Source organism: Bufo bufo, chromosome 8 (assembly GCF_905171765.1).
Source record: "Bufo bufo chromosome 8, aBufBuf1.1, whole genome shotgun sequence".
NCBI lineage: Eukaryota > Metazoa > Chordata > Amphibia > Anura > Bufonidae > Bufo > Bufo bufo.
Window position 1 is genome coordinate 24750521 of NC_053396.1, and position 72089 is coordinate 24822609.

A 72089-nucleotide genomic window follows, 5' to 3' on the forward strand; every position below is an offset into this window, starting at 1 on the left:
GTAAAAAGACGGTATACATTTTACTATTCTTAAAGTGGTGTGTGGTCTCTCTTTATAGAGTATCTGAACCTGAAAATGTGTATAACTAGCAATGTGAAATTTCGGTGATGATTTGTGTGTTTGAGAATCACACTTCGTTGTCCAGCAGTGATGTCTTTGGCAGAAATTCACTCTCTCAATCCAAAATTATAACCAAATAAGGAATTGATCAGATTCTTATTTGATATCTAAATAATTATAAGGTTAAAAATGCTCAGCATCTGTACAATATCACACAGTGTGGATAGCAATGGTTTCATTATAGAAAATCTTTATATTAATAATGTATACTATATACGCTACAAATGTACTTTGAAACATCTACAGCACACAGGGTGTAGACGAAGAAAGGAAAAACAGCAAATATACTCAAAGTAAACATGAATAATTTAAAATCATTTGCTAACGTAATGCAAAACAAAACGAGCTCAGAACAGGCACTTCAAGTTTGTGAAAATTTAATTCTAACATTCTTCATAATCAGTGGCTCAAAACTATTCCCTAGCACTACTGCTTAGCAGAAAAATAATTTTAGTATCTTTACAAACAGAAAGAGCTACAGTTTATAAACTCCTTTAGCAGCAGGTTTATGCATTTGCTATAAACATCACGATTTATGTACATTTTCTCTTCTAAAAGTGAGGTACAGTAACTGTCCAAGAAAATAAAAAACCTTACAGTTCTCCATATACACAGTCATGGCCGAAAGTGTTGGCACCCCTGAAATTTTTCCAGAAAATTAAGTATTTCTCCCACAAAATTTAGAAGTTTATTTCCTTTGTATGTATTGAAACACAAAAAAAAAAAGATATAATTTCACGAAAAACTTGAAAAATAGGCCGGACAAATTTTTGGGCACCCTCAATTTAATATTTGGTTGCACACCCTTTGGAAGAAATAACTGAAATCAATTGCTTCCTATAACCATCGCCAAGCTTCTTACACCTCTCAACTAGAATTTTGACCACTCTTCTTTTGCAAATTGCTCCAGGTCTATTATACATGAAGGGCGCCTTCTCCCAACAGCAATTTTAAGATTTCTCCACATGTGTTCAATGGGATTTAGATCTGGACTCATTGCTGGCCACTTCAGAATTCTCCAGCGCTTTGTTTCCATCTATTTCTGGGTGCTTCTTGAAGTATGTTTGAGGTCATTGTCCTGCTGGAAGACCCATGACCTATGACGCAAACCCAGCTTTCCGACACTGCACCCTACATTTTGACCCCAAATCCTTTGGTAATCTTCAGATTTCATGATACCTTGCACACATTCAAGGCACCCAGTGCCAGAGGCAGAAAAACAACCCCAAAAACATCTTTGAACCTCCACCATACTTAACTGTAGGTACTGTGTTCTTTTCTTTGTAGGCCTCATTCTGTTTTTTGTAAACAGCAGAATGATGTGCTTTAGCAAAAAGCTCTATCTTGGTCTCATCTGTCCACAAGATGTTTTCTCTGAAGGATTTTGGCTTACGCATATTTTGGCAAACTGCAGTCTAGCTTTTTATGTCTTGGTGTCAGCAGTGGGGTCCTCCTGGGTCTCCTGCCATAGCTTTCAATTTAGTTCAAATGCTGACGGAGAGTTTGCGCCGACACTGATGCACCCGGAGCCTGCAGGACAGCTTGAATTTCTTTAGAACTTGATTGGGGCTGCTTATCCACCATCCGGACTATCCTGCGTTGGAACCTTTCATAAATTTTTCTATTCCGTCCACGTCCAGGGAGATTAGCTACAGTGCCATGGGTTGTAAACTTCTTGATTATGTTGCGCACAGTGGACAAAGGAACATGAAGATCTCTGGAGATGGACTTGTAACCTTGAGATTGTTGATATTTTTCCACAATTTTGGTTTTCAAGTTCTCAGACAGTTCTCTTCTCTTTCTGTTCTCCATGCTTAGTGTGGCACACATGCAAAGATTGAGTCAACTTCTTCCCTTTTTATCTGGTTTCAGGTGTCATTTTTATATTGTATAAAAATTATGTCCAATTTGCCTTTTTCCTCTTTTTTTTTTGTGTTGTTCCAATACACACAAAGGAAATAAACATGTGTAAAACAAAACATGTGCAACTGCAATAATTTTCTGGGAGAAATATTTCCTTTTCTGAAAACATTTCAGGGCTGCCAACACTTTTGAACATGACTATGTATATATAGCGATCTGAAATCATTTGAGGTCTAAGTTAGCCCATGCGTATTCGGTAAATATTTACAGCATTTGCCCTGTAGTTAAGGGTCTCTCCACCCGATCTGACATTTGCCGTGATGAGACACAACTGTACGATGGCCTTAACGTGTCGTGCATGGGTCCTATACTAATTAACAGGATCCGCGCACAACACTTGACGAGTGCTGTATGGCTGCCTCAGCAAACGTATCAACCAGTGTGCAGTTGCGTCTCTCCATGACTGATGCCAGATTGGCAGGAGAGTAACATGGATCGGACAATACAAAATTTAGGGGGGCATTTATTAAGACACTGCTGGAGGAGGCGCAGACCTCTACATAACTTTGGCTTCGTCCAGCAGGCCGTGCGACATATTAAAATGTACGCCAGCTTCCTTGCTGGCGTAGATTTAAGTCATTTATCACACCAAAAACTGGCGTGGAAAATGATCAATGAGACGGACCGCCCCAATCATGCCCCCTTTTCTCAGCACTCAGGAAAAGTGGCGTGAGCGTCAAAAAGTCTATGACATTAATACACCAATACCCCCCTTAGTCTATAAAACAGTTTTGTTTTACCGGGTCTCTGTTTTGGTAAAATGTCAAAACATCAAAAGTTTTGATCAGTGGTATGAGCGCTGAGACCCCCCAATGATGACTAGAACGAGGAGAGAGAGAAGCGCTCACATATCCCTCTCTCTCCTCACTGCAGAGGACTGACTCGAGAAGAGCCATACATCTTCTATAGACTACTTCTGCAGCAAGGAGGGAGCACAATTACAAGTGCTTCTCTCTCCTTGTTCTCGCCATCAGTGGGGGTATCATTGCTCAGACCCCCACTGCTCAAAATGTTTGATATGTATGACATATCAAAAATTTTACCAAAACTTTTCAATAAATTACACATATTCTCTGGAAAATATTTCATTTAAAGGGTAAATTCTCCACCCGTTCTTTCATATTCAAGTGTGAAGAAAAGTCATTGCACAGTGATCATTTCTAATAGGTTTAAAGAACAAATTCATGATTGCAAATTAGTAAAAACAAAATATAGAATTTAATACAAGAATACAGAGTTATGAACGTGTAGTTTATGTATAGTTGGCAATACTGGCGCAGACCAGTAGTTACTTTAAGTTTATTGGTGCATCATATATAGTCGTCATACACAAGCTTTACCATTACGTACATCCACAACATAATGCGGCGAGAGATCCCGCTGCATATGAGGCAACTCAGACAATACATTGTTTTCGTGTCACTTTGTATATCCTGTATACATAAAGCGACCAAAAGTGCTGCAGGTTCATTGTTTTCAAAATACTTCTTTCATGACCCCTTGCGATGATTTGTTCAGATCAATCCTCACCGATTTTTCACCTAAAACGAGAAATGAATCAAACTAAATAAACAACAAGAAGGAATTAAAAGATGACAATGAATAAAACCATAATGTAGTTTGTAAGGCTAAAAAAACAAAAAAAAACAAAATAAAACATCTCTCTATCCAGTTCAGCCTGTTATCCTGCAATGTTTTCCCTAGGATCCATCTTAAGATAATTATTTTCCAGGTCCAGAAAGCTACCGTTTCATTGCTCTTTCAGTTATGAAAAACATTTGGAAGGATATAGAGCAACTTGGGCCCCCCTCCCTCAGTGCTTTGTGGCCAGGGGCAGGGAAGCACATAGTCTTATGTGGCACAAGAGTCTTTTGGCCCCCTGAGGCTACCTCTGCACCCCCTATAGCTACACCCTTGGCAACTTATAAAGATATGTATTCAAACACTTGACAGAATATACATATGCAGAAAAGATGAATTAGTTATTTATGTGCACACCACCAGTAACAGCCACCTAATATACAGTATAATATCAGATTTCTCATCTACATAGTGATTCTCGTCCACATAGTGATTTCAATTTATAACCAACACCACAATACAGTGCAGGATTTATCTTACGGATTAAAATGAAGTCTTGTCAGGTTCTGCTGAGGTGCTCATGACAAATGTGAACATAGTCTCACACATCAAAAGCTGTGATACAAAAAAATAAAAATAATTGGGTATTATATAATGTAATACATTTCTCTCCTGAGACTAGAGCTTTAAAGGGAACCTGTCACCGGGATTTTGGGTATAGAGCTGAGGATATGGGTTGCTAGATGGCCACTAGCACATCCGCAATACCCAGTCCCCATAGCTCTGTGTGCTTTTATTGTGTAAAAAAAACGATTTGATACATATGCAAATTAACATAAAAGAGTCATATCTTACTTGTGTGACCAGAGAAGAGTCATATTTTCAAGCTCTGACTCATCTCAGGTTAATTTTCGGTTTTTATACACAATAAAAGCACACAGAGCTATGGGGACTGGGTATTGCAGATGTGCTAGTGGCCATCTAGCAACCCATGTCCTCAGCTCTATACCCAAAATCCCGGTGACAGGTTCCCTTTAAAAAGGTAATCCCATAATTATTGTAAAAAATGAAAATCAGACATCATATAGTACATGACAATCTCTTTCTAACAAAGCTAGAACCAGCCCTGTACCTCACATGGATCCAGAGATCTCCACATTCATTTATCTGCTAGATTTATATCAAGGGGAGTGTATTTTCTGCTGCAGCTCAGGGGGCGTGTCCATGCTCTCCCTATCACAGCTCAGGGGGCGTGTCCATGATCTCCCTATCACAGCTCAGGGGGTGTGTCCATGCTATCCCTATCACAGCTCAGGGGACGTGTCCATGCTCTCCCTATCACAGCTCATGGGGCGTGTCCATGCTGTCCCTATCACAGCTCAGGGGGCGTGTCCATGCTCTCCCTATCACAGCTCAGGGGGTGTGTCCATGCTCTCCCTATCACAGCTCAGGGGGTGTGTCCATGCTATCCCTATCACAGCTCAGGGGGTGTGTCCATGCTATCCCTATCACAGCTCAGGGGGCGTGTCCATGCTATCCCTATCACAGCTCAGGGGGCGTGTCCATGCTCTCCCTATCACAGCTCAGGGGACGTGTCCATGCTCTCCCTATCACAGCTCATGGGGCGTGTCCATGCTCTTCCCATCACAGATCAGGAGGCAGTTGAAGGATGAAACAGAGAATGTGGAGACTAGAGATGAGAAAATGTCATATTTTGAAATTCGTTCACACTTCGTTTGGTGGTAAAAGATGAATTGCGTTATAGATTCTGTTACCACGGACCATAACGCAAAACTATGACGGAATGCCTTTAGAGGCATTCCGTCATAATAGAAGTCTATGGGCTGCATAATGGATCCGTCCCGTTTCTGTTATGCAGGAGAGGACTCACCTGCATAACGGAAATTGGACGGATCCGTTTTGCAGCCCATCGACTTCTATTATAACGGAATGCCTCTAAAGGCATTCCGTTATAGAATTGCGTTATGGTCCGTGGTAACGGAATCCATAACGCAATTCACCTTTTACCACCAAACAAAGTATGAACGAATTTCATAAGCGGAAACTCGCTCATCTCTAGTGGAGACGTCAAGGAGAGCACTATGCATCAGCCACTGTTGTCACCAGACGAGCCTTTGGTGGTGGTGGTGGTGGTGTTACAGTGTGGGCAGGTGTGTCTAGTGAATACAGAACTGCCCTACACTTTGTGAATGGTACAGTGACAAGCCCATACTACTAGAATAACATCATTAATCCAGTCATTGTGCCTCTGCATGATCAACACAGGCCTAATTTCATCTTCATGGAGGACAATGCACCAGCTCATCGAGGTGGCATCATTAGGGAACGGATGCTGGAGACGGGAGAACCTCAAATGGAGAGGCCTGCACTTTCTCCAGACCTGAATCCCATTGAAAACCTAAGGAATCAGCTGAGTCGCCATGCAGAGGCTCGTAACTCTGTACCCTAAAACCTCAACGACCTGAGGAGAAGAGTAGGATGCCATGCCTCAGCAGACAGTAAGTCGATCTGTGAACAGCATGAGACAGTTTTGTCAAGCGGTAATTGATGCTCAAGGCCAAAGGACAAGTTATTGAGACATTTTTGTGGGGGTATACCCACCACTGGTGTGGGCTTTTGTTTCAATAAATTGTTTGAGATGAGGAAATCACCATTGCTGCTTCTACTTAAATGCCAGACTTTCATGATACAATATCACTGGAGCATGAACTTTTTTTTATGTTTTCCCCGAAATTACTTATTCAAGCGATTCTGAGTTTTTCGTGAAACATTGTACTTCATGATAGTGAGCAAAAATATAAACGCAACACTTTCGGTTTTGCTCCCATTTGGCATGAGCTGAACTCAAAGATCTGAAACATTTTGTTTGTGGTTACATGTGGTCTGCGGTTGTGAGGCCGGATGGATGTACTGCCAAATTCTCTGAAACGCCTTTGGAGACGGCTTATGGTAGAGAAATGAACATTCATTGCACGGGCAACAGCTCTGGTAGACATTCCTGCAGGCAGCATGCCAATTGCACGCTCCCTCAAACGTTGCGACATCTGTGGCATTGTGCTGTGTGATCAAACTGCACATTTCAGAGTGGTCTTTTATTGTGGGCAGTCTAAGGCACTCCTGATCAATATTCATGCTGTCTAATCAGCACCTTGATATGCCACACCTGTGAGGTGGGATGGATTATCTCGGCAAAGGAGAAGTGCTCACTAACACAGATTTAGACAGATTTGTGAACAATATTTGAGAGTAATGGGTCTTTTGTGTATGTAGAGAATGTTTCAGATCTTTGAGTTCAGCTCATGCAAAATCGGAGAAAAACCGAAAGTGTTGCGTTTATATTTTTGCTCAGTGTATATACAGTAGATATAAATAGTCTACACACCCCTGTTAAAATGTCAGGTTTCTGTGATGTAAAAAAATGAGACAAAGATAAATAATTTCAGAACTTTTTCCACCTTTAATGTGACCTATAAACTGTACAACTCAATTGAAAAACAAACTGAAATCTTTTAGGTGGAGGGAACAAAAAAAACTAAAATAATGTGGTTGCATAAGTGTGCACACCCTCTTATTACTGGGGATGTAGCTGTGTTCAGAATGAAGCAATCAAATTCAAAATCATGTTAAATAGGAGTCAGCATACACCGGCCATCATGTAAAGTGCCTCTGATTAACCCCAAATAAAGTTCAGCTGCTCTAGTTGGTCTTTCCTGAAATTTTCTTAGTCGCATCCCACAGCAAAAGCCATGGTCCACAGAGAGCTTCCAAAGCATCAGAGGGATCTCATTGTTAGAAGGTATCAGTCAGGAGAAGGGTACAAAAGAATTTCCAAGGCATTAGATATACCATGGAACACAGTGAAGACAGTCATCATCAAGTGGAGAAAATATGGCACAACAGTAACATTACCAAGAACTGGACATCCCTCCAACTTTGATGAAAAGACGAGAAGAAAACTGGTCTGGGAGGCGACCAAGAGGCCTACAGCAACATTAAAGGAGCTGCAGGAATATCTGGCAAGTACTGACTGTGTGGTACATGTGACAACAATCTCCCGTATTCTTCATATGTCTGGGCTATGGGGTAGAGTGGCAAGACGAAAGCCTTTTCTTATGAAGAAAAACATTCAAGCCAGGCAAAATTTTTCAAAAACACATCTGAAGTCTCCCAAAAGCATGTGGGAAAAGGTGTTCTGGTCTGATGAAACCAAGGTTGAACTTTTTGCCCATAATTCCAAAAGATATGTTTGGCGCAAAAACCACACTGCCCCTCACCAAAAGAACACCCTCCCCACAGTGAAGCATGGTGGTGGCAGCATCATGCCAAGGGGCTGTTTTTATTCAGCTGGAACTAGGGCCTTAGTTAAGCTAGAGAGAATTATGAGCAGTTCCAAATACCAGTCAATATTGGCCCAAAACCTTCAGGCTTCTGCTAGAAATCTGAACATGAAGAGGAACTTCATCTTTCAGCATGACAACGACCCAAAGCATACATCCAAATCAACAGAGGAATGGCTTCACCAGAAGAAGACTAAAGTTTTGGAATGGCCCAGCCAGAGCCCAGACCTGAATCCGATTGAAAATCTGTGGGGTGATCTGAAGAGGGCTGTGCCCAGGAGATGCCCTCGCAATCTGACAGATTTGGAGTGTTTTTGCAAAGAAGAGTGGGCAAATCTTGCCAAGTCAAAATGTGCCATGCTGATAGACTCATACCCAAAAAGACTGAGTGCTGTATTAAAATCAAAAGGTGCTTCAACAAAGTATTAGTTTAAGGGTGTGCACACTTATGCAACCATATTATTTTATTTTTATATTTCTTCTTCCCTCTACCTAAAAGATTTCAGTTTGTTTTTCAATTGAGTTGTACAGTTTATAGGTCACATCAAAGGTGTGAAATGATTTATCTTTGTCTCGTTTTTTTACATCACAGAAACCTGACATTTTAACAGGGGTGTGTAGACTTATATATATATATATATATATATGAAAAACAAAAATACAAAACACGATCATGATACCTTACAAAACATTTAACATTTCCCATATGTCTACTTTATGTTGGCATCATTTTTTAAATGTCATTTTATTTTTTAGGACATTAGAAGACTTTGAATTTAAAAAGCAATTTTTAAAATTTTCAAGAAAATGTCCAAAACCAACCAAGCCAGTTTTCACCATAAGGACCAAGCCACATTTTACAAATCTGACATGTTTCATTTTATGTGGTAATAACTCACTCTTTTTTATTTTATTTGAATGTCTCTGCTTTTAAAGCAGATTGTGATACCTCATAAAACAGTGGTTACTGTACATTTCCCAGATGTCTACTTCATGTTGGCATCATTTTATAAACGTCATTTTAATTTTTCAGGATGTTTTAAGAACATTTCCAAAACCCACTTTAAGGACCAGTTCAGTTATGAAGTGACTTTGTGGAGCTTACATAGTAGAAACCACCCATAAATGGTCCCATTTTAGAAACTACACCATTCAAGTTATTCGAAACTGATTTTCCAAACTTTGTTAACCCTTTAGGTGTTCCACAAGAATGAAAGGAAAATGGAGGTGAAATTTAAAAATTTCTCTTTTTTGCAGATTTTCCATTTTAATCTATAAACACAGCAAGGTTTAACAGCCAAAGAAAACTCAATATTTATTACCCTGATTCTGCAGCTTACAGAAACACCCCATATGTGGTCATAAACTGCTGTATCGGTACACGGCAGGGCGCAGAAGGAAAGGAGCGCCATATGGGTTTTGGAGGGAAGACTTCACTGGGATAATTTTAAGTTGCCATGTCACATTTGAAGACCCCCTTATGCACCCCTAAAATAGAAACTCCCAAAAAGTCACCCCATTTTGTAAACTACAGGATGAGGTGACAGTTTTATTGGTACTATTTTGGGGTACATATGATTTTGATTGCTCGATATTACGCTTTTGTGAGGCAAGGTAAACATAAAATGGCTGTTGCGGCACAGTTTTTATTTTTTTGTTTTTTTACAGAGTTCTCCTGACAGGATAGATCATGTGTTGCTTTTATAGAGCAGGTTGATACGGACACGTCAATACCAAATATGTGTATTTTTTGTTGTTGTTGTTTCAGTTTTACATAATAAAGCATTTTTGAAAACAAAAATAATGTTTTTGTGTCTTCATTTTCTGAAAGCTACATTTCTTTTATTTTTCTGCCGATCGTCTTGTGCAAGGGCTCTTTTTTTGCAGGAAGAGATGGCGGTTTGATTGGTACTATTTTGGGTTGCATATGAATTTTTGATCGCTTGGTATTACACTTTTTGTGATGAAAAATAAAAAAAAAAGGCATTTTTTGCACAGTTTTTATTTTTTTATGGTGTCCACCTTAGGGGGTAAGTCATATAATATTTTTATAGAGCAAATCATTACGGAAGTGGAGACTAATATGTCTAATATTTCAGTTTAACACTATAAAAGCATTTTTGAAGAAATAAAATCATGTTTTAGTGTCTCCATTTTCTGAAAGCCATATTTCTTTTATCGTTTGGGCAATTGTCCTATGTAGGGGCTCATTTTTTGCAGGAAGACATGGCGGTTTGATTGGTACTATATTGGGGTACATATATTTTTTTGATTGCTTGGAATTAAACTTTTTGTGATGTATGGTGACAAAAAAAATTGCATTTTTGGTACAGTTTTTATTTTTTTATGGTGTTCATCTGAGGGGTTAGGCCATGTGATATTTTTATAGAGCTGGTTGTTATGGACATGGCAATACCTAATATGTATACTTTTTAAAAACATTTATTTCAGTTTTACACTATAAAAGCATTTTTGAAGAGAAAAAAAAATCATGTGTTAGTGTCTCCATTTTCTAGGTAGAGTCTCATTTTTTGCGGGAAGAGATGACGGTTTGATTGGTACCATTTTGGGGTGTGTATGACTTTTTGATCGCTTGGTATTACACTTTTTGTGTTGAAGGTGACAAAAAAATAGCATTTTTGGCACAGTTTTTACTGCGTTTACCTGAGGGTATAGAGCAGATGATTACGGACGCGGTGATACCTAATATGTCTACTTTTTTTACGTTTATTTCAGATTTACACAAAAAAAACATTTTTGAAGAAAAATAAATCATGTTTTAGGGCTCTTTCACACCTGCGTTCTTTTCTTCCGGCAAAGAGTTCCGTCGTCGGGGCTCTATGCCGGAAGAATCCTGATCAGGATTATCCCAATGCATTCTGAATGGAGTGAAATCCGTTCAGGATGCATCAGGATGTCTTCAGTTCCGGAACGGAACGTTTTTTGGCCGGAGAAAATACCGCAGCATGCTGCGCTTTTTGCTCCGGCCAAAAATCCTGAAGACTTGCCGCAAGGCCGGATCCGGAATTAATGCCCATTGAAAGGCATTGATCCGGCCTTAAGCTAAACGTTGTTTCGGCGCATTGCCGCATCCGACGTTTAGCTTTTTCTGAATGGTTACCATGGCTGCCGGGACGCTAAAGTCCTGGCAGCCATGGTAAAGTGTAGCGGGGAGGCAGTATACTTACCGTCCGTGCGGCTCCCGGGGCGCTCCAGAGTGACGTCAGGGCGCCCCAAGCGCATGGATCACGTGATCGCATGGACACGTCATCCATGTGCATGGGGCGCTCTGACGTCATTCTGGAGCGCCCCGGGAGCCGCACGGACTGTAAGTATACCGCTCCCCCGCTCCTACTATGGCAACCAGGACTTTAATAGCGTCCTGGGTGCCATAGTAACACTGAACGCATTTTGAAGACGGATCCGTCTTCAAATGCTTTCAGTACACTTGCGTTTTTCCGGATCCGGCGTGTAATTCCGTCAAGTGGAGTACACGCCGGATCCGTACAACGCAAGTGTGAAAGAGGCCTTAGTGTCTCAATTTTCTGAAAGCCATATTTTTTTAATCTTTTGGGCGATTGTCTCAGGTAGGGTCTCATTTTTTGCGGGTAGAGATAACGGTTTGATTGGTACTATTCTGGGGTACATATGTCTTTTTGATCGATTGGAATGACACTTTTTGTGGTGTAAGGTGACAAACAAAAATGTCATTTTTTGCTCAGTTTTTCATTTTTTTTTCTTTACAGCGTTCACCTGAGGTGGTAGATTATGTGACATTTTTATAGAGCACGGCGTTACAGACGTGGTGATACCTAATATGTTTGTTTTTTATTTATTTATTTTTAAACACTTATCGTGAGGGTGCTTTTTTTTTTTACTTGAAACTTTAATTATTTTTTTTATAAAAAAAAAAAACTTTTTTCATTTTTATATTTATCCCACTGTGGGGCTTCACCTTTTCAGGGTTTTATCCCTGTTTCAATTCAGTACAATAAATTCTGTATTGTACTGAATTGAAGTGTCAGCATCTTACACAGCCCCCTCCCTCTGTAAACCCCGCACGTGCCATGGTTAGCCCTGACCGCTGCATCTGAAAGGGTTGATCCGCCGGCATCACCGCATACAGCAATGCTGGCAGATGCAGCAGGAGTCCGGCTATCAGTAACAGCCGGGCCCGTGCTGCAGATCGGGCGGGTGACAGTTTGATGTCACTATGATTCTGTGGAAGTAAGGTCAAGCAGAGGCACACAGCATTATAAATCATGATCACACACGGAGCACGATTCCCGCAATGGATTCACTCGTGTAAAATGGCCCTTCAGGTGTTCCACAAGAATTAACGGAAATGGAGGTAAATCTTAACTTTTTTGCAAATTTTCCATTTAATTTTTTTTTTCCTGTAACACAACAAGGGTTAACAGCAAAACAAACTTCAATATGTATTACCCTGATTCTGCAGTTTAGAGAAACAACTGATATGTACAGTAGTTGTTAACTCCTGTATAAGGGCTCAGAAAGGAAGGAGCGCCATATAGTTTTTGGAGGGCAGATTTTGCTGGAATGGTTTTGGGGGCCATGTCTTATTTGAAGAGACCCTGAGATACCCCTACATTGAAACCCCCCCCAAAAAGTGACCCCTTTTAGCAAACTACACCCACAAGGGGTATGCTAAGTGCATCGCCCCCACAGGCAGAGGGTTCATAGACCTTAGAAATACTTGACTACCTATTAGAAAAATGTGTATACCCCTGTTGCATAATAATCAACCATCAAATAGTAAAATATAAAATCTTTATTAGTATCGCATAATTTTTTTTTTGTTACATTTCATAATAGTATTAAAAAGACATATAGAAGTCCACACTGTACAAAAAGGAGGGACAACTGGAAGGAATTGGCCGAATACAAATGGCGCAAAATACATGGGGGGTAAGTATAATACATATTAAGTGCAAGTGCAATATATAATCCTATACAAACATAAAAATATATAAAATGAATCAATAGGCCACCAAAGACTCCAATGAAAAATGGTATTACTTACCGGTAATTAGATTTTACAGAGCCCATGACAGCACCACCGGAGAGAGGAGGATCCGCCCCACAAAGACAGGAAACCTACAGAATAAAACGGGCGGGCATACTCCTCCTCTTCAGTGAGTTTTCCAAGTATCGGAGGAAGGCCGCCACATGAATTAGACATGCAATTTGTATACAAGGAATATATCTTATTATTATTTTTTTATATATATATATATATATATATATATATAATTTTTATTTTATTTTATTTTTTTGCAACACCAGTGCAGTATAGAAGAACCACCAGGGAGGGAAAACCCAGGGTGCTGTCATGGGCTCTGTAAAATCTAATTACCGGTAAGTAATACAATTTTTTCCTATCGCCCATGACAGCACCACCGGAGATTTACTAGAGTAATCCTTAAGGGTGGGAAGTAGAGAGAAGAACCCCTTTACCAAAGGAAGGATCACCAGAAGAGTTCAAGTCCAACCTATAGTGCCTAAAAAAGGTTAAAGGGGAAGACCAGGTTGCTGCCTCACAAATTTTCTCAATTGGAACAGAAGACCTCTCAGCCCAGGAAGCAGTCACCGCCATGGTCGAGTGGGCCCTCAGACCCCCCGGGGGAGATAACCCCGAGGAAAGGTAGGATAAGGAGATGGCCGACACGACCCACCGAGATATAGAACTCTTTGAGGCAGCAGAACCTTTGTTCCTCCCTTGAAACTGTAGGAAGAGTGAGGAAGATTTCCGCCAGGAAGAAGTAGAGGACAGATAGGCCAAAAGGGCTCTCTTGACATCTAGACAGTGGAGAGATTCTTCTTCCTCAGAGGAAGGATTTTGACAGAGAGTAGGAAGAACAATCTCCTGAGAGTGGTGGAATTTGGTGGCGACTTTTGGAAGAAAAGCCGGGTCAGGACGCATGATAACTTTGTCCTCTAAAATTAAGGTATACGGAGGGTTGATGGAGATGGCTTGGATCTCACCAATCCTCCGAGCAGAAGTCAAAGCTATCAGAACGGATAGCTTTAGGGTAAGGTGCTTAATTGAAATAGAATCAATGGGCTCAAAGGGGGGCCCAGTTAAAGCCTTTAATACCACCTCTAGACTCCAGGGGGGCTTTTGGAGCTACCACTAAGGAAGACCTCTCCACAGCTCTAAAAAACCTGGAAACCCAAGGGCTACTAGCTATGTTCTGATTAAAAAGAACAGACAGGGCAGAGACCTGAACTTTCAGGGTACTGACTGATAGACCCATTTCTACACCTTTCTGGAGAAACTCAAGGATAGAATGCAAAGGAGCAACCATAGGCAGGTTCCTTAACTGGATCTGGGCAAAATTTAAGAACTTGTGCCAAACTCTGCTATAAATCCTTACTGTCACCTCTTTCTTGCTTTTTAGCAGGGTAGAAACCAAGGCATTTGAGAACCCTTCCTTTTCTAATAACCACCTCTCAAAATCCAGGCCGTTAAGTGTAGGCTGTCTACAGCTGGATGCCTCACTGGTCCCTGGCTCAGAAGGCCCCGGACCGTCGGAAGCACCCAGGGATCGGCAATCGAAATGGTCCGGAGTCCCGTGAACCAGGACCTCCTGGGCCAGAAGGGAGCAATCAGGATTACTGTGGCCCGCTCTACCCTGATTTTCCGTAAAACTCGGGGAATCAGGGGAAGAGGGGGAAAGGCATAAGCCAGGCGGAAATTCCACTCCTGTGTCAGGGCGTCTATCCCATAGGGGGATCCCGCTCTGCTTAGGGAATAGAAATTTGTCACCTTCTTGTTTGAATAGGTAGCAAATAAGTCGATTTCGGGGGAACCCCAAAGATCTACTATCCTCTGAAAAACAATGGAGTCTAGGGACCATTCCCCCTGGGACAGGGTATGGCGGCTCAGGAAATCCGCCTGTCTGTTTTCTACCCCTCTGATGTGGACTGCCGATATCGAGGTGCATATCCTTTCTGCCAGACTCAGAGTGACATAAGCTTCCTCCATAAGAGCCCTGCATCTTGTCCCTCCCTGCCTGTTCAAATAGGAGACTACAGTCCTGTTGTCTGAAAGGATCCTTAGGTCCTTTCCTTCTATCTTTGGAAGGGAGGCCCTCATCGCAAGGCCGACTGCCATCAACTCTTTCAGGTTGGAGGACTCTGCTTTTTGTAGGGGGTCCCACCGACCCTGGAAGGAAGTTCCCTGAATGTGGGCACCCCACCCCCAAGGGCTTGCATCCGTAGTCAGGCACACTAATCTGCCCGTTTTCCACGGGGTCCCCTGGATGAGATTTTCCGTATCCAGCCACCATGATAGCCTCTGTAAGGTTTGGACTGAGACCGTTTTCTTTCCAAGCAGACAGGATCTCCCACTGTAAAGCTCTGGAGTGCAGCTGAGCCCACCTTACTCCCGGAATACAGGATGTGAGGGAGCCGAGGACCGACATTGCTATCCTTATTGAAGTAACCGGTCTCCGGGTTAGATTTCGGATCTTGCTCTGGACAACATTTACCTTGTTTGCAGGTAAAAAGGTTTTCTGGAGAGAAGAGTCCAGTATTAGGCCTAAGAAGGTCTGCCTTCTCGATGGACGGGGTCTTGACTTCTCCTCGTTTATTATCCACCCTAACCTGTTCAGGATAGCCCGGATTTCTGATACCGCTGAGATGCACGCTTCTTCTGTCTGACCTACTATTAAGAAGTCGTCCAGGTAAGGGACGAAGAGAATGTCTTTTTCCCTTATGTGGGCTGCTATTTCCACCACCAATTTTGTAAACACCCTTGGGGCCATGGAAAGGCCAAAGGGTAGAGCCTGGAACTGGAAATGTTCCAGTTGACCCTTCAATTGGATGGCCCCCCTAGAAACTTCTGGTGCTCTATTGCAATGGGGACGTGGTAGTATGCGTCCTTTAAGTCGAGAACGGCCATGAAGCATAAAGGATAAAGAAGATTGATCGTTGAACGTATAGTTTCCATCTTGAATCTCTTGGGCTGAAGGAACTGATTAAATTTTTTTAGATTTATGATGGTTCTGAAAGAACGTCTGTTTTTTTGACCAAAAAAAGTGGAGAGTAGAATCCTCTGCCTACTTCTTCCTTTAATACTGGGATTAAGACAGATTTTTCTATTAATTTCAACACCTCTGCCTGTATCACTGACTTCCCTAAGGCCGAAGGAGGAACTACGGTTGGAAGGAATCGGGCAGGAGGGGACTGAAGGAATTCCAACCTTAACCCCTTGCCGACGGTATCTAAAACCCACGGACTTAGGTCAATTTTCTTCCACTCTGTTAAGAAGTCCTTCAGTCTGCCCCCAACCGGAATCCTGGCGTCATTGTTGTTCTGGCTTTCTTTTATCTGCGGAGGACTGGTTAAAGAAAAAATTTCTATTTTTCCTCTGACCTCTGAATCGGTACTCCCTGGTTCTCCTATCCTGTTCCTGGCTACCCCTAAAGGGACGAAAGGACCGACTAAACTTATTTCTGTAAGAAAACGATCCCTGAAACCCAGGAAACCTTTTCTTCCTGTCTGCCGCTTTATCCAGCAGGTCGTCCAGACTTGGACCGAAGAGGTATTCCCCTTCACATGGAACACCACAGAGCTTAGACTTAGAAGCAATGTCCCAAGACCAGCCCTTTAGCCAAAGAGTTCTCCGTGCAGAGTTGGACAAAGCCGCTGATCTGGCTGCCAACCTAACAGAGTCAGCCGAGGCATCCGCCAGAAAGTCCGCTGCCTTCCTAATCGTAGGGAGGGAGGCTAATATCTCTTCACGGGGGCACCTATTTTTTAATTGGGACTCAAGCTCTTCCAACCATATAATAAGAGACCGGGCCGTGCAAGTGGAGGCTATACTAGGCCTAAAAGAGGAAGTTGACGCCTCCCAGGCCCCTTTCAGAAAGGCATCCGCCTTTTTATCCAGCGGGTCTTTCAAGATTCCCCTGTCATCAAATGGTAGGGCCGTTTTCCTGGAGACTTTGGATATGACCACATCTATCCTAGGTGCCTTATCCCAGGACGCAGAATCTTCCTCCTTAAAAGGATATTTACGCTTAAGACTTTTGGAAATAAATACCCTCCTATTGGGTTTTTTCCACTCTCCCTTTATCAATGCTGATACGTTCTTATGTATTGGAAAGGTACCATGCTGCCTGGACTCCAACCCCCCAAACATAATATCCTGAATTGAGCGGGGTTCCCGAGTTTCCTCTATGCCCATAGTCGAGCGGATAGCTTTAAGGAGTTTCTCGGTGTCTTCTACCGGAAAACAGGGTCTCCCCCCTATTTCTTCTTCCCCAGAGGAGGCCTGCGATGAGATATCAGAGGGACCAAACACTGAAGAAGGGATCTCACCCTCGTCTGACAAAGGGGGTTCTCTGGAATACGCTCTCTGTTTAGGTTTTTGCTGTTTCTGGGTTGCCTGGGATGCATTAATCTCAGAGCGTACCAATGTTTACAGACATTTGTAAAATGAGGGAGACTCTTCAGCCACCGTCCTATCTATACAGGGCTGGCACATCTTCTTATCCCTGAGAAATATGAATTACACAGGTTGCAGGTCATAATGTAACCACCTAAAGCGACACTCCGTCTAAGCTATAACTAACAGTTATGTTAGACATTTCCATCTTACCACTCAGATGGTAACCCCATACTGCATAACGCACACTCCTTATTTTTCTTCTTTGCCCCCACTTTCTTGGCCTTAGCTGGGGCAGGAAGAACCGTGGGATCCTCCATTGCCAGATCAGAAGAGACGCCGGCCAACAATCTCGCGCTCCTCTCATAGGCGCTTGTAGATGACGTCACTGCCGGCGTCAGAGGCCGGTCATGTGACTTTAGGAGCACTCCACGGCCTGCTCACAGCCGGAGCTGCTCCTCTTCCTCCCCCTGGTGGTCAGCGTCCTCTTCCGGCATAACACATGCCGCCATCTCCCCGCACACTGACCGCCCCCTCCGGAGCTCAGTTGTGCCTCCGCCTGCCAGCGCCCGCCGTTACTTACCAGGGATAAAAAGTAAAAAAAAAAAAAAAAAGTTTAACACCCCCCCCCCCCCCCCCAATATAGAAAACAATATATCGCAATATATATTGCATATCGCACATGCTTATAATTATATCGCAATATAGATTTTAGGCCATATCGCCCACCCCTATTCTCAAGTAGATTTGATTTGACTCTTTTCAAGGCCCGGGCTGCAATGATTATGAAGCTGATTCTCGGCAACCACTTACCTTTAGCTCATGAGTGACACATCTCTGACATCAGCATTTCTGTCACTACTTTATGCTGTCCTCAGTGAGATCAGCATAAAGTTGATGACAGGTTCCCTTTAAGAGCATATAGCATTAAATGTAATGTATGATAATACATATGGTCAGAGAGGTATGTGGCATCCAATCCCCTATGAAACCAGCAATTCATAAGCCAGAGAATACATCTGTATAAAGTGCAAATGCATAAAGAAGCACCCAACGATGTCAGAGCATCCACCTATGTCATAAAGGTCCGTGCACAATATCCATCCCAGTGTCCCTCACTTACCCTCATCCAACGCGTTTCGCCGATTGCCAAAATACCGTAAAAGTGACTGAACTGAAGACATCCTGATGCATGCTGAACGGATTACTCTCCATTCAGAATGCATTAGGACAAAACTGAAACGTTTTTTTCCCGGTATTGAGCCCCTAGGACGGAACTCAATACCGGAAAACTTTAACGCTAGTGTGAAAGTACCCTTAGCTACTGGCACAGAGTCCTATCCCATACCTCTGATACAGATTCCTTTTGACCCCCCCGTTTTTTAAAGAAATTATAAAAAAAAAAAAAAAAAAAAAAAAAAAGGAATGCTATTCAGGTGATTTTTTTTCTCCAATTTTTACACGGGGAATTTTAAATGACAGGGGATTTTTTGTACATGAAAATGAAGGTGTACGCCCCAATATGTATCAAAAACTCTAGATAAATACCTTAAGGGGTCTAGTTTTTTTAATTGTTTTGGCAGCTCAACGCCATTACAAGTGGGCAATGGAGCCAGAAAATTTTTCAATTTGTGTTCTGAAAGCCACTGGGTGCTCGTTAAGACATAAGATTAAGGCCACAATGGGGTGATACTTTGGGGGTGTACTCCTTCATTTTCATTTGCTCTGTACCAAAAAAGTCACTTTTTGTGTATATATATATAAAAAAAAAAATATATATATATATTTTTTTTTTTCACCTGCTTAGCAATTTTTTAAAATATCTGGGGGAGGGGTTACTTCTGGGGGTCTTCTATTATTCTGGCATAAGCCTCTGCAAACTTGGCTTGATGCATAAAAAAAAATATGTACTTCAAAAGTCTCTGTAAAAAAAACATTTTTAAGTAAAAATTTTTTTTCAAATGCAACTAAAATAAATGAAAGGTGTAAATATATATCTGATACAAACATTGAACAGTATTTCTGTATATATGCAAAATATTGCAGTTGAAAATAGGAAAAATATGACCATTTTTACAAATATTCATTGATTTTTGCAATTTTTAATAAACATACACAAATCATATAGGTTACATTTCACCATCTAAATAAAGTACAATATGTGACAAAAAAACAATGTCAGAATTACTTAAATGTGCAAAACCTGCATAGAGTTAAGCCTCATTCACACGTCCATGCTTAAATCCGTGAAAAGGCGGTCAGTGATGTCTCCTTGAAGATGTCCGCGATGGATCAGTGTTGGGTCAGTGGGTCCGTTTTTTTGCTGTCCGTGTGTCATCCGTGTTTCACTGACACTGAACAGCTGAAAAATTATTTTCAAAGCAACTCTTCCTACTGATCCGTGAAACACGGATGGCATCTATGGTTTTAACTGACCAATAGACTATAATGGGCGTGATGGATCCGTGAACACGGACAAAATAGAGCGTGCATCTGTGCTAAAAAACACAGACCGCGATAAAACACTGATGTGTGAATACACACATTAAAATGAAAGGGGACGTGTGCTGTCCGTGGAGAACACATACAGCACACGTCCGTAGAACACTGACTGAATGAGGCTTTATTCTCTGCTAAAGTGACACATGCCAGATTTCCAAAATCTCGGTCCTTAACCCCTTGGATACTGAAGGTTTTTTCGTTTTCATTTTTCTTTCCCATCTTCCTTGAGCCATAACTTTTTTTATTATTCCGTTCACATAGCCGTATAAGAGCTTATTTTTTGCGGGACAAGTTGTAATTTCTAATGCCACCATTTAATATGGCATACAATGTAGGGGGAAGCGGGAAAAAATTCCAAAAGGGTTTTGTCCCTACAGCGGTAAAACTGACCTGTGACTTTCATTCTCTGGGTCAGTACGATTACATCGTTACCACATGTATATATATATTTTTTTTATGTCTAAATAGTGTAAAAATATTTTTTGCAGGACAATCTGTAGTTTTTATTGATACCAATTTGGAGTGTGTGTGACTTTCTGATCACATTTTATAAAAAAAATTTGGGAAAGAGAAGCGATGAAAAAACGGTGAATCGGCCATTTTGACCCTTTTTTTCCGTTACACCATTCGCCGTATTGGAAAAATATTTTTACATTTTAATAGTACGGGTGTTTTTGGACACAGTGATGCTCATAATGTTTATATTTTTTGTTATTTAAGGATTTATTTTTTTATTCTACGGAAAGGGGGGGGCGATTAAAATTTTATATTTTTGTTACTTTTTTATGGTTTTGTAGCTCATGCTTGGCTCCCTTTTTTAAATTCTGTACCATTATACTTCAAACAGATCCATATTGGTACTAGAATTGATCATTTCTTATGTTGGCCTGCTGGCCAAAATAATATTTGCAGCTCCAATACCCAGGGTCTCTTCAGAGAGACCCAGCGTATTGAAACCAATAACCGGCATCCTCATTAGCCGCAGGGGATGCCGGTAAGAAGCCCGATCACGGCATCTAAAGGCTTCAATGACCGCGATCGGCATTATTACTGGTCCTGGTTATTAGCCGCGGATCTCTCCTATTTGAAACAGCAGAGACCCGCTGGCCATCTCACTTTATCTGGTAATAATTCCGGAACACTTTTACTGTTCCAAGCGAATCTAAGATTATTTTCTCATGACACTTCATACTTCATGTTAGTGGTGAATTTGAGTTGATATGTTTTCCCTTTATGTACAAAAAAAATATCCCAAATTTACAGAAAATTTTGAAAAATAGTGATTCCTCGCACAATAGTTATTAATTAACATTCCTCATATGTCTACTTTATGTTGACATCATTTTGTAAATTTAATTTGATGAAATGCAGTACTTTTTTCCCCCATCTAAAAAAAAAAAAACGCATCTCAAACGGAAATGGCTCAAAAGGATGCCAACTGATGCAACAGGATCCTTTTTTTTTTTACAGGATCCCATTTGTTTGTTTTTTCTCTTCTTCTGACAGATCTGAAGAACGAAAAGCTAAACAGTGATGTGAACCCGACCTTATCTCTAGGACTCCGTAATTGTTAAAACGAAAGAAACAATGGGGAAAAATTCTTATTTTTAAGTGTTTATGCTACAATTGTGCCGTAAAAAAGGTACCCATTATGGTGTACGTCATGTGTACCATAATTTGCAATTTTTTAGGCCTCTCATCACTTTTCTGAAGTGGCCGAAGATTCACATCGCCCGCCAGATTTACTATAACTTGGCGGAAGTTATACCAGAAGTCTGCACCAGCCCCTAGCTGGCGTAGACTTCAATTTGTGGCACACGGCAGGGCAGAGATGCGCCTAATTTATTAAGAGGTATTTGCCTCTTAAACAGGGAGATAAAGACTGGCGTATGGGAACAGCAGTCTTGACGAATCTCCCCCAATGTTTTTGACAATTTTTGTCAAAAAGTCGCATTTACGAAAAGGAAAACCAACTTGTGACAGGTAAGTATTAAAACAGGACGTATTTATTTTTATCTAACATAAATGAGCTAAAAAATAGGGTTGTCAGTAAATTGTCATTCAACAAAAACAAAACAATAAAAAAAAAAGTCCCGAGTAGGAGACAAGTCGCAATTTACCACTTCCGGCGACTGAACTGCCTGCCGGAATCCAACAACGCAAGTGTGAAAGTACCCTAATGAAAAGCCACCTTTCTAATTTCGCTCAGAGTCTACGGAGTAACAATGCAATGAAAGTATGAAATAACTGCACTTCTTCTCTGCAGATAAAAGTAGAACAATTACCTGTTTGATACTTTTCTTTAGCTCTTGCTCTTTCATTTGCGTCAAAGTACCAGACAGTTATTGCGTACCTGCATGAAAGAAAAACAATACAGAAACTTTTTAAGAGGGTGTACTTTTCTGCATAAAGGGTCTCCCTGAGTATTTTAGTCATAACCTTTGGTGAAAATCACTGTTACGTGCAAGTTGCATGATGGCCGCCGTTTTAAGTGTAACGGTCATTCTTTTTTTTTTTGGTAAAGTATAGGGGCAGTAATATTGACCATTTTTGTAATATACTTTAATTACTGAAATTGTACCTTTCTATTAGAAAAACAGCTCTAAAGTGGCCCGTTTTGAGCCTTAGCAACGCTCCTCTGTCTTCTGTTTACATAACACAGTCAGTATTGAGCAAGTCTCCACTGTTATGTAAACAGAAGACAGAGGAGCGTTGCCAAGGCTCAAAACGGGCCAATTTAGAGCTATTTTTCTAATAGAAATGTACAATTTTAGTAATTAAAGTATATTACAAAAATGGTCAATATCACTGCCCCTATACATTAGAAAAATAAAAAACAGAATGACCGTTACACTTTAAGTGTGAATTGCAGGTTACATAATATTTTATAACCATAATCACCATGAAAAAATGATGTGCAAGGAAAGAAAACAAGTTTACATTTCTGCAGTTCAAACAACAACTGTTGAGGTAGACAATACAGTGCCATCTTAAGAGCATTATAGGCCCCCGGGCAATACAGTGCACTGGGGCCCTGTCTACACAATCACGCACTAGAATAAAAATGCAAATTATCAATAAGGCGATATTTATTGGTACTTTCAACAAAATCAGTGTTTAAACATTAAACACAACGTTTGAACAATATAACATGAGCTTGAAAAGCAAGAAATTGAAAAACAAGACATTACTGATTAAAATTGGACAGTACAAAAACACTAATCATTTATTAAATTTGCGACACTTTTTTGTACAGAATTCCTTTATATGTCACAATGTAGAGTACCCAGGCAGTACACACGCCACTCCAACATTAATACCCACCAGCACCAGCAGTACCCACACCAGCATTACCCACCAGCACCAGAGTGTGTGTACATTTATATATATATCTATATTTATTTCGTTATTTTAGTTGTATGATTAAAGTGGATGTAAACCCCCAAGTATGCAGTATAGCACCCTATAGTATACAGCACCACACAGTATGCAGTATAGCACCCTATAGTATACAGCACCACACAGTATGCAGTATAGCACCCTATAGTATACAGCACCACACAGTATGCAGTATAGCACCCTATAGTATACAGCACCACACAGTATGCAGTATAGCACCCTATAGTATACAGCACCACACAGTATGCAGTATAGCACCCTATAGTATACAGCACCACACAGTATGCAGTATAGCACCCTATAGTATACAGCACCACACAGTATGCAGTATAGCACCCTATAGTATACAGCACCACACAGTATGCAGTATAGCACCCTATAGTATACAGCACCACACAGTATGCAGTATAGCACCCTATAGTATACAGCACCACACAGTATGCAGTATAGCACCCTATAGTATACAGCACCACACAGTATGCAGTATAGCACCCTATAGTATACAGCACCACACAGTATGCAGTATAGCACCCTATAGTATACAGCACCACACAGTATGCAGTTTAGCACCCCACACTATACAGTACCCCACAGTATATAGTAGAGCAGTATAGACCCCCACACTATACAGCACCTCACTGTATACAGCACCCCAAACTATACACGATACAGCCCCCCACACTATACAGTACAGCACTCTACACTATACCGCACCCACAGTATACAGCCCCCCACACTATACAGTACAGCAGTATAGCACTCCCCCCACTATACAGCCCCCCCCCACACTATACAGGCCCCCCACACTATACAGGCCCCCCACACTATACAGCCCACCCCCCCCCCCCCACACACAGTATACAGCCCACCACACAATATACAGCCCATTACACAATATATAGCCCACCACACAATATACAGCCCACCACACAGTATACAGGCCCCCACACAGTATACAGCCCCCCACACAGTACACAGCACCCCACTATACAGTAGTTTACAGTATATTAAAATAACAACCCCATGTCACCTTTTTCTGATGTAATCTTTACACAGAAAAGCTCCACAGTTAACTTCTGCAACACTCCTGATAGGACCTGTGATGACTTCATAGCCATGTGACCAGTAATTGCTAGGTTACTGGTCACATGGTAATGATGTCATTAAGGTCCTAGATCAAAACTCATTAAGGTCCTAGAATTAAGATCATTAACACAGTACGATCATGATGCCTGTGTAGCCGACAGCCTGACACCCGGGGCAGTAGCTAGCAGGGCTCAAGAGGCAGCTGCCTTGGGCCCCCCCAGGAGCAACTGGGCCCAGGGCAGCTGCCCCTTTTGCCCCTTGGTAAAGACGGCCCTGGCGGCAACGCTGCTAAATGACGGTTGGGAAGTTGGCTGGTGGGTTCACTGGGCAGGCGGGCCCCCAGGCAAGTGGGGCCCCCGGGCAACTGCCCAGCGTGCCCATTCGAAAAGACGGCCCTGAGACAATATACTACATACTTTTGGCAAATATGCTTGTTAAGGACAGATGCTGCACGCTCGCTGCTTCACATTCCAATTAAAAATGTAAAAAGTGTTAAAGGGGTTCTGCAATTCTTGCATCAGCATCTGATCGTCGAGGTCTGACACCCGGGACCCCTGCCAATCAGCTGTTTGATAAGGCAGCGGAGCTCCAGGAGCGGCACGGCCTTCTGTCAGTTTACCGCAGGCCCAGTGACGTCACAACTAGTATGAATGGCCTGGGCGGGGCTAAGCTCTGTTCACTTGAATGGAGCTTAGCCCCGCCCAGGCCAGTGATACTAGTCGTGACGTCACTGGGCCTGCGGTAAAGACCCAGAAGGGCGCAGCGCCGCTGCCTTCTCAAACAGCTGATCGGTGGGGTTCCCTGCCAGAGGATAGATCATCAGCTTAAAAGAACTGCAGAACCCCATTAAGTTAAAAAGTTTACCTAGCCATAATACTGCCATAGCTAGAGCTGACCGAAATGGGAAATAGATGCGTGCAGCTCTCACTTCAACCTTTGGGGAGGAGTGGGACTGGTGGATATGCCATATATGTCGCTGATGAGAATACCTTTTTAAGTACTTTAGTTTCTCCTGACAAGTTTTATGCTTAAAGGGGTTGTCTGACTTCAGCAAATGACACTTATTATGTAGACATAGTTAAAGGGGTTGTCCCATGAAAAATATTCTACAGTTTTCAAACCAGCACCTGGATCTGAATACTTTAGCAATTGCCTGTAACTGAAAAGATTAAGCATAGCCACACAGTTAATCAATAAAATGTATCTGTATAGCGCCACCTGCTGTTTCTTATTTCTTTGACCTGCTCACTGAGATGGCCGCACATGCTCAGTTTCATCCTTCAACTGCCTACATATCACTGGTATATTCCAAAACAGACCTGCAAGTGGCAGCACTGCATTGGAATATACTGAATACTGTTTTCTGCAATGGATAAAATACAATACAGAATACAAATGGCAATCTTATGACTGCTTGCTATAGTCACCTAGTGTGACTTAAAAAAAAAAAAAAAAAAAGCCAAAACGTTCTTAACTCTTTGCCTCCGCAGACAGTTTTGGCCTTCATGACCAAGCCCCAATTTTCAAATCTGACATGTCACTTGGAATGCTTTTCGGATAATTTTTTCTCATAACGCATCGTACATCAAGTTAGTGGTAAATTTGGGTCGATATGTTATTTATAAAAAAAAAAAAAAATCTTCTATCTTCATTCAGCAGGACCTGCGCTGACGTCACCACACTTACCACGTGGTGAGTGCGATTACGTCAAAGGTCCTTTTGCAGGTCCTGAAAAAAGAAGACTATGCCGGCTGCGCGATCAAGTAGATAAGGTCAGTTCATTTTTTTTATGTTTTAACCCCTCAAGGCACATTTTACTAAGCATTCTGTATTAAGAATGCTATTATTTTCCCTTATAACCATGTTATAAGGGAAAATAATACAGTGAATAGACTTTAATGGGGTCCAGGGTTACTCATCCCTATCATCTCCTAGCAACCATGCGTGAAAATCGCACCGCATCCGCACTTGCTTGCAATTTTCTATGGGTCCTGCGTAGAATATAGAACATGCGTGAAAATCACCGCTCATCTGCACAGCCCCATTTAAGTGAATGGGTGCAATGCATTCGCCTCACGCATTGCACCCGCGCAGAATCCTCGCCCGTGTGAAAGGGGCCTTACAGGCGTATGAATGGACCCTTACACTGCGATGGATTGTTGTAGGACCCTGCAACAATGATACCACGCAGAGAGACTGCTTTGCCTGGTCTTAGAGGGGACCGCAGCTGTCTAACGATAGCAAGGTCACAGCGATCTGGACCTCCACGGGGCGCCAGAAGATCGCAATGTTACCCGTATAAAGTTGTTTGGCGGTAGGCAAAAGGTTTAATGGAGACAATAGAAAGTACAATTTGTCCTGAAAAAAAGCAAGCCCTCATACGTTCACGAGAAGAGAAAAAGAATAAATAAATTATGGCTTTGGGGGGGCAGAGAGTAACGAAAAAACTGGTTACAGAGAGTAACGAAAAATACAGCCATTAATTTTTTAAACAGGAAAATGACCATTACCAGATAAAACCTGTATAAAAATAAGTTACCTTGTAGCAAATGCAGGTTGAACTTCATGAGGATTGCGTCGATCTGACCAAAAAAACAGCAATCTGTCAAAATTGGGTTCAATGTCTGCAAACTGAGATTTGCCTTCAGGAAAAATTCTAAGTACACCTCCATTTGCCTGTAAAAAAATAACAATATGTCATTATAGAGATTCAATCAAGACTGTAAGCCCTGGCCGTTCTGATCTTAGGTTTTGTTCACATCTACATTGTGGCCTCTCTCGTACAACAAATAAATAGGGAAAAAAAAAATTGAGATTCGCTCCGCCTATTTAGAATAAGGCCACTTTCACACTTGCGGTAGCCTGTTCCGGCCCCATTCACTATAATAGGGGCAGGCCGGCGGTCCGACCGCAGCATAGCAAACATGCCGAGAGGCGGCCGGAATAAAACTACAGCATGAAAGTAGCCTAAGGCCTCTCTCAGACGGGCGTCTCGGATTTGCTCCGGGTGCATTGTGGGAAACCCGCACAATTTCAGTCAGTTATGACTGCGATTGCGATGTTCAGTTTTTATCATGCGGGTGCAATGCAATTTGCACGCGCGTGATAAAAAACGGAATGTGATACCCAGACCCGAACTTCTTCTCTGAAGTTCGGGTTTGGGTTCGGTGTTGTGTAGATGTTATTATTTTCCCTTATAACCATGTTATATCAAAGGTCCTTTTGCAGGTCCTCAACGAAGAAGAAAGAAGACGGTGCCGGCTGCGCGATCAAGTGGATGAGGTGAGTTAATTTTTTTTATTTTTTAACCCCTCAAGTAACATTTTAGTAAGCATTCTGTATTAAGAATGCTATTATTTTCCCTTATAACTATGTTACAAGGGAAAATAATACAGTAAATCGACTTTCATCAATTTACTAACATCATCTCCTAGCAACCATGCGTGAAAATCGCATTGCATCCGCACTTGCTTGCGATTTTCACGCAGCCCCATTCATTTCTATATGGCCTGCGTTTTGCGTGAAAAACGCAGAATATAAAACATGCTGCGATTTTCACACAACGCACAAGTGATGCACGAAAATCACCGCTCATCTGAACAGCCCCATTGAAGTGAATGGGTCCGGATTCAGCTCTACCAAAACCCTAACTTTTTTATTTTTCTGTTCAGATAGCTATATGACAGCTTGTTTTTTTGTGGGACGATGCCCTTTCTAACGGCATATTTGACAGTTACATACAATGTGGTGGGAAGTGAGGGGAAAAAATTATAAATGGGGTGAAATTTAAAAAAAAACAACACAATTCCAGAACAGTTTTTTGGGGTTTTGTTTTTACGGCGTTCCCTATATCATGAGACTGACCAGTTACTTTCATTCTCCAGGTCAGTATAAATCCGACAACAAGTGTCTCCATATTAGACCGCAGCATGCTGAGGTTTGGTCTCCGGTATGAGAACGGAATGAAACGCATTTTGGAGCGCTCCGTTCTGTTCAGTTACGTTTTGTCCCCTTTGACAATGAATAGGGACAAAAAAGAAGCGTTTTTTTTCCGGTATTGAGACCCTATGACGGATCTCAATACCGGAAACTATTAACGGTAGTGTGAAAGTAGCCTTAATTATGGGGGAAAAAAAGCTTTTTTTTTTTTACTTGAAACTTTTATTTATTTATTTTTATGCAAAACTTTATTTTAACTTTTTTTTTTCACAACTTGTGGGGGTCTGATCCCCTGTACAATGCATTACAATACATCTGTATTGTAATGCATTGGCTGTAAGTGTATTACCCCAACGTAACACTGCTATAATGATAATCAATGAGCAACTGGACACCGGAGGCTAATCTGGGGCTAGGTATCGGGAAGTCTGACCCTGTCAGATCCCTAAAAACTGGCTCAGTCCAGAGTCACACCGTAATGGTGGGTGCCCTCTGTCCTCGTACCTAGGCCTAATATGCCCCTAGAAGCCCTAACAAAATTATAAAGCAGAAAATTAGCCCTCACACAGCTCCGTGCCCATTACTATAAAGAAAAAAAAATAAGTTATGGGGGTCAGAATATGGTGATGCAAAGAAAAATCTTTTCCCCAAATTTTTTTTTTTCAGTAGTAAAAAAACAAGTATAACTACATGAATGTGGTATCATTGTAATTGTAGTGACCCATAGAAAGAAGGGCACTGGTCAGTTTTACCGCATAAGGAACAGCATGAAAACAAAACCCCCAAAACTGTGGCAGAATTACGTACTTTTCCGATTCCATCCCATTTGGAATTTTTTTTTCTGCTTCTCACTATGTTGTAAATGGCGCCATTAGAAAAGTACAACGTGTACCGCATAAAACAAGCCCTCATAAGACTATATGAACGGAAATATAAAAAAAGTTATTACTTCCTATTTTTTTTTGTATTAAGAAAACATAATTGGAAATAGCCGAAATTTTTAATTATCATGTTATTTATGATGCAAGTGAACACTATTTCCCAAAATACCAATAAAAACTATAGCTTGTCCCCCCCCCCACCGAAAAGAAAAAAAGCAAGCTCTAACACAGCTCTCTTAAAGGAAAAATGAAAACTTTCTTCTTCTTTTTTTTTTTACAAAAAGTCTTACATTTTTTAAAAGTAGTAAATCAAAAACTATATGTAAATTTGCCATCGTGATAACCCGCAGAATAAAGCCATCTTGTCATTTTTTTTTTACTGCATAGTGGACACGGTAAAACCGACACAATGGTGGAATTTATTTTTTTCATAATTGAATGGAACATTAAAAGGGGTATTCCGGTAGGTAAAAGTTCTCAGATCGGTGGGGAACGTACAGCTGGGACGCCCACCAATCATGAGAACGGGGGCCCGTTCCACCTGCAGGTCCCTTGCTACTCCGCTAAAATAACCGGAGCGTCCGGTGGCGCATGTGCATGGCTGCTGCCTTCATTTCTATGGGAGTTCCGGAGAAAGTCGAGCGCTGTACTCAGATATCTCTGGAACTCCCATAAAAATAAATGGAGCGTCCGCGCACAGCTGGCTGCTCCGGTCATTTCAGGGGAGAAGCAGGGGGCCTTCAAGGGGGTATAGGGTCCTGTTCTCATGATCGGTGGGGGTCCCAGCGGTAGGACCTCTGCTGCCCCCTGTATTTACCTACTGGAATACCCCTATAAATGCTGCTATTAAAAAGGAAATCTTGTCCTGCAAAAACAAGCCCTCATATGGCTATGCCAATGAAAAATAAAAATGTTAAGGCCCTTGGAAGATAAAGAAGAAAACATGTCATCTCCAAAAAAATTGTGTCCTGAAGGGGTTCAAATACCTTAGCATCCCAGTCCTTATTCAAATAATATATGCAAGTGACACATCTTCCATCTGCATTTGGGTTGTCAACATGTCGCACATAGCCTGTTCCTTTTCCAGGATAACAAGCGACCATTGCCTGTTTAACAAAAAAAAAAAAAAAAAGTTTTAAACTTGTTGAATATAACATAAAACAAGCATAATAAAAAAGACAATTGAACTCAAAAGTTATAAAAACACATTAATAAGAAATAACAAAAATCAATTTTTAGGTTATCTTTTTGTTATATTACCTAAGAATTATGGTCACAAATCTTAAAGGGGTTTTCCAGCTTCAATTCACATTTTAGCTGGGGCCAAGACAACACTGTACCTTAAAGGGGATGTCTCACTTCAGCAAATGGCATTTACTATGTAGAGAAAGTTAATACAAGGCACCTACTAATGTATTGAGATCGTCCATCCTGATTCCTTTGCTGGCTGGATTCATTTTTCCATCACAGTATACACTGCTCGTTTCCATGGTTACGACCACCCTAAAATCCATCAGTAGTGGCCATGCTTGTACTATACGGAAAAGCGCTGGCCTCTCTGGTGACCGGGACTGTGGGAGCGCGCAAAGGCTGGTGCTTTATCCTATAGTGTAATAGGCTCTCTGCTGCTGGCAGACAATGAGACAGTATAGGGACGAGTGATGCATTAGCGATTGCTCGTCTCTATAGCGAGCAGGCGACTGACAGGAGGGAACGCTTTACTCCCGACAATCGTCTGCTCTATCTGCCGATGTAAAAGGGCCCTTAGTCCAGCCTGTTTTCTGATCACAGCATCTCCACGGGGGTTGTGGTTGTAACCACTACATGAGCCCTTGTCTCTGAACTCCTGACAGCTCATCAAGACTCATTATAGCTAAACTCTTATCAAACTGAAAAAGCATATGGCTTTAATTAGCATTTATAAGCTTTTAGGAGTTCAGAGATGAGGGCTGCACAATGAACCAACAGCAGCTCCCTGATGGATTCAATGTAAGGTCATTTGTATGCAGAAAATCAGCATTTTGAAAATGCCCAAAAATCCTAATTTTTGTTGCGGATTTTGGTGTAAATTATCTTCATCTTGACAACCCCATTGAAGGCTACAGGGAAAGCTGTGGAATTGCACAAACAATTTACATGCTGAGGATTTTAAAATAAAATAAATAAATTTTAAAGTGTACATAAGATCTGTGAAATCTCATTCCCTTTGCTTGTACAGCTTTAGGGCTCATGCACACGTCCGTTGCTTGGCGCCATGGCCGCGTTGCGGCCCGCAAACAGTGGGTCCGCAATATACGGTGTGGTAATGTGAACAGTGCTGGAAGGTGTGTTGTCCCACTTCAGGTACCTCAGATGGATGAGACAGATAAAATCCAGAGAGCGGCAGTAGTCTCAGCAAAGCATAGTTTGCTGAGACATTTTTGTACACATTTTCTGGGCTGGATTTTACTTGGACTGGTGGCTAGGCTTGGTAGAGGGAGTTGCCAGTCCACACCCTTACAGTACGGGTTTTCCTTGCTACCTGAGGTAATCGCAGGTGAGGCCTGCTGTAATCAGGCTGGCATAAAGCGCCTCAGAGTAGGTCAGTCTGGGGAGAGATACGCTGTGAGATACAGAGACCCAGAGCAGAGGCTCTGTGTGTTGTCTCAGCTTGCCAGGCTGAGAGACCAGGGCATTGTGACAGTCCGAAGTTTGGGGAGCGCCGTGACGCCGGGATTCAAGGGTCACAAGGCCGGAGTCAGAAGGACTGTTGGGCAACACTTCCCCATACAAGTACGGCACTGATTACAGCCGGAGAGGCTGGGGAACTACGGGCTGAGAAAAAAGCTGCATATGGGTTCCGTGTGTGAACAGGGTTCTGTAGCTGAGTCAGGGCCACGTTAACAGGTGTAGTTAGAGCCCAGCCGGGCAGGTATTTGTTTTGTTTTGATGTATGGGGGAACCTCACCACCCCAGTGATTATTAACTGGACTGTTCCGTGTATGAAAAATGTCCCAATAAATGCAATGTTTGGCCCTGAAAGCTGCGGTGGACGACGATTCTTGTGAGAATGACCCCCCAAGTACAGCGATCCCTTACAACGGGCACCAGCCGTGTGCACCCCACATCACTGATGCGGACCCATTCACTTGAATGGGACAGCAATCTGGAAGGTCCGGTGCAGAACGGAGGCACAGAACCCCACGGAAGCACTACAGAATGCTTCCATGGGGTTTCTCTCCGTTCCTCCGAACTGCAAAAAAATAGAACATGTTTTATTTTTTTGCGGTGCGGACGGATCACGGACCCATTCAAGTTGAATGGGTCTGTATCCATCTGCGGAATCCCGTGCGGATAGTGCCCGTGCATTCGGGCACGCAAATTGCGTCCCCTAATGCACGGAACGGCCGAGCAACGGCCGTGTGCATGAGCCCTTATGCCGCGTTTTCCTGCACAAAAATCTGCACGTAAAAAATACGTAATCTGCAATCCCCGATATGCCCCCATTGTCTGATAGAAGCGGCTCCCAGAGGACACACAGAGAACGGAGCAGGGAAGTTGGTAGTCGGAGGACCCTGGGTTTCACCGGGTCTGGCCACCACCAAGCGCTCTCCTCACAGTACTGAATGGGATTGCACTGTGCATGCGCGGCCACCGCTCCCATTCATTTGTATGCCAGAGCCCCATAGAAATGAATGGAGGGCGGCTGCGCATGCGCATGGTAGCCTCCCCAACTTTTGGGCCTCTGTTCTCAGTGTAGGTGGGACCCGCACCTATCAGACAATGGGGGCATATCATAGTGATATGCTGCCATAAGTCCTATACCGTTTTCCCACCAACTCCTAGGACAGGGGGAGCATTCTGGGGGTTCAATCTTCTTCATAGATCCCGAACCTGTGGGTGTACCCAGAGGTACTCTCACACAGAGTGTAATTCCATACCTTACCCTCTTTCTGGGCAGGTATTAGCAGAATTTTACCCTCCCTTTAAAATTTAAGGGACTCAGCAACAATTTTTTTTTAGGGAGGTGTACCTGGTGCCAAAGTGGTCGATGATTGGCCTAATTTTAAATAGAACTTCAAATCTCGGGTTATCTTGGGGCGGGCATTGTGCATTATCATTGTGATACAAAAATCTTTGAACTGATTTGCATCAATTGCTAACCATGGCCATACTATAAATTGGAATGCAAAAATAAAGACAGATTGCGGCGCTCACCTGGCTGGTAATAGTAGAGGGAAGCACGGAAGGCGCTGGGACAACTACCAAAAATAGAGACGAGGATACAGCTTCCAAAAATCGTGACTTTATTCAAAAAGTCCATGTCTACGCGTTTCGGATCACATAGTATCGATCCTTACTTATGACAAAGAATGGACACATTAACCTGAATTTAAATAATTAAAACCTACGGTATCAGGTGGCCACAATCAACCTGAACCACACCTCCATACATGTTTTTAAGATCAGAAAGGCATTGATATAAAATAAAGCAATGACAAAAATATATCCTAAAAACAGAAAAAATAAGTAAGAATCGATAGTGTAATACGAGATCATGCTTGCGATTCAAACCCTTTGGAAAACAAGAACCCATACGAAAAATCCAAAAGGATTTCCTGTTTAGAGGTTTTCTCCTATGGTCTCCACCCCGACTGGGGGGGATTAACCCTTTCCAAACCCTGAAAACCCAAAGTGTCTCCTCCATGGACAGCCGCATAATGTAAACTCACCGCGGAAACATGCGGAATGTCAGAGAGATGTTTACGGATTCTGACCTTCAAGCTATTCGTGGTACATCCAACATACTGGAGATGACACAAGGAGCAGGTTCTACAATACACCACAAAACTGGTGTTGCGGTTGATATATTGTTTTAATTCATAAGACTGTTGGTTCGCAATAGAAAAATGCGACATCCCATCTGTAAAAACCTGCAACATGTGCAGGTCCGACGTCCACTTTTATAACTGCCGTTGTGTCCCAACCATGTGGGCTGACCACGACTACCATCCGAAAACATACTGGGACTGATTTTTTTGTGCAAGAGTAGGTGCACGGCGGGCAGTGCATCTCACCCCCGAGCGAGCAATGACCGTCCACTGCTCATCATAACTAAGAACAGACAAGTGTTTCCCTACTATTTGGCGTATGCGTGAGTATTCCAAACTGTAATTAGTAACGAAAATCGGAACTGACTCCTCTCTTCTCCCGCATATACCTTCATTTTGTAATAAATTAGTTTTAGCAAAGACCAGATCAGCCCGAGATTTCTTGAGCACACACCTCTTGGCTTGTTCTAATGACCAACGGGGATATTTTTGCAAGGAAAGTCTGCTGGCAACAACATCCATTTCCCTCAAAAAAGCATTATTATCTGAGCAATTTCCCCTGGCTCGAAGGAGCTCTCCTTTAGGTATATTGTGAACCACATGAAAGGGGTGGCATGAAGTAACCAAAAGGGTGGTGTTGCCAGCAGTTTACTTACAAAAAGTGTGGGTGACAACTGCAGATGCGCTAGTGTCACCCACAAGAGAAAGATCAAAAAATTTAATGGTGGAAGCATCACAACTAACAGAAAATTTGAGACAACGACTATTTCTATTGAGGAATTCCGCAAAGAAGGGGACGGGCGTCCGATTGCCCGACCATACAAAAAGCAGGTCGTCGATATAACGACCGTACCACACCAAACATGTTCCCCATGGATTGCTCTATGAAAATAAATGGTGATGCTCCCACCATGCCATATAGATATAAGCCATGGGGGGGGGGGGGGGGGGAGAGAAAGTCGCCCCCATGGACACCCCTGTAAGTTGCCGAAAAAAACGTTGGTTGAACATAAACACATTGTGCTTTAATAGAAACAACACTACTTGGCAAATGAAATCCTGAAAAGCAAGAGAAAAGTCTGCGCAAGTATCCAAAAACCATTTCAAAGAAACCATAGCCAAATCATGAGGAATAACCGTAGTTAGAGATGTAACATCCGCTGTGATCCAAGTGTATTCCGGCCGCCACGTTAAATCAAAAAAAGCCTCTAGTGTCTAATAGGAAGCCTGGGATGGACTGGACCAATGGCTGTAATGGACTGTCTACCCAAGCAGAGAGTCTCTCTGTAAAAGAAGCAATACCTGCCACAATTGGACGCATGGCAGGTGGAAAACCAGCTTTATGGATGTTGGGTAGAGAGCGAAAAATAGGAAGAACAGGATGTTGAACATAAAATCAAATTGCTTCTGGCTCATGAAACCACACTGCAAGCCAAAGGACAAAAGAGGTAACAATTCTTTCTGATAGAGGGGAATAGGGTCACGGACAAGCTCTAGATATGTATTTTTATCCTCTATCATCAAAAGATTCTGGGATTTATAAATGAACTGGTCCATAGCCACTACCGACTACCCCCCCCCCCCCCCTTATTGGTTTGTTTGATTTATTACATCAGACATATTCTCCAATTCCTTTAGAGCAGATCGCTCTCTAAATGTAAGATTATCAATGGGGTTGTTCACATTAAACGAGTGAACCGCAGTGTTCAAAGCACACAAATCGCGTTCCACCAATTCCTGAAATCGATCCAGCGCAGGGGAAACGTGACTGGATAGGATAAAAGTCACCATTATGGGTAACAAAGTAATGCGGAAAAAAAAATCATCATTAGGAGTGTCCCCTTGGGTAGAACGCAATTGTTGCATAAAAGCTAAGTTCATGAGTTCCTGGAAGGAAAAAGAGGCAGCATTCAACATTGAGGAGGTTGGACATGGATCAGGAGGAGGAATAGGATCATCATCCACAGGATCAGGATTCAAGAAATGTTTTTTTAAAGTGAAGTTACGAGCCAACCTGTCATCAACTTCGTGCTGCCCATACTAACGGCAGAATAAAGTAGAGACCGGTAGGATGATTTCAGCGCTCTGTCATTTTTAAGTTAAAAGTAAGTGGCTGCCGAGAAACAAAATCATAATAGTTGCAAACTGGGCCTGGAAAAGAGTCCCGGCCACCTGAGAAGAGTCCTGGTTATCCATGAATTCCTGCTCTCCTGCTGATGACTGACCGGCTTCTAACTAGTTTTCTCTCTAGGAGAGAACTGCCAACCATCAGCAGATAGGTGAGCGTGCAGGAGGTTAGGAATAACCAGGACTCTTCTCAGGTAGATTTGACTCTTTTCAAGGCCTGGGCTGCAATGATTATGAAGCTGGTTACTTATAGCTCCTGAGTGACACACCGCTGACATCAGCATTTCTGTCACTATTTTATACTGCCCTCAGTGAGGTCAGCATAAAGCTGATGACGGGTTCCCTTTAACAACCACAATCGTGTGATAAATATCAAAGTGACAGGTTGGGGAAAACTTTCTGTTCAGCCGCAGTGTCTGCCAGGATTTCTGAGAGAACCACAACCTTAGGAACTTGCGGCTGATAATCCTCAGGGAAGGGGGTCCATAACGGATCACTCTGTGGGGAGGCCGCCTCAGCTGTTGTTCTGGGAGGCCTGATGAGAAGTAGGAGGACAAGAAGAATGTGGGATACCGTTCTCCTTCACTGGCCGTATCAGAGGCAATGATAGTGTATGCCTCATAAGCTGAAAAATTATTTTTTATTTGGGTGTGTAAATGTGTATGATTTAACACGTGCAAAGTGTGTAGTGTTTTTACTAATGAGGAGGCTGTGATACATTTTAACCCCTTAATGACCAGCCTGTTTTGGGTCTTACCGACGAAGCGCCTTTCTTCCTTTTTTTCATTGTTGTCTTCCAAGAGCTATAACTTTTTTATTTTTCCGTCTATCTGTATGAGGGCTTGTTTTTTGCAGGACAAGTTGTACTTTTTAATGGCGCCATTGTGGGGTACACATAACTTTCTGATTAACTTTTATTAGCTCTTTCTGGGAGGGCGATGGGAAAAATGGCAAAACTGTCACACTGAGTTTTTACGCCATAAATGTTACAGCGTTCGTTTTTGGTATAAATAACAAAATATCTTTATTCTCTGGGTCAGTACGATTACAGCGATACCAAATACATATACAGTACAGACCAAAAGTTTGGACACACCTTCTCATTCAAAGAGTTTTCTTTATTTTCATGACTATGAAGGCATCAAAACTATGAATTAACACATATGGAATTATATACATAACAAACAAGTGTGAAACAACTGAAAATATGTCATATTCTAGGTTCTTCAAAGTAGCCACCTTTTGCTTTGATTACTGCTTTGCACACTCTTGGCATTCTCTTGATGAGCTTCAAGAGGTAGTCCCCTGAAATGGTTTTCACTTCACAGGTGTGCCCTGTCAGGTTTAATAAGTGGGATTTCTTGCCTTATAAATGGGGTTGGGACCATCAGTGGCGTTGAGGAGAAGTCAGGTGGATACACAGCTGATAGTCCTACTGAATAGACTGTTAGAATTAGAATGTTAAAAATCTTTTTGCATCTTGCATTTTTGCAGATTCCCAAGACCCATAATGTTTTATTTTTCTTTCTACAGAGCTGTGTGAGGGCTTAGATTTTTGCAGGACGACTTGTAGTTTTCATTGGTATCATTTTGGAGTAAATTACGCTTTTTGATCTTTTTTTTAGGTGGCAACTAAGAATAAAGTAGCAATTCTGTCATTTTTTTTTTTTTTATTGCGTTCACCATAGGGGATAATTTACATGATATTTATGTACTGCGGGTCGTCACGGATGAAACAGTACCAAATATATAGGGGAGATTTTTTGTTGTTGCAATTTTCATTGAAAAGCGTATTTTTAATGGAAAAAAAAAGCGTTTTGTTTTTTTACTGGAATTTTTATTTATGTGTTTTTTTTTTACCACTTTATAGTCAGTCCCCTTGCAGGACTATAACAGACAACATTTACATTGCATTTTAAAGGGGTATTCCCATCTCAAACAATGGGGACATATGCCTATTGTCTGAGAGAGCTGGGAGAGAGCTGTGGAGCGGGGAGAGCTGTGGAGCGGGGAGAGCTGTGGAGCGGGGAGAGCTGTGGAGCGGGGAGAGCTGTGGCTGGAGGACCCCGGATTTCCCGGGGTCCGTCGACCACCAAGCGCTGCTCCCATAGAAGTGAATGGGAGCGCACCGCGCACGTGCGGCCCCTGCTCCCAATTATCTCTATGCGGCAGACGGAAATAGCAGAGCGCTCGGCTATTTTCGGCAGCCCCATAGAAATGAATGCTGGGCAGCTGCGCATGCGCCCTCCGTTCATTTCCCTGCTCCATTCTCATTGAAGCGATATGCCCCCTTTGTCTGAGATGGGAAAACCCCTTTAATGTCAATGTTTTACTGACATTGACCAGCAGTCTGCTGGAAAATACTCAAGACTGGCTTGGGGCCTCTATCAGACCCCAGCCAGCCTTTACACACATCGGCACCCCGCGATTGCATTTTGTGGGTGCCAATGGAAGACAGAGGGAGTCCGCTCCCTCTGTCACCGCTTTACATGCAGCGGGCGCCATTGGCCGCAGCATGTAGAGGGTTTAACAACCCACCTGCCGGTCCGGGCAGTAAGAGCAGGAGCACGGCTCTCATGCAAGAGCCGAGTCCCTGCTCCCCGCTGCACGGGGACACATGCAGCGCTTAGACCGGGCTGCTGTGAAAAAGCGACCGCTGTAAAAAGGCATATGGGTGGTCACTAAGGAGTTAATCTACCCCTAACTAATATCTCTTTTTATTTTATTCTTTTACACGCAAAAAATAAACAAGCATGCAACAAAAACTGAGCTCAGATATCAGCAATGGATGTCACTGACCAGTGCTCAGTGGGTGCAGGATGCATACAAGAAAGCTGGTGGGGAAAAAAAGAGCTACCAAAACACGTTCATAGATGGCTCAGCGTCTGCTGAAAGAGCACAAGGGGGAGAGAGATGGGGACGCTAAATAGGTAAAGTAAGGTCTATAGGCTTGGAAAGTATAGTTTGTAATTGGATTGACAACTGGCTGACGGACCGTGTCCAGAGAGTTGTGGTCAATGATTCCTATTCAGAATGGTCCCAGGATATAAGTGGTGACCCCAAGGTTCAGTGCTGGGTCCCCTATTCAATTTATTTATTAATAATAATCGAGGACAAGATTAATAGCACCATATCTATTTTTGCAGATGACACTGAGCTGTGTAGTACTGTACAGTCTATGGAAGATGTCCATAAACTACAAGCTGACTTGGACACTGAGTGATTGGGCATCAACTTGGCAAATGAGGTTCAATGTGGACAAATGTAAAGTTCTGCATCTTGGTAGTAATAATCTCTGTGCTTCATATGTCCTAGGTGATGTAGCACTGGGAGAGTCACTTATAGAGAAGGATCTGGATGTCCTTGTGGATGGTAGATTACAGCATACAATGTCCATCAGCTGCTTCTAAGGCCACCAGGATATTGTCCTGCATTAAACGAGGCATGGACTCGCGGGGCAGGGATGTAATACTACCACTTTACAAAGCGTTGGTGCGGCCTCATCTGGAATACGCAGTTCAGTTCTGGGCACCAGTCCATAGAAAGGACGCTCTGCAGCTGGAAAAAGTACAGAGGAGAGGGACTAAACTGATAAGGGGCATGGAGGGTCTTAGTTATGAAGAAAGATTAAAAGATTGAATATATTTAGCCTTGAGAAGAGACGTCTAAGGGGGGACATGATTAACCTGTACAAATATATTAATGGGCCCTACAAAAAATACAGTGAAAAACTGTTCCATGTAAAATGCGCTCAAAAGACAAGAGGGCACTGCCTCCGACTGGAGAGGAAAAAGTTCAGTCTCTGGAAGCGTCAAAGCTTCTTTACTGTAAGAACTGTGAAGCTGTGGAATAGACTTCCTCAGGACGTGGTCACAGCAGGAACAGTGGACAGTTTCAAAAAGGGTTTAGACGAATTCTTAAAAGTAAAAAACATTAATGCTTATAAAAACGTGTAGAAATCTGAGACTCACTTCCTTCTGGGATTCGCGTCCCCACCTATCGCTTGGTTGAACTTGATGGACGTTTGTCTTTTTTCAACCGTATTAACTATGTAACTATGTTTTAGGGGATGGGATCAGGGATCCTGGAACTGCTGCAGACGAACAATAAGATGATCACTGCAGCAGTTCCAGGGACACAGTTTTAGGATATTAACACTGCAGATAATAGTGCACAGGTCCCAACAAGCCACAGCACAGAGGGGGACAGAGGGGCTCTCACTAATGTACATGCCCCTCTTGTGCTATGATTATCTGGTATGCTATACACAAAAAAGCCACCTCCACTCCGTCAACATGGAGCCGATTGGGCTGATAGGGGCTGCAGGGAGGTAGTAGCATCCATATTAGCCCGGACACTACGTTCTGTGTATGGATATATATATATATATATATATATATATATATATATATATATATAAATTTCACATAAATTCACACTGAAGGCATCAAAACTATGAATTAACACAAGTGGAATTATAAACATAACAAACAAGTGTGAAACAACTGAAAATATGTCATATTCTAGGTTCTTCAAAGTAGCCACCTTTTGCTTTGATTACTGCTTTGCACACTCTTGGCATTCTCTTGATGAGCTTCAAGAGGTAGTCCCCTGAAATGGTTTTCACTTCACAGGTGTGCCCTGTCAGGTTTAATAAGTGGGATTTCTTGCCTTATAAATGGGGTTGGGACCATCAGTAGGGTTGAGGAGAAGTCAGGTGGATACACAGCTGATAGTCCTACTAAATAGACTGTTAGAATTTGTATTATGGCAAGAAAAAAGCAGCTAAGTAAAGAAAAACTAGTGGCTATGATTACTTTAAGAAATGAAGGTCAGTCAGACGAAAAATTGGGAAAACTTTGAAAGTAAGGGCTATTTGACCATGAAGGAGAGTGATGGGGTGCTGCGCCAGATGACCTGGCCTCCACAGTCACCGGACCTGAACCCAATCGAGATGGTTTGGGGTGAGCTGGATCGCAGAGTGAAGGCAAAAAGGCCAACAAGTGCTAAGCATCTCTGGGAACTCCTTCAAGACTGTTGGAAGACCATTTTAGGGGACTACCTCTTGAAGCTCATCAAGAGAATGCCAAGAGTGTGCAAAGCAGTAATCAAAGCAAAAGGTGGCTACTTTGAAGAACCTAGAATATGACATATTTTCAGTTGTTTCACACTTGTTTGTTATGTATATAATTCCACATGTGTTAATTCATAGTTTTGATGCCTTCATAGTCATGAAAATAAAGAAAACTCTTTGAATGAGAAGGTATGTCCAAACTTGGTCTGTACTGTATATATATATATATATATATATATATATATATATATATATATATAAAAATAATGGCTGCACACACATATTAGCAGTAAAGCTGAGAAATGGGGATCATTCTAAATTCAAGTGGTACTATACCTACTATTGGAATCAATGGAAGCTCTTAGCGCACATTTTGATCAAACTTGTGTCGGGCCCATCCACCACGCGTCAAGGTGGCTTCCGCGGACGGGTCCCTATCACTAATATACCGCCTCTCTTGGACTTATCCAAGTCCACATTATCAGGGCAGTGAAGGAACCAGCTTCATTTGTACTTTGCTCAGAAGCTCCAGGCAGATGGGCGTGTGCTCAGTCTAAAAGAGGCGCCACCCTCATAAATATTACATATATATATATATATATATATATATATATATATATATTAAAAAAATCTTTTTTTTATTTTATTACTTCATACTCCATATTTGAACAATTAAGGGGGGGAATATACAAGCCGTTATGGTGGATCCAAGGAAACAGAATTACCAGTAAGTCTAATTACGGTTTTCCATTTCATCCACCATGATGGCTACACATGAGAACTAACAGATTAAACGGTAGGGGGGGCTACTGCTTGCAGAACTTTCTGGCCAAAAGGTCAGATCTGTAGAAGCAGAGACATTTAGATGATAATGCTTTATGAACTTGACCAAGTAGCGGCCCTACAAAGCTTGCCCTGGTGGAATGGGCTATAACGTTAGAAGGACTTGTAAGACCCATTAGGCAGTAACAGCAGGATAGTGGTTTTTATCCAACGACCTATAGAAGCTTTGGAAACCTTCTTCCCTTTATTGTGACCTGCAAACTGAATCAGAAGATTGTCATCCTTTCTAAATTCCTTAGTGGCTGCCAGGTACTGGATAATTGTCTCCCTTACATCTAGGAGATAGAACTGTTCTTCTGTCGGGTTTTGTGGGTCTGTATAAAATGAACGTAAGACGATTTCCTGGTCCCTATGGAAGTCTGAGACCACCTTTGGAAGGAAACCAGGATCTAATCTTAGCACTATCCTGTCAGGAAATATTGAAAGATAGGGTTCTCTGCAGGTGAGGGCCTGAATTTCCTCTAGGCGTCTAGCTGATGTTATAGCTATTAGGAACGCTGTTTTTAAATGATGGTGTTTTATTGAAACACCAAAAGGAGATTTAATTCTTAGAACCAAGTTTAAATCCCATTGAGGAACTTTAGGAGTTAAGGATGGTCTCAGTCTGGCGGCTCTTATGAATCTTTTTATTCATCTATGATCGGCTACTTTTAGTGTACTTGGTCTAAGACCAAGATCTAACCCCCTCTGAAGGAAATCTAAGATTTTCTGGATACATGGGGATGACATATCCAGGGAAACTTCCCCCAACCAACTACAGTACTTTTCCCAGATTTTAAGGTAGATAGCTGAGGTAACCTTTTTCCTACTAGCCTTCAATGTATTAATAACTTTGTCCGAGAGCCCGTTGCTCCTCAAGACCTCGCTCTCAGGATCCAGGCTGACAGCTTGAAAAGACTGGGATTCTGATAAAGAATTGGGCGTTGAGACAGAATGTCCATTTGCAATGGTATTTTCAAAGGTTCCTCCAGAGCTATTTTCTTTAGGATGGAGAACCAGCTTCTTTTGGGTCAGTAGGGAGCTATTAATATGACCGTTACTGGGTCCGTTAGTATTTTCTGCAGGACTCGAGGGATTAGAGTCCACGGAGAAAAAGCGTATGCTAGCTCCTATGTCCATTTTACTGAAAAGGCGTCTACTGCCCATGGCTTTTCGCTGGGATTTAAACAACAGAAGCACCTTACTTTTGCATTTGACTTCTGAAAGATTCCTTGATTTAATGACCATTACCCTGGGTCTAATGTTCTTCTGCTCAGGTAATCTGCCTCTATGTTTTCTGATCCCTTGAGATGGACTGCTGTAATGAAAAGGACGTTCCTTTCTGCCCAAAACATATTTTTTTTCCGCTAGTAGTTTCAAGCTTGGAGATCTTGTGCCTCCTTGATGTTTTAATAGGCGACAGTCGTGGTTTTGTCCGAAAATATTTTTAGATGTTTTTTGCGTAACATGACTTGTGATACTTTTAGGGTTTCCCAGACCGCTCGTAGCTCACTGTAGTTTGAGGATCTGTTTCTTACTTCGTCTGACCACTTTCCCTGCCAGCTTGAGGAGGCCACTTTTGCCCCCCATCCGGAACCGCTTGCATCGGTCATGATCTGTATTTCTTGCACTGGTAGCCAGGCTACTCCTTTTGGAAGATTCGCCCTTTCCTTCCACCAGTTTAAATCTGACTTTACGTGGTAAGGGATGCTTATCTTCTTGTCTAGGGAGGACTGCTTTTTGTTCCATTTCCCTAGAATCCAGGATTGTGTTACTCTGGTGTGAGCCTGACACCATGCTACTTCTGTAATGCATGATGTCATCAGTCCCAGGATGCTCATGGCTCCTCTGTTTCTGAGATTGGAAGTTCTTTATTTTCTCCCTCAAAGACTCCATCTTTTCCTGTGGTAGGGATGATGATTGGAATATTGAATCTAGCATTACCCCTAAGAACTTCCTTTTTGATGACGGGATTAGGCAAGATTTTTTTTACATTTATCAGCCATCCCAATTCTGAGACTTTTTGCAACACATATTCGGTCTGTCTGGTCGTTTCCAACTTTGAGTTCCCTACTATAAGGAAATCGTCTAAGTAAGGAAAAATTAGTAGCCCTTCTAATTTGAGGGGAGATATCATATCTACTACCAGCTTTGTGAACACCCTTGGGGCTAACGAAATACTGAATGGGAGAGCGATGAATTAAAAATGATTGATTATGCCCGCTTCGTTTTTTAGTGCAAATCTGAGATATTTTTGGATGGGAACGTGGTAGTAGGCATCTTTTAAATCGACAGATGTCATATAGGCTACCTTCTTGATTAGGGGGATGATTGACGAAATTTCGTTCCATTTTGAATTTCCTGTAAGTTACTGATTTCTTTAGACCTTTTAGGTTTATAATAGTACGGAAAGAGCCGTCGGGTTTTTGGACTAGGAATAATTTTAAATAGAAGCTCTTTCCTATTTCCGATTCGGGTACTTCTATCACTACTCCCGATTTTTTTAAAATCCAGAACCCCTTGCCAAATTTTTGATAAAACGTTCTGACTGTGGGACGTGATTTGAAATCTTCTTGGAGGGCTTGAGGAAAATTCTATCCTGTAACCATTTTTCACGATGTCTAAAGCCCAGGAATTTTGAGTTACTGCTCCCCCCAAATACAGGGCCCACAGAAGCTGCCACTATGTTTGACATCAGCAGGTTGTAGCAATAGATACAGAGAGACTGGAAGAGTCACAGAAAGGCAGAGAAGTGGACGTCCTTTGGCCACATCCCCCACTGATGACTGCTTCATTCTGAACAATGCCCTGCGGAACCGGATGATGAAAGCCAAACAACTACTGGCACATTTAAGGCAGGTGAGAGGCACCCAAGTGTCACATCTGACCATTCAAAACCGTTTACATTACTGTGGTCTGCATACTAGACAACCTGCAAGGGTACCTGACCACACCACCAGACACAGGTGTCCTCGTCTTGCATGGGCCAGGGAGCATCTATGCTGGACTAGGGACCAGTGGGCCTCAATGCTGTTTAGGCTACTTTCACACTTGCAGCAGTGTGATCCGGCGGGCAGTTCCGTCGTCAGGTTGCTAGATGGCCGCTAGCACATCTGCAATACCCAGTCCCTATAGCTCTGTGTGCTTTTATTGTGTAAAAAAAAAAACTATTTGATACAGGGCAAAGGAGAGCATCGGAGCATGAAATACTCTGATACTCATATCAGGGGGGGGCCGTAGGTACACTTTCTTCTATTGATGACCTATCCTCAGGAATCAGGATAGGTCGTCAATATCTGATCAGCGGAGGTCCAATTCCAAGCACCCCCGCCGATCAGCTGTTTGAAGGGAAGGTAGGTGCTTTCTCTTCAAACAGCTGATCAGCAGCGGTCCAACTGATCCTGAGGACCTATCCTAAATACGGGTCATCAATATAACAAAAGCAGACAACCCCTTTAACATTGTCACATTAACCTTGTTTCTACAGGGTACCATTTTCCAATTTCAAGCGCAATATTTGAGTGCATTTATAAATATATATGACCTCGACTGTTACCATAGCTACTAAAATCACTGGAAAATGGGGCATAATGGAAATGGGGTTTATCATCAGAATATTTTCACATCCAGGTCTTGCATCTAATGATATACGGTGGTTTCACTTTCATTTTCCATTATTCCCCAAATACAACATATGTATACTCAATAAGGCCCCATACAAAAGCAGCATAAATAATATTTATGGCAAACAAATAAAAAAATATATATGTACAAAAATGTAAACATGAAGTATAGGGGCTACATAATACTGGGTAGTCTTCAAAAATGTATTTTAGCCCCCAAATAGAGTCACATAAAAGATATAGGCATAAATGTAGTACAAGTGCTAAACACAGGACAAAAGAGGTGCTGCAACCCCAGTAAGAATCTAAAGTCCACGTGTAAAATCAATATACAGTATCTCAAACTGTTCAATGGGTTCTCCAGGAAAATATATTTATGACTTATCCTCACGATAGGTCATCAGTATCAGATCTGCACCTAGGACCCTGCCGATCAGCTGTTAGAAGAGGCCTTGAGCGCTGCAGCTTCTTCCTATGTCAATAACATCACTGTACATTCAAGTCAATGGGGCTGAGCTGCAGTACCAAGTACTGCCACTATACGGATGTACGGCGCTGTCCTTGGAAAGCTGTGGGGATTAGAGGCTCCCTGAAACAGCTGATCGGCGGGGGTGCTGGGACTAGGACCCCCGCTGATGTGATAATGATGACCGATCCTGAGGATAAATCATCATCTTTTCCAGAATAACCCCTTTAAAGGGGTTCAGCTCTGAACCCGGACATACCCCCATCTTCACCCCTCCGGCGATGAGCATTGGAGCAAGGCTACGCTGGATTGCTCAGGGCAAGGGCTGTTAGTTTACATTTTTACACTGCTAGGTGGAGGCTTCAGCCCAGCAGTGCCGCTGGTGAGGTCAGCGGGCTCTAATGGGCAGGCTTTAGCACTGCCCTAGCCTGTAAAACGGCACTAAAGCCCACCCATAAGAACCGGTGATGTTGAAATGCTCCAATGCTCATCTCAGAGGGGCCGGAGGGCTGAAGATTGGGATATGTCCAGGTTCAGCTCTGAATCCAGACGACCCCTTTATGAAAGCAAGCAACCACAAAATGCAACTATGTACAAAAGGTAACCATACAGGCCAAAGTAACAAAGTGGGGGTTCCAACCAACCGTCACTGTGGTCTGTGATGTATTAGACTGGTATATTTGATTACTAGAATACCTTTGGTGATACTACCCATGAAATAGCTTCTGTACGTCATGACCAGGTTTAGATTTTGGCACATAAATGAGACCGGGTAGGCTCCGCATACAGTTTGTGTTTACTCTGCATATGCCCGGCCGGGCCCCTCACACTGAATATACTTACCTGGCTCCCCGCGCCGCTCCTGGTCCCCGCATCTGGTGTCGGGAGGAGCAGCCAATGGCAGGCGGGGACGAGCCTCCCTAGCGTCACCAGCGATGCTAGGGAGACTCGTCCCTGTCCGCCATTGGCTGCTCCCCCAGATGTTTTCATCCGCGCACGGGGAGAAGCTGCAGCGGCGGTGCGGGGAGCCGGGTAAATTTATTCAGTGTGAGGGGCCCGGGCATATGGGGGAGCATTTTTATAGTCTTGGATAACCCCTTTGCAAATTTTGTTTGGAGGCTTAAAGAGGACCTGTCACTAGTCCTGACGATACAATATTATTACCTGGCAGTGTAGGGCATTACTAGTAGATGTGCTGCTCTGTTCCCCTGCTGTGCCTCCTGTTCACTTTTGACGCCCTTTATGCTAATTAGTAACATCGGTGCAGGGAGGAGGAGACGGCCATGTTTCTCAGGGGGCGTCTCCTTCTCCCCGGCTGTGAGCTGTAAATCGCAGTGAAGAGTGTAATAGCCAGGGAGGAGACGCCCCCTGAGAAATGCCGCCGCCTCCTCCTCCTCCCTGCACCGATGCTACTAATTAGCATACAAGGCGGCAAAAGTAAAGGGGGGGGGGGGGGAGGGGAGAAACAGAGCAGCGCATCTGAAAAAAAATAAAAAGTGCCCTTCACTGCCAGGTAAAAATATTGTAACGTCAGGACCTGTGAAAGGTCCTCTTTAAGACTCATTCATACCTCAGTGTTTGTTCAGTGCTTTTCCATCAGTGACTGTGAGCCAAAACCGGGATTGCAGCCTCATCAGACATATGATATAAAGGAAAGTTCTGCACTAGGGATGAGCAAGTCGGTTTGCATAAAACTTTGTTGTAATACTGCACGGAGCTGATCGGAGCCAATTCATTCTAATACTGTACGGAGCGGGAGCTAAGTACAGTATTACAACAAAGTTTTATAAAGATAAAGCATCCGAAGTCGATTCGCTCATCCCTAGTCTGCACCTGTTCTGTGTTTAGAGCCACACCTGGTAAATCACTGACCGAACACTGACGTGTGAATGAGGCTTTACTGAGCAGACTGGCCCATATTTACTAATGTTACATCAAATAAGTCAAAAAAAGTGACACATCTAAGGTTTCTCAACTTTTTTTATGATAATTTCCAGAAGGCATTGGGCTTGTGAATAGTTGATGGAGCTGCACTGGAAGGGGCACTAAGGGGAGACATTTTCATAAAAAATTTGGCAGAAATCTGGTGTAAAAACCTGTTTGAAAGTAACAGTTGCGGTAGAGTCAGAGAAGAGCGTCTCTACCTGCACCAGACCTCTCATCCAGCCTGAGACCCTGATAAATCTGCTGCAGGCCTAGACTAGTCTAAGCGTACGCCGTCTTTACCACTGTATAGCTCCTTTCTGGCATACATCTAGTATTCAGTGACGTAATTAGAGTTCTATGGACCCCAGGGCAAACTTTGGATCAGGGGGCCCCCACCATGCAGTGCCCGATCGCACCCTCTGTGACCGCGATCGCTATACCCCTGGTCTCTGGTAATAATAATATCCTCACTAATGTACCTATAGTGCCCTTCCACTGCCACCGGGAAGGTTCCCCTTTCACTGCCACCGGGAAGGTTCCCCTTTCACTGCCCCCGGGAAGGTTCCCCTTTCACTGCCCCCGGGAAGGTTCCCCTTTCACTGCCCCGGGAAGGTTCCCCTTTCACTGCCCCAGGGAAGGTTCCCCTTTCACTGCCACCGGGAAGGTTCCCCTTTCACTGCCCCCGGGAAGGGTCCCCTTTCACTGCCACCGGGAAGGTTCCCCTTTCACTGCCCCCGGGAAGGGTCCCCTTTCACTGCCAACGGTAGTGTCCCCTTTCACTGCCCCCGGTAAGGTTCCCCTTCCACTGCCACCAGTAAGGTTCCCCTTCCACTGCCACCGGTAAAGTCCCCCCACTGCCACCAGTCTTCACTCACATGAAACAAGGCATGGCACGGTCACTGTACTTCATGCCGGGCCCCGTCACCTGCATCACATGCACTCCAGCATCTATCAGGCCTCAGTGCTGCCCAAAGCGGATGGGCAGAACCGCGATGTTAGTCGGGCTCCGCCCACCCATTTCATGTGAATAGTTCTAGTAGGGCAGCGCCGTGTCCTGAAAGATGCTGTAGCGCATGTGATGGAGCTGAATTGAGAGCTCTGATGAGGCCCGGCATGAGGTAAAGTGACAGTGCCGGGCCCAGTTAGCTGTGAGCGCGGCAGTCGACTGCGATCGTTATACTGCAGTAACGTTATACTGCAGTATACGGTGACCGCGATCGCTATACCCCTGGTCTCTGGTAATAATAATATCCCCACTAATGTACCTATAGTGCCCTTCCACTGCCACAGGTAAGGTTCCCCTTCCACTGCCACAGGTAAGGTTCCCCTTCCACTGCCACAGGTAAGGTTCCCCTTCCACTGCCACAGGTAAGGTTCCCCTTCCACTGCCACAGGTAAGGTTCCCCTTCCACTGCCACAGGTAAGGTTCCCCTTCCACTGCCACAGATAAGGTTCCCCTTCCACTGCCACAGGTAAGGTTCCCCTTCCACTGCCACAGGTAAGGTTCCCCTTCCACTGCCACAGGTAAGGTTCCCCTTCCACTGCCACAGGTAAGGTTCCCCTTCCACTGCCACAGGTAAGGTTCCCCTTCCACTGCCACAGGTAAGGTTCCCCTTCCACTGCCACAGGTAAGGTTCCCCTTCCACTGCCACAGGTAAGGTTCCCCTTTCACTGCCACAGGTAAGGTTCCCCTTTCACTGCCACAGGTAAGGTTCCCCTTTCACTGCCACAGGTAAGGTTCCCCTTTCACTGCCAACGGGAAGGTTCCCCTTTCACTGCCACCGGGAAGGTTCCCCTTTCACTGCCACCGGGAAGGTTCCCCTTTTACTGCCACCGGAAAGGTTGCCCTTTCACTGCCACCGGGAAGGTTCCCCTTTCACTGCCACCGGGAAGGTTCCCCTTTCACTGCCCCTGGGAAGGTTCCCCTTTCACTGCCCCTGGGAAGGTTCCCCTTTCACTGCCCCCGGTAGTGTCCCCTTTCACTGCCACCGTTAGTGTCCCCCCACTGCCACCAGTCTTCACTCACATGAAACAAGGCATGGCATGGTCACTGTACTTCATGCCGGGCCCCGTCACCTGCATCACATGCACTCCAGCATCTATCAGGCCTCAGCGCTGCCCAAAGCGGGTGGGCAGAACCGCGATGTTAGTCGGGCTCCGCCCACCCATTTCATGTGAATAGTTCTAGTAGGGCAGCGCCGTGTCCTGAAAGATGCTGCACCGCATGTAATGAAGCTGAATTGAGAGCTCTGATGAGGCCCGGCATGAGGTAAAGTGACAGTGCCGGGCCCCGTTACCTGTGAGCGCGGCAGTCGACTGCGATCGTTATACTGCAGTATACTGTGACCGCGATCACTATACCCCTGGTCTCTGGTAATAATAATATCCCCACTAATGTACCTATAGTGCCCTTCCACTGCCACAGGTAAGGTTCCCCTTCCACTGGTAAAGTTCCCCTTCCACTGCCACTGGGAAGGTTCCCATTTCACTGCCACCGGGAAGCTTCCCCTTTCACTGCCACCGGGAAGGTTCCCCTTTCACTGCCACCGGGAAGGTTCCCCTTTCACTGCCACCGGGAAGGTTCCCCTTTCACTGCCACCGGGAAGGTTCCCCTTTCACTGCCCCTGGGAAGGTTCCCCTTTCACTGCCACCGGGAAGGTTCCCCTTCCACTGCCACCGGTAGTGTCCCCTTTCACTGCCACCGGTAGTGTCCCCCCACTGCCACCAGTCTTCACTCACATGAAACAAGGCATGGCACGGTCACTTTACTTCATGCCATGCCCCGTCACCTGCATCACATGCACTCCAGCATCTATCAGGCCTCAGCGCTGCCCAAAGCGGGTGGGCAGGACCGCGATGTTAGTCGGGCTCCGCCCACCCATTTCATGTGAATAGTTCTAGTAGGGCAGCGTCGTGTCCTGAAAGATGCTGTATCGCATGTGATGGAGCTGAATTGAGAGCTCTGATGAGGCCCGGCATGAGGTAAAGTGACAGTGCCGGGCCCCGTTACTTGTGAGCGCGGCAGTCGACTGCGATCGTTATACCGCATCATGCCTAACATTTTAGGGTTCACATCACGTTTTAAGCCTCCATTTGACATATATGTTAGTAAAATAACCGCAGCACACCACGTTCTTGTATGATGCACTGTCTGGTAAAAAAAAAAAAAAATTGTAAAAAACGTATACTTTTTTTTTTTACGATGGAAATCTATGGTGAACGGCGTCCACTGTACGGCATCAGTTTAACATATACGTTTTTTGTTGTTGATTTTTTAACTTTGGAACTCTACGGTGAACGGAGGTGTACGGTATCAGTCTGAGGCAGCAGTGTAACGTATACGTTTTTTTTTTGCACACGTTAAACGGATGGGAAAAAACGCGACGTGAACCCGCCCTTAAGTACATCATCTCCGTTGCGTTGGGCTTTGACGCTGGGACGTATCTCACCTTCGTTCTCCCGTTGATCTTGAAGTTGCCCAGCTTGGTACCACAGTGACGTATCAGGTCGTCCATGCTGTTCATCAGGTGGCCGATGGCCTTACATCCCGACTCCTTGCCCTCCACCCAGGTGATCTGGTCCCCCCGGATGTTCTTGGTGGAGTCGCTCTTTTGGCTGACTAGCTGTCCGTCAGTAAAACGTCCCGTACTGTGCAAGGCTTTCACCTCCCCCACTATCCTCTCGCCAATCTCCTGGCCTAAGAAGTCGTCCAGCACGCAGATGCCATGCTTGTTCATGCAGGGGATGATGTACTCCAGGGCCAGCTTCTGTAAGAGGGGCTTGTTGTGGCGGTTGGGTCTCTCCTGCCCCTCTTCTCCTCTCCTGCCAGCAGCACACGCCTCCCCAGACTTCTGGGTATAGTCTTCTTCATTGATGGCCCTCAGGGTCTCCCCTCCGACCACCACCTCCAGCTGCTTGGAATGTGGGCACTTGGGGGCAGCCCCCTTCGGGGTGGACTCGGTCTGCTCCTGAGGCGCATCTTCCTTGGACCCCGCAGCTTTTGCCTCAGTGCCCGGGGCTGCTCCCTGACACACCAGCTTGTGCTTCTTCCAGTCCTGCCGCTGGTGCTCCTTACTGCAGTAAAAAGAACTGCGACAGCGTCCGCAGCGTAACAAGTCCTCCATCTTGCCGCACAGCTCGCAGTACTGGCGGTCTCGTTCGCCCTGACTGCTCCCTTGGCAGCCCTGGTCGCCACCGCCAGCCATAATGTAGCTGCTAGAATGGAGTTGTTACAGGGAGGATTCTCACGTCACGGGTCACATGCTCCTTCGTGGTCACATGACCTAACGTGGGAAGCGCTGGCTGCAGCGGCTTGTGGAAGGAGGAGGAGGAGGGGCTGTGGGTGCCCTGTGAGGGAGGAAGGAGTAGAACGTATTGGCTTCTCTGAGGGCATGACGTCATGCGATCATGTGACTGCTTCTTCCCGCCCCTTACAGGCTGTGCGAGATGCGGGACAAGAGCTGGAAAGAGAAGCAGAGCGGGAGCAGGAGAGGAGAGGAGTCCGGAGCAGGAGAGGAGAGGAGTCCGGAGCAGGAGAGGAGAGGAGTCCGGAGCAGGAGAGGAGAGGAGTCCGGAGCAGGAGAGGAGAGGAGTCCGGAGCAGGAGAGGAGAGGAGTCCGGAGCAGGAGAGGAGTCCGGAGCAGGAGAGGAGAGGAGTCCGGAGCAGGAGAGGAGAGGAGTCCGGAGCAGGAGAGGAGAGGAGTCCGGAGCAGGAGAGGAGAGGAGTCCGGAGCAGGAGAGGAGAGGAGTCCGGAGCAGGAGAGGAGAGGAGTCCGGAGCAGGAGAGGAGAGGAGTCCGGAGCAGGAGAGGAGAGGAGTCCGGAGCAGGAGAGGAGAGGAGTCCGGAGCAGGAGAGGAGTCCGGAGCAGGAGAGGAGAGTCTGGAGCAGGAGAGGAGAGTCTGGAGCAGGAGTGGGGACCTACTAAAAGGAATGACAGAATGGAATGCCCATAGACTTTAACCGGAAAGTGGAATGCCCATAGAGAATAATGGAAATGTAATATTTGAATTAGAGACAAAACCATTTGACATATCTGATAATTATTTAGCAGGCTTACTCCTCAAATTCAGTGGGATTATTTAATGTTCAGATTAAGTGAAATTATCACTGTTTTCTGCAGAATGACGAGGGTGACTGACACAAAGGAATGCCCATAGACTATAATGGAAAGTAAACTATGAGCTCATTTGAAGGTAAATCTGTGTTATGTAGGACATTAACCTTTACCGCAAGTGTTCCCTGGGTAGAGTAGCATATTGTAAAACAAAAATTACCTTGGATTATAACCGTTTTTCTATAGAATGCAAAGGTGATGGAATGCCTATTGACTATAATGGGAAGTAAAACGTGACTTGGTTCCTGAACCATTCAACATATCAAATAAATCTGTAGCAGGTTTACTCTTCAAGTTCAGTGGGATTATTTAAAATTGAGATTAAGTGGGATTATCATGTTAATATCCTACATAACACAGATTTACCTGCAAATGAGCTCAGAGTTTACTTCCTATTATAGTCTATGGACATTCCATTGTGTCATTCACCTTGTCATTCCATAGAAACCAATGATAATCCCACTTAATCTTAGTTTAAAATAATCCCACCGAGTTTTGTCTCTCATTCAAATATTACATTTCCAATATTCTCTATGGGCATTCCACTTTCATGTTAAAGTCTATGGGCATTCCATTCTGTCATTCCTTTAATATCAATTAATCCTTCACCACAGATCTTCCCCGTGTATAGTAACATCTTTTACAATTGGAATAACTTTGTATTTTTTCTGTTTTCTATGGAGTGACAGGTGAATAGCACAATGGAATGCCCATAGAGTATAATGGGAAGAAAGATGGGCCGTGGAGACGAGAACCATATGGCACATCAAATAAATCTTTAGCAGGCATACTCTTTATGCACAGTAGCATTGATCTATATTGAGATTGGGTGGGATTATCATTACTTTCTTGAGTGAATGACAAGTGTGAAATGCCCATAGTCTATAATGGTAGAATAGATTTACCATGTAGGCATAATTACTTGACACTTAAAATAACTTTTAAAGGGTTTCTGTCACCCTGCAAAACTCATTTTTTTTTTTTTGGATAGTTAGATTGCTCATAGTGCGATATAGCAGAATATAATGCTCTTACTTACTTTCATGCGGCCGATTCTTTATAAAACGAACTTTTATAATATGTAAATGAGGGCTCTACCAGCAAGTAGGGCGTCTACTTGCTGGTAGCTGCTGCAGAAATCCGCCCCCTCGCCGTCATGATTGACAGGGCCAGCCGTGATCTCCTCCTCTGGCCGGCCCTGTCAGTAATTCAAAAATCGCGCGCCTCGCGTCATTCGGCGCAGGCGCTCTGAGATGAGGAGGCTCGTATCCTCAGCACTCCCTCAGTGCGCCTGCGCCGATGACATCACCGAAAGAGAAGACATCATCGGCGCAGGCGCACTGAGGGAGTGCTGAGGAGACGAGCCTCCTCATCTCAGAGCGCCTGCGCCGAATGACGCGAGGCGCGCGATTTTTGAATTACTGACAGGGCCGGCCGGAGGAGGAGATCACGGCTGGCCCTGTCAATCAACACGGCGAGGGGGCGGATTTCTGCAGCAGCTACCAGCAAGTAGACGCCCTACTTGCTGGTAGAGCCCTCATTTACATATTATAAAAGTTTGTTTTATAAAGAATCGGCCGCATGAAAGTAAGTAAGAGCATTATATTCTGCTATATCGCACTATGAGCAATCTAACTATCCAAAAAAAAAAAATGAGTTTTGCAGGGTGACAGAAACCCTTTAAAGGGATTCTGTCACCAGGTTTCACCCCTGTCAGCTAAACATATGCTGATGTTCAGGGCCTCATCAGGATTCCTAATGTGGGCTTCTAAATGTGATCCGTAGCCTTATTTTGCTAAAAAACAGGTTTTACTAACCTGTCACTCAAAGAAATAAGGTGCCCAAGGGGATGTCAAGGGATGCAAGGTGCCGGCCGCACCCACCGCCGTTCGTGCCCAGCGCCGCCTTTCCGGACTTCTGCACCGCCTCCTAATCCTCTGTGCCGCCTCTCGCTCTCCCTCCCCCCTCCTCCTGCTGTAAGATATCGCGCGTGCGCACAGGGCTCTGAGAGGCTGGCGCCAGAGTGCAGGTCATTCCTGGGTTGAGCGAAGTGCCCGCGCATGCGCACTTCGCTTTAAGAAGCCAAATCGAGAAGTCCGCATGGGCGCATCAGGCAGAGCCCTGTGCGCACGCGCGATATCTTGCAGCAGGAGGAGGGGGAGGGAGAGCGAGAGGCGGCACAGAGGATTAGGAGGCGGTGCAGAAGTCTGGAAAGGCGGCGCTGGGCACGAACGGCGGTGGGTGCGGCCGGCACCTTGCATCCCTTGACAACCCCTTGGGCACCTTATTTCTTTGAGTGACAGGTTAGTAAAACCTGTTTTTAAGCAAAATAAGGCTACGGATCACATTTAGAAGCCCACATTAGGAATCCTGATGAGGCCCTGAACATCAGCATATGTTTAGCTGACAGGGGTCAAACCTGGTGACAGAATCCCTTTAAGCTGATGTGCTGTTCAGCACAGTAGCATGTTTTAGAATTCAGATGAACAGGGTTTATCATTGTTTTCTTTTGGAAAGGCAAGCCTGGTGACACGATGGAATGCCCATAGAGTATAAGCGAAAGCAAAAAATAAAAAATGAGCTCATTTCCAGGCAAATGTGTGTGGCGTATAAAATAAAACTTATTTACAGATGTTCCCCAAGTGCTAAGATTGAAATTGTCTGACGGAATTGTTTTCTTCTAGGGAATAACATGAGTTAATACGGAAGTATTTGGGAGAGAAGGAAAGGGTCCTTGGGAGGAGGAGCAGCAGCAGGACCCTTTATTCTGAACACTGGTGGCATAGGTAACACGTTGGGAGCTTTGACGCTATTTGCAGCAGGCAAGATGCATGATACCATTGGCGACATTTGCAACATAAAACCATGCAGTCGGTGAATGATCCAAGGGCAGGTATTCTGCCCACACGTCGACCATCTGCTGCTGTCCCTATCTAGAAGAGCTGAAACGTAGGTAGAAAGTGGCTTCTCGATGACATCGGTTTTCATGTTCATTTGTAGAAGTGTTTTGTGTTTTTTAATATGCGAACCTTTGTTGAGTTTTTTTTGTCTTCAGCCTTTTGCAGTTGCACTGCTTATGTTCTGCTACATTTAATGCAATCCATTTTCGAACGTGTTGACTAACAACATTATGATACTGATGTCCAGAAATAATCGAATAAGCGTTCAATACAGTGTAGACACCACAGTCAAAATGATTGTTTTGTTGGACTGCATCTTCACAAAGGTATACTCTCCATTCCTCTTTGGAGGAAGATACATTTGCTAACTGGTAACATGCAGCAACACTAGATAAAGCAATGTCAGCATGTTCCTCTGTTCTTTCTTTTTCTTTCATGGAATCCAAAAATATTACTTCCTTGGTACTAAAAATTATAACAGAGAGGCACCAGTGCTGTCCAGGACCATAGGCATCTGTGTTGAAAGGAAGCAAGAGAATGTCTTTATTTAGAGCAACATTTTTCCCCCAAAAATTGTAAAAAAAAATGTCTGCCGTGCCTCTTACCATACTCTAGAATATGAAAATGGGACACATCAAAACCTTTTCGGTGAGCGTCCTCTGACAAATAAAATTGCTTATGGCTTCTTCTATCACCTCATCACAAAGCCATTCTCCAGGATCCAATGTCTGCAAAAACTTTTTTTCCACTCTGCCTAACAAGCGGTTATCCAGATCTGTCGCTGGCACATTCCATGGAGACAATTCATCGTGTGCGACCGTTTCATTTCCTCGAGTCGTTTCTTTTTTTGGTGTAGATTGTTTGGGCTGGTTTTCAAAGATTATGTCAAAAATACCCATCTCCTGTTTTACTTTTGATTGATATAATTGTTCTCCTGAATTTTTCTCTTGTAAATGTCTTTTCTCCGGTGAAAAGTAAAGAAATGAATCTGGTGCTGGCTCCACATCATAATCTCCTTTCCTTGGTTTCTTCCTTCCCGATTTCTTTGGTCGGCCTCGTTGTTTTCTCTTGCAAAGCATAGACAATGAGTATGTTTGCTTGTCCACTGCCTCCTTCAATCCAGCTGACGTTTGAGCTGCTATGATGTGATAACACAGCCTTATGCTGGGACAAGAACAAACAGCTGGTTCTGAAAGAAGTTTTACTGCATGTATTCTTTTGCCATAAATGCTGCGCACAACAAATATTGAGGACTGTGGACAGAGTGTAACGCCACCAGATTCTAGGCAGTATTTTGCAAGAGACCTTTGACTCATTCGGTAATGTTTCCCCTTTTCCACTCCTTTGACTGGCTCTGGATCAGAATTTTTGATTTCATCAATTATGGTCTCTAGTGGGTAAAAGGCAGAAAATGTTACATCTGCCACTCTTTTTCTCAAATGTGAAAATTGTTTTTTCAATTCATAGTTTCCCAGTTCACAATCTGCTCTTTCAAATTCATTCATGTAATAACACTGCATGTAAAACATCGCAAGCGCGACTACATCAGCAGGCCGTTCTTTCCATTCGTTTTGGTTCTTTATAACTTTATTGAAACTCTCGCTGATGTTGTTTGTGGCGTTTTTGTTGTTTACAAAGGCGGCAAATTTAGACGTCACAAATAGTGTTGAGCGAACTTCTGTTTTAAGTTCGGCGTCTAAAGTTCGGCTTCCGGTTAGCGGAGAATCCCGATATGGATTCCGAATTCCGTTGTGGTCCGTTGTAGCAGAATCAATAATTGGCCATTATTGATTCCTCTACCACGGACCACAACGGAATTCGGAATCCATATCGGGATTCTCCGCTAACCGGAAGCCGAACTTTAGACGCCGAACTTAAAACAGAAGTTCGCTCAACACTAGTCACAAACTTTGCAGAATATTTGGAAATGCAATCCTTTAACTGTTTATCAAAATAGTCTCTAAATTCTTTACTCCATTTCCTTCAGAACAAATGGTAAAGACTGTCAAACGCTGACATTGATCCTGAGTCAATCAGTTGTGTTATGTTGTCTTTTAAAACATTTAAGTCATCCTTTTTTCCACCAGGTTTCCTTATCCAGGCATCTACATCTCTCAATATATGGTTTGTGCAGTATATATGAGGTATCTTTGGAAAATATGTCTGGAGAGGTTCAGCAATACCCCTTTCTCTGTCAGTAACGAATGGAATGCTTGTAATCCTGTTCCCATCCAAACAGTTTAGAAGGTCACACAGAAATTTACTGTGGCACGCTTTAAATTTTCTCTCATGAAGAAGAAAAGCCACAGGAAAAATCGGGTTACCAATTAATGTGACATTTCTCATCACAATTGTGGACAGATAAAAGTCGCCAACATTAAATGTGGTATCATAGGATAAAAGCTGCGGCAAAGAAACATCTTGATTTGATATCCAAATAAGCTTCCTAGCTCGACTTAATATCTCCGGGTGGCCAAACGATACCAGAAGATCTGGACATTTTTTTATTTTTTTAATGTAATCTTCAAGGTGGACTGCCAGTTCAAGAAGGCTAAATATTTCATCATTGCAGATTCTTTGTTTCTTCTTTTCATGGTAGGAGACATTTTGAACCTGCTTTAAGTTTCTAGGACGGTCCACACTTATGTGCTTGTTAGATCCTTGGAACGAATATTGGCTTAGCAAGTGCTTGTAAGTTTTCATTGGCTTTCTCTGTAGCACAGACTCCTTTATTTCTGCGATGGTATTTTTCATAGTGGCAACAAAAGGTTTCTTGGAGTGTTTGCTGTTTCCATGGCATACTGTACGATGTAAACTCTTAACACCCAAGTAATGTAGAATGTACAGCTTCCTTGCGGTTTTACTTTCCCGTAAACAGTCAACGTGCTTACGAAAACCACGCAGAGAATCTTTTTTTTTTCCATTTGGATCCTTTAAGTAGTAGTATCTTTTAAGTACTTCCGGAAGATACTTGTGCTTACCATGAAAGTTTGATCCTTTGGATATCCATCTGTACTGATCAAACCGGAAGTCATGCTCATGATCAGGATTAGTATCTGGTGGGCAATAAACATCCACCTCTCCACCTCTTGGTAGTACAGGTGGCAGTGAAATCAGTAGACTTTCTTAAAATTCTGTGTTACACAGAATTTTGGAGACTTCTTCTATTGATAGGTCATCATTACGGCCACTCATATATGCCTTGTTACAAGAAGCCATTGCAGTACCGAGGTCGTTCAAGAGGGAAGGGTTTTACAGTTCAGGTGGAATTCCTTGCTTATTCTGGTGTGAAAGACCACTCTTAATAAATGCTGGGTTTCTTTCAATGAAGAAAAAGCAAGGGTGTGACATACAACTCGGATTCCGCTTCGCCGGTGACAAGACCCGTAAGCAGCTAGTTCTGGATAGTGAACTCTTTCTCCATCCTCGATTACAGACAGCAGCACTTGAGAATGACCTCTAAGCCCAGGGGGTTGCAGTATTCCATATAGCAACTGTCTGTTCTGCTACTCAAAATCTCACTTGTCCAAGACATAAGTCAGTAGAGCCCAAAACCGACAACTATTTTGTAAGGAGAAAAAAACATATTTATATGAAACATGAAAGCCGAATTCACTTAAGCAATGGGGACTTAAAGAGAACTTGATTACACAAAAAAGGTACATGTACACTGAGCATGAATTCCGATAAACGCTAGCGTATGAAATGACAGATTATTATAAAATCATAAGCATATGCAATATTAAAGGCTAAATTCACCTTTTTGAGCAAGCTTCTTGTTAAATCCATATTTGTTATATTGTTATATCCATATCCAGACACTTGGCCTACAAGACTCTGCTCTCTCGTGGTTCTCCTCCTACCTATCTAAGCGCTCCTTTAGCGTCACCTACAAATCTAACTTCTCCCTTCTTCTTTCTATAGGGGTCCCCCAAGGCTCTGTCCTTGGACCTCTTCTCTAGCTACACCTCCTCCCTTGGTCAGTTAATAACCTCACATGGCTTCCAATACCATCTCTATTCCAATGACACTCAAATCTATCTTTCCACTCCACAACTCACCCCCTCTGTGTCCTCTCGTGTCACTAATCTACTAACTGACATATCCGTCTGGATGTCGCGACAATTCTTAAAACTCAATCTTTCACAAACTGAGCTCTTAATATTTCCTCCTGCCCGTGCAACTTCCCCCCAACTTTACCCTTGAGATTGTTAACACAACTATCCAGCCCTCCTCCCATGCCAAGGCCCTAGGTGTCATCCTTGACTCGGACCTCACCTTTCTTCCCCACATCCAATCACTATCCAAATCTTACCGCCTTCACCTTCGTAGCATCTCCAAAATACGCCCCTTCCTCACCAAAGACACTGCAAAATTATTCATCCACTCACTTGTTATATCTTGTCTTGACCATTGCAACTTCCTCCTCATTGGCCTTCCGCTACACAGGCTATCCCCCCTTCAGTCTATCATGAGTGCAGCTGCTAGACTCATCCAACTAACCAACCGCTCAGTGTCTGCAACCCCCTCTGTCAATCCCTGCACTGGCTTCCAATAGCCCAAAGGATCAAATTCAAAATATTAACAATCTGTTACAAAGCCATCCACAACTCCGCCTCCGGCTATATCTCAAACCTGGTCAAAGTATCACCCTAACGGTCGGCTCCGCTCATCCCAAGACCTCCTGCTTTCCAGCTCCTTTGTCAACTCCTTCCATGCTCGCCTCCAGGACTTCTCAAGAGTCTCTCCCATCCTCTGGAATTCTTTACCCCAACCCGTCCGTCTGTCGCCCACCTTGACTGCCTTTAGGCATTCCCTAAAGACTCATCTCTTCAGGGAAGCCTATCCCACCTTAAACTAACCGCTCAACCATCACATTCTCAAACAACTCATCCCCACGCAGCTCCCTCCTCATGTATCACTTCCCCCTCCCTTTTAGATTGTAATCCCTCAGGGCCAGGGCCCTCCTTACCATCTTGTCTGGATTTGTATTGTGATGTCTTTCCTATATTGTAAAGCGCTGTGCAAACTGTTGGCGCTATATACATTTTGTATAATAATATGTAGGGTGTATCATGGGCCAGCTGTTATCCAGACCGCTTACCTCCATCAGAATCCAGCTTCCTCCACTCTGGAACCAGAAGATCGTAATTACAGCCCAAACCTCCGCTAATACCCAGGCAGAACTAGAACATATTAGGGCACAGCATTAATACAGTTCTGGAGGTCTATAAACATAATGCAATCACACATTAACACAATGCAAGGTCAGACATTAACACAAACCCCTCCTCAGTGCCCTAATCAAAGAATAGGAAGAGAGAAGACACATATGACGGGATTAACTAAATACTGAGTGTCTAACACCTATACATAGAGTCAGCTATGTTAATCCCATCCTTAACAAAATGAAACAAATGGACAAAGAGACTAACAATTTAAACAGGAGTCAAAACCCAGAGTTAATCCCTTAATTGCTGCTGGATTCACACCTTGTACCTTTCCTGGACACAGGGGTGACAAACAAAACACCACAGGGAAGACACAGCACAACCTGCTACAGATTTATTTCATATGTTGAATGGTTCAGGCACCAAGTCACATTTTACTTCCCATTTTAGCCTATGGGCATTCCATTGTGTTATCCCCCTTCTCATATCATAGAAACCAATGCTAATCCCACTTAATTTAAATTTTAAATAATCCCACTGAACTTGAAGAGTAAGCCTGCTGCAGATTTATTTGATATGTTGAATGGTTCAGGCACCAAGTCACATTTTACTTCCTATTAAAGCCTATGGGCATTCCATTGTCATCCCCCTTCTAGAGTTGTTGCGATACCAATTTTTTTATTCGGTTTCGATACCATGAAAAAGTATTGCGATACTCAATACCATTCGATACCACGCAAAAAAATAAACCAAAAAAGCCACGTGCATTCCGCATTTTAAAAAAATGGCGAATCGCGCAGTTTTTATTATTTTTTTTCTGTTCCGGCGTTCACCGCATAGATTTTTTAAAATATTTTAATAGTTTGGACTTTTCTGACGTGGCAATATGTAATATGTTTATTATTTATACATTTTATATGTGAAATTGGGAAAAGGGGGTGATTCATACTTAATATTTTGGTTTTTATTTTTTTTGCTTTTTTACACTTTTTATTTAATAACTATTTCCCCCCTTAGGGGCCAGAACCTGGGATCTTTTCATCCCTTGTCCTATTCACCCTGATAGATCTCTATCAGGGTGAATAGGACTTCACACTCTCCCTGCTGCTCTGTGCACACAGCATCAGGGATGTTACCATGGCAGTCAGGGCTTCAGTAGCTGGGGCTCCAATCAGAAGCTGCCACTGCACCACCAACGAGGGGGAGGGGAGAGGACCCTGTGGCCACTGCCACCAATGATTTTAATACTGGGGGGTTGAGAGGGGCCGGAGCACTGTGCCACCAATGATTTTGATGGGATGGGGGGTTGAGGGGGGGTCACACTGCACCACCAATGATAATTACCCCTTAATACAGGAGGTGGGTACTGGCAGATCACCGGCAGTTAACCCCTCAGGTGCCGCACCTGAGAGGTTAACTGCCGCTGATCGCAGCTCCCTGTCAGAGGCAGGGTGCCGGCAATGCGATTCTGCTGCCGGCACCCGCCTCCTGTATTATGTGTTAAAGACGTGGGTCCAGACTTTCAGTATTAGGCTACACAGAGCGGTGCCCAGCGATGTCCCAGTACTTACTATTAGTCCTGGGCGCCGCTCCGTTCGCCTGCTGTGCCCCATTACTGTCTCGTAATGGGGAGGAGACATCAGCTTCACTAGTGGGTGTTCCTTCTCCCTGGCTGTAGCGCTGTCCAATCGCAGCGCAGGAAGAAAGAACGCCCACTAGTGAAGCTGATGTCTCCTCCCCATCCCTCCGATAGTAATCAGCATGTGGAGCAGGAGAAGAGACAGTAATGGAGCACTGCAGGTGAACGGAGCGGCGCCCAGGAATAATGGTGAGTGCTGGGACATCGCTGGGCGCCGCTCTGTGTAGGAAAAGTCGTATCATTGGTGGCGCAGTGCGCCCGCCCCTCTCTTCTCATTGGTGGCAGCACAGGGGGAGGGAGGACTGCTTCCTTCTCCCCTGTGCTGCTGAGGGAACATGAGCGTGCTGAGAGCAGTGCGCTGACTGCGCTCATGTTCAGAGATACTAGACTGCGCAGCAGCGCAGCCCAGTATCGGAAAAATGGAAATCCCGGTATGGTATCGATACCGGGACAAAAGTATCGATTGGGTATCGAAATTTCGATACCCGCAACAACCCTACCCCCTTTTCATATCATAGAAACCAATGATAATCCCACTTAATTTAAATTTTAAATAATCCCACTGAACTTGAAGAGTAAGCCTGCTACAGATTTATTTCATATGTTGAATGGTTCAGGCACCAAGTCACATTTTACTTCCCATTATAGCCTATGGGCATTCCTTTGTGTCATCCCCCTTCTCATATCATAGAAACCAATCATAATCCCACTTAATCTCAATTTTAAATAATCCCACTGAACTTGATGAGTAAGCCTGCTACAGATTTATTTGATATGTTAAATTGGTCCAGGCACCAAGTCACGTTTTAATTCCCATTATAGTCTATAGGCATTCCATCACCTTTGCATTCTATAGAAAAACAGTTATAATCCAAGGTAATTTTTGTTTTACAATATGCTACTCTACCCAGGGAACACTTGCGGTAAAGGTTAATGTCCTACATAACACAGATTTACCTTCAAATGAGCTCATAGTTTACTTTCCATTCAGTCTATGGGCATTCCTTTGTGTCAGTCACCCTCGTCATTCTGAAGAAAACCGTGATAATTTCACTTAATCTAAATATTAAATAATCCCACTGAATTTGAGGAGTAAGCCTGCTAAATAATTATCAGATATGTCAAATGGTTTTGTCTCTAATTCAAATATTACATTTCCGTTATTCTCTATGGGCATTCCACTTTCCTGTTAAAGTCTATCTGTCATTCCTTTTAGTAGGTCCCCAGGAGTGTACTCCGGAGCAGGAGGGGAGGAGAGTCCTGAGCAGGAGTGTAGTCCGGAGCAGGTGGGGAGAGTCCTGAGCAGGAGAGGAGTCCTGAGCAGGGGAGAGTCCTGAGCAGGAGTGTAGTCCGGAGCAGGAGGGGAGAGACCGGAGCAGGAGAGGAGTCCTGAGCAGGAGGGGAGTCCTGAGCAGGGGAGAGTCCTGAGCAGGAGTGTAGTCCGGAGCAGATGCGGAGAGTCCTGAGCAGGAGAGGAGTCCTGAGCAGGGGAGAGTCCTGAGCAGGAGAGGAGTCCGGAGCAGTAGGGGAGAGTTCGGGGCAGAAGGGAGGAGTCCGGAGCAGTGGGGGGGGGGGGGGAAGAGTCCGGCGCAGGGGGGGGGGGGGAGAGTCCGGAGCAGAAATGGAGAGTCAGGAGCAGAAGGGGAAAGTCAGGAGCAGAAGGGGAAAGTCAGGAGCAGAAGGGGAAAGTCAGGAGCAGGAGGAGAGTCCGGAGCAGGAGGAGAGAGTCCGGAGCAGGAGGAGAGAGTCCGGAGCAGGAGGAGAGAGTCCGGAGCAGGAGGGGAGAGTCCGGGAGGGGTCTGTATATCTATGTAGTTTGTAATGTAGTATATAAGGGGTCTGAGAGCTGCTGGAAGCTCTTATAAAGTCATCTACACTGCTCACCTTACATCCTCTTGCAAGGTATTTTTAACTCCTTAGTGCACCCGGAGTGGAGCGCTTCGGGGATGGATCCTGCGCAGACGGAGAGAAGCACTACGGGGCTGGATCCTGCGCAGGCGGAGAGGAGCGCTCCGGGGCTGGATCCTGCGCAGGCGGAGAGGAGCGCTCCGGGGCTGGATCCTGCGCAGACGAAGAGGAGCGCTCCGGGGCTGGATCCTGTGTGACTTAACTGGGCCAGTATTTTTTGTTGAGTAAGGCGGCAACCCTAGTGGGCCACCCATGCAGTGCTTAGAGTGGGCCGCCATGAAAGGTGACGGCTGAGGCTCCTCCATGACCAAGGTAAAAAGGTGTATTGGTGGTCACAAAGGGGATAATACGATATATGTGCGTTATGCTTCAGATATTTAGGGTCAATGCTGCTCCCTACAACACCTTGTCCTATTATTGAAAAGACTGTTTCCCTAGGAATTTGCCGCTGCACGCGGCACACGTTTTGCAGAGATTTGATTCATTACAGAACGCCATGCAAGCTGCTGCGGACTATGAGGAAAATAAGATTTCAAAATTTGTCTTCTTGGAAAAAAAAAATGGAAGTGAAGTTAACCTTTATTTTATACGCTTTATTTTCCGTGGAAAAATTGCAAAGTAAAATCTACCCCACGTTTGGTATCACTGCGCCTGTAACGACCTGCACTACACAAGTATTGTGTAAATTATCCTGTACGGTGAAAGCTGTAAAAAAACAAAATGGCAGAATTGCTGCTTTTTGTTTTTTTTACAACAAAAAAAATGTAATAAGCAATCAAAAAGTGTTATGTACCCCAAAATGATAATGAAAAGTACAAGTCAAAAATCAAACCCTCACACAGCTCTATAGAAATGAAAATACAAAAGTCCTGGGTCTTGGGATGCGTCAGCGCAAAAAGATTTTCTTCTTATTAAAGAAAAGGAGACAGCCTTGCTCTCCTGAATGATAATATGTTGGTGGTTAAGTACAAGGACAAGAGGGACGTCTTCGTATTGACCACCGTTCAAAGTAACTCCATTTCCCCTGCACGAGGTACCACAACCACCAAGCCAAACTAATTCCTGGACTACAACAGGCACATGGGGGGGGGGGGGGGGGGGGGGTTGATCTTTCAGATGAAGTTCTGAAGCAATACAGAGCCACACAAAAAACAAAAAAGTGTGGTACAAAAAGCTGTCCGTACACATTGTACAGATGGAGCTATTTAGATTTAGAGGCCAGACAAGAACATTCCTACACTTTCAAGAGGTGGCAATAAAGGACCTAATTCTTCCAAACCAAGCAAGGGAGGGCCCCAGTACTTCTGTAAGTTATGGGACCAGAGTTGTACCAGGGCAACATTTCCCTGGTGAAGTCCCCAAAAAAGATGCAAGGTGTGTTTCAGAAGGGGGATAAGGAAAGACACCATTTACCACTGCGAAACCTGCCCTGAAAAACCTGGATTGTTTCAGAATCTACCACTCATCCATGGAGTATTTATTTCATCTTTTATGTACCCTTTAGTTTTACCACCTTATGTCTGATTTTGTCCACATAGCTTACATATCCACTTTTCACCAACCACTACATACAGTGGATATAAAAAGTCTACACACCCCTGTTAAAATGTCAGGTTTCTGTGCTGTAAAAAAAAAAGATAAATCATTTCAGAACTTTTTTCCACCTTTAATGTGACCTATAAACTGTACAACTCAAAAAACAAACTGAAATCTTTTAGGTGGAGGGAAGAAAACAATGGTTGCATAAGTGTGCACACCCTCTTATAACTGGGGATGTAGCTGTGTGCAGAATTAAGCAATCACATTCACAATCATGTTAAATAGGAGTCATAAACCTGCCATCATGTAAAGTGCCTCTGATTAACCCCAAATAAAGTTCAGATGCTCTACTTGGTCTTTCCTGAAATTTTCTTAGTCACATCCCACAGCAAAAGCCGTGGTCCACAGAGAGCTTCCAAAGCATCAGAAGGATCTCATTGTTAGAAGGTATCAGTCAGGAGAAGGATACAAAAGGATTTCCAAGGCATTAGATATACCATGGAACACAGTGAAGACAGTCATCATCAAGTGGAGAAAATATGGCACAACAGTGACATTACCAAGAACTGGACGTCCCTCCAAAATTTATGAAAAGACGAGAAAAAAACTGGTCTGGGAGGCGACCAAGAGGCCTACAGCAACATTAAAGAAGCTGCAGGAATATCTGGCAACTACTGGCTGTGTGGTACATGTAACAACAATCTCCCGTATTCTTCATATGTCTGGGCTATGAGTAGAGTGGCAAGACGAAAGCCTTTTCTTACGAAGAAAACATCCAAGCCAGGCTGCATTTTGCAAAAACACATCTGAAGTCTCCTAAAAGCATGTGGGAAAAGGTGTTCTGGTCTGATGAAACCAAGGTTGAACTTTTTGCCCATAATTCCAAAAGATATGTTTGGTGCAAAAACAACACTGCACATCACCAAAAGAACACCATCCCCTCAGTGAAGCATGGTGGTGGCAGCATCATGCCAAGGGGCTGTTTTTCTTCAGCTGGAACTGGGGCCTTAGTTAAGCTAGAGGGAATTATGAACAGTTCCACATACCAGTCAATATTGGCACAAAACCTTCAGGCTTCTGCTAGAAAGCTGGACATGAAGAGGAACTTCATCTTTCAGCATGACAACGACCCAAAGCATACAACCAAATCAACAGAGGAATGGCTTCACCAGAAGAAGATTAAAGTTTTGGAATGGCCCAGCCAGAGCCCAGACCTGAATCCGATTGAAAATCTGTGGGGTGATCTGAAGAGGGCTGTGCACAGGAGATGCCCTCGCAATCTGACAGATTTGGAGTGTTTTTGCAAAGAAGAGTGGCAAATCAAAATCAAAAGGTGCTTCAACAAAGTATTAGTTTAAGGGTGTGCACACTTATGCAACCATATTATTTTATTTTTATATTTTTTCTTCCCTCTACCTAAAAGATTTCAGTTTGTTTTTCAATTGAGTTGTACAGTTTATAGGTCACATTAAAGGTGGAAAAAGTTCTGAAATGATTTATATTTGTCATTTTTTTACATCACAGAAACCTGACATTTTAACAGGGGTGTGTAGACTTTTTATATCCACTGTACATATTAATTGTTGTGAAACATCCATTTGGTCAAAAGTTCCCTTTCCACCGCTTAAAATGTTTGTACAAGGGTGCACTTTTCAAAATGGGGTCACTTCTTGGGATTTTCAATTTCTGGGGACCTCAGGAATATTTTACATCCAATCTAAAATCTATGCCAATTCAGGCCTAAAAAAATCCATATTTTGCTGTTTGCCTCTAGAGCCCGGCTGTGCGCCCATACAGCAGGCTACAAGCACATATGGAGTGTTTCCATAATGGGGAGAAAACGGGTAACATACTGGGGTGCATTTTTTTCTCTTACCCCTTGTGAAAGTGACTTTCCACAATAGGGTCCCTGTTGCGGTTTTGAATTTCTGGGAACCTCAGGAATATTTTATATGATATATGGCACCTACAATCCATGTCAAAAGTCATTGGAACATTGGAGTACGGAGTTCCTTCTGCATCAGCGCCACCCGGAATGGTCTGAATTCTACTTTCACTGCATGTATCCTTATCCCGCTAACCGTTAATTACGGCAAAGGGCACAGACCAGGGCAGCAGACTCAGACTTTCCCGCAAGCTGGACGGGTAATATCCAGCAAAGTGATTCGGAGGCGTTGTGACCCATCACAACCCCACTTGGTAAGCATAATTAGTGTATTTGCTATTGCCCATTACTGTAAGGTTCTACACACGAGGCGCTGCCTCCTCTCCTTTTTTCCCTTTTTATATCTCAAATTAAAGCTGACAGTCTGCAGTTAACGCACATCTTGTTTGTTTAATTTCAAATCCATTGTGGTGGTGTATAGAGCCAAAAATGTTAAAATTGTGTCGATGTCTCAATATTTATGGACCTGACTGTATGTTTCATTTTCACAGCCAAGTGTTTTCTAATTCTGTGAAACGCCTGATGGGTCAAAGTGCTCACTACACACCTTGAAATATTTCTTGAGGGGTGTAGTTTTCAGAATGGGGTCACTTTTAGGAAGTTTCCACTGTAAGGGTACCTCAGGGTGTCTTCATATGTGACATAGTTCCCAAAAACCTTACCTGCAAAATTTGTCCTTCAAAAGGTTGAGGCTACTGCTCTAGTAGAATGAGCTTTGATCTAATCAGGGCATGTCATACCTAAAATCTGATAATACAGGGCTATAGTAGATCTAATCCATCTTGCTATGGATGCTTTTGACCTTGTTTTGCCCCGCAAACTGAATCAATAGATTATCATGAATCCTGAATTGCTTTGTGACTTCCAGGTATTGGATGACTGACCTTCTAACATCTAAAGAGTGAAGTTCTTCCTTTGTATTCTTTGGTTAATTATAAAAGGAGGGTAGTACAATTTCTTGGTTCCTCTGAAAGTTCGTTACCATTTTGGGGAGGAAGGTTGGATCCAATCTAAGTACCACCCTGCCATCTAGAATAGAGAATTCTCCACCACAAAATTCCCTGAGCCAGGTTTTTCCTGTATTTCCACCAGTTTAGGGAAAGCTTTACTTGTGCTGGAATGATCACTCTTTTGTCCAGAATAGTAAGACTTCCATATTTTCAGGATCCACAACTGAACTGTTCTGGTGTGTATCTGGCACCAGGCTACTTAGGTTGTGCATGACGTTAATAGACCTAGAATACTCATTGTCCCTCTGATGTAGCAAGTCTTCCAGGTCTGGAACTTTGATACTTTCTCCCTTAAGGTCGTTCTGTCTTGGTGCAGTAGCTGTAAGGATTAGGAGTCCAGTTGGATCCCTGAAAAAAAGTCCTCCTTGTTGCTGGTTGTAGGTGGGATTTATTTTAAATTGAATAGCCATCCTAGGTGTCACGATACTAGTGAAATACTGCTGGAATCCAATGGCAGGGACAAGGCCTGTACACAGGAAGCACCGGAGTCTTGAATAGGAGGTTGCAGGACTAAAGGATGAAGCAGAGCCAAGCAGACGGAGACATTACTGGTAGCAACGGTGCCGAACCAAAGGATGCAGCAGAGCCAGACAGGCGGAGACATTACTGGTAGCAACGGTGCCGAACCAAAGGATGCAGCAGAGCCAGACAGGCGAAGACTTAGACACTCTTATTTCCGCAGTCCGTCAAACAATGAATGTTGAAGAGGTTGCTCAGCCTCGTTCTATTCAGGACGAAATGTTCGGGGAACTTAAAGCAAGGAGGAAATCTCTCTTCCCTGTTAATGAAAATTTTAAATCCCTCATTCTAGAGGAATGGGAGGTAGCGGAAAAAAGGCTGTTTATTTCACGTGAATTTAAAAACCGTTTAGCTTTTAATGCGTAAGATACAAGACTATAGGTAGAGACCCCAAAGATTGATATACCCATTGCAAAAGTAAACAAAACAAAACCCTGCCTTTTGAGGACTTTTCTCAATTAAAAGACGCTATGGATAGGAAGATTGATGGTCTTCTTAAAAAATCCTGGGAAGTATCTTCTGCATTAATCAACACAAATATTGCAGCTACCTCAGTATCTCGCCCAGCTTGAAATCCATTTAAAATTGAAACTTTAAAGAAGAAATTCTAGAATCTATTTCACTATTGAAAATGGCTACAGCTTTTTTCTCTGATGCCTCAGGAGAATCAATAGGATTCGCAGCCAGAGGAAGCGCTGTATCACACACGTCCAGGCGAGCACTGTGGCTTAAGACCTGGTCAGGATATATTCCGTCAAAAAGCAAGTTATGCACCATTCTCTTTTCCGGTACCTATGTTTTCGGTCCTATTTTTAGATTCCATTCTACAAAAGTCTACGGATAAAAAGAAAGGGTTAACTGAATAAAAAAATAAAAATACCCAGTCCCTTCGGAAGCCTGGCCCCCGTTATACGCCCCAGTCCTACAAGGGCAAAGGTAAATCGGGTAGATGGAGTTACCCTAAGGGAGGCAAGGGTAGAAGATTTCTTCTTAATCCCAACCCATCCCAGCAAAAACAATGACCTTCCTGTGGGAGGGAGATTAAAATACTTCCTTCCACAATGGGAAGAGATTACTTCCAACACATGGATTTTAAATATTATACAATTGTGTTACAAGATAGAATTTTTATGCCCTCCTCCAAAAAAAATTGTGGTAACTCATTTCAATCAGCCAGAACAGATATCTGCAATTTTTTCAGATCTGGAAAAACTTAAATCTTCATGCCATCAGGCAAGTTCCTGCAGAAGGAATAGGTTTGAGTCACTAATCAAAGCTTTTTTGGGTAAAATAAAAAAAAAGGAAGGGAACATATCTGACCATTCTGAACCTCAAGTCTCTGAATCAGTGGGTAAAATATCAGAGGTACACAATGGAATCGATGAAAACCATGACTCGTTTGATCGATCCAGGTACTTCAATGTGCACCATAGATTTAAAATATGCCTATTATCATGTGCCAATTTTTCCAGACCATCAGAAATATCTCAGATTTGCAGTTCAGAAAAACTCTTCCCTTCTGCATTTCCAGTTCCAGTGCCTCCCCTTCGGTCTATCCTCAGCTCCAAGGATATTCTCAAAAATAGTGACAGAGGTGATGTCTTGGTTGAGAAGAGTAGAAAGTATAAGAATAATACCTTATCTGGACGATTTCCTATTGACTGCTCCATCAGCCACAATCCTAAGACAACAGCTGGAATACACCCTGTCCAGCCTCTCTCGCTTAGGGTGGATCATCAACCTAGAAAAATCAAACCTAGTTCCAGAAACGAGGAAGATTTACTTAGGAACTCTTCTGGATTCAGAGAAACAACGCTGCTTTCTTCCAATAGAGAAACGAGAAAAATTGTACCAAGAAATCTCCTTATTCCAGAAGAAGAAACTCTGGACCATAAGATCGGGCATTAAAATCCTAGGGTTAATGACATCTTGCATTTCCATGGTTCCCTGAAAGCAGTTTCACTCAAAACCCCTACAGAAAAAAAATTCTGATGTACTGGAATCGGGATCTGAAGATTTTAGACCTAAAGTTTCGCATCCCGTTCTCGGTAATCCGGTGCCTTTCATGGTGGAAAGATCCGAAAAATCTCTCAGTGGGGATTCCTTGGACTTCAGAACCACAGATTATGGTGACAACAGATGCCAGCAAATCAGGCTGGGGTGCCCAGATACAAGACTCTTACTTCCAAGGTCATTGGGATCTCACTCTCTCCCAGAAGTCAAACTTCCGGGAGTTGAAAGCAGTCTTGGACACTTTTCTAAAAGCAGAACAGCTACTAAAAGGTCAACAT

At 43.6% G+C, this 72089-nt stretch overlaps 1 protein-coding gene across 1 annotated transcript; it reads right to left on the minus strand.

Annotated features, from left to right (window-relative positions):
• Positions 1-2162: 2162 nt before the first annotated feature.
• Positions 2163-52372, minus strand: EGLN1 (egl-9 family hypoxia inducible factor 1). Its single transcript, XM_040405160.1, has 5 exons — positions 51503-52372; positions 30191-30310; positions 26924-27060; positions 22185-22252; positions 2163-3584 (listed from the first exon to the last, which is right to left on the minus strand). Exons 1-5 carry the CDS (start codon positions 52256-52258, stop codon positions 3520-3522), a joined length of 1146 nt encoding a protein of 381 aa, XP_040261094.1. The 5' UTR covers positions 52259-52372; the 3' UTR covers positions 2163-3519.
• Positions 52373-72089: the final 19717 nt, after the last annotated feature.

What these genes read in the sequence shown, in the direction of transcription:
- EGLN1 (XM_040405160.1), bottom strand. Translation starts at nt 52,258, where the DNA reads ATGGCTGGCGGTGGCGACCAGGGCTGCCAAGGGAGCAGTCAGGGCGAA. An exon ending in ATAAGGACTGGGATGCTAAG is followed by an intron (nt 27,061 to 30,190) that starts GTATTTGAACCC and finishes ATTTTTTTACAG; the next exon opens with GCAAATGGAGGTGTACTTAG. An exon ending in TAAAGAAAAGTATCAAACAG is followed by an intron (nt 3,585 to 22,184) that starts GTAATTGTTCTA and finishes TTCTCGTTTTAG; the next exon opens with GTGAAAAATCGGTGAGGATT.